Consider the following 72089-nt stretch of genomic DNA (forward strand, 5'->3'; position numbering starts at 1 on the left):
ATAAAACTCAACTTAGAAAACCATAAACCCACCAACACGAACCGGGGATGGTCTCATGTGCTCAGTGTGTTTCTTTGTTGAAATATTTATTTTTATTTTTATAGTACTAGTAATCACGATTTTATTACAAAGCTGACTGTTGTTAACTACCATGCATGTTTGTTTCGGTTACACATTGGTCAATATAATGGAATTCCTTGCAACTGTCAAACAAGTTAGAGGTTAAGCTAGCTGTAAAACAAGGTTGAACCCTCCATTTCTAAATACTTTTTACAAGTGAGCTACGTCGGATGGAAACCGATTATTTAAGAGAGGCAAAAGATACCAGAGGGATTTTCAAACTTATAAATCGAAAATAAAGTGAGCCTTTTATACGCTGACTATGCGGTATGGGCTTTGCTCATTGTTGAAGGCTGTACGGTGACCTATAGTTGTTAATGTATGTGTCATTTTGGTCTCTTGTGGGCAGTTGTCTCATTGACAATCATACCACATCTTCTTTTTATATTGACAACGTTGTGGCTAAAAAAGAAAACATAAATAAAAACATACACACAAACAAACAATTGTACACAAAACACAACGCAGAAAATTAAAGACTTAGCCACACAAACCCCACCAAAAATTTGGGGTGAACTTAAACGCAAGATGCAAGTGCAGGGAAGATATTTTTAAGCCACATTAGGGTAACAAATGCATTGATATGCATCTTCATGAGGTCGATTTCTACCCGATGCAGCTTAATTGTTAAATAATAAAGATAACAATAATAGCTCAAATATCAAGAGAAAAAAAACAAAATGAAGTATTTTGAAACCAGGATGTTCTAAAAAGAAGATGTTGCATATTGGACATATGCCCTCAAGACAAAATGGAAAGGTGATACCGGTACTCTACCAATAATCATTAAATACAAATAAACAAAGCCCATTCATTAATAATTGTGCTGATCAACATTACAAAATTAGTACAAGGTTTCAATAGTTTTCAAAGGTATCAGGCTTATAATTTGATACGTCAGACGTACGTTTTGTCTACATAAGACTCACCACTGACGCTCAGATCAAAATAGTTAAAAAGCCAAATTAGTATGAACATGATAAAGTTGAAGAGCATTGAGGACCTATATCTCCAAAAAGTTGTGCCAAATACGCCTAAAGTGAAACTTTTTCAAATTATTATCAAGATTGATTGATAAATATTTGCTTAACGTCCAGTGGCTTATATTTCATGAATGTTCAGGACGACCAAGATGACCATAAAAAATATACAAATCTTTTTCAATTCATGAAATATGCAGAAATCTATACATAAAATAAATCACAATAGATTAACAAAATCCTTGTTTCAAATTTCTTTGAAGGCGCCATTCTCTGCGAAATTTAAGCCAATAAACAAATCCAGAATCATTGATACATTAATAATCATTTTCTAGAACTTGCGTTAGATGCAAGGAATATACTGGTATATACTAAAACTTGATTTCTTAAATAAATCTTTGAAGGGAAATTCTGAGAATTGTTATTAAAGAATCATGTATTGCTAATGGCAAGAGTCTTATTGTCATGTTTGACATCTATGTCTTTGAAATGGTTGGTATCCTTATAACACCTTTTATGTAAACCTATTGTAACTTTAATCAACACTGTTTAAATGCCTTTATTCGTGGTCATCAAAGCAGTTCAATTCTGAGTATTTACATTAGTGCTTTTTAGATTATCAATAGTATTAAATTTCTATCAAACATGTATAGCTTATTAAGGGAGCTACTTCTTTCAGGTAAATAGAATCACAGTCATTTAGTCAACTTATGAACAAAATATCTACTTGGTCTGGTTACTAGTATGTGTTACTGTGTGCAATCGACTGAGGTAAAACAATTTTTTTTGAAAATTTTCCTTGTTCAAAGACTGTTGTAAAATTTCAAGCTACAGATATACCAGTAATGACAAACAGGAAATGGTTGTTAGCTAATGTACAAATAACGTAACATACAACCAGGTTCAACCCACCCATGTTCTTAAAATAGCCTGTACCAAGTCAAGAAATTGTCAGTTGTTATTAAATAGGTTTCTATGTATATTGACTTTTTTTTTTATTGTACTTCAGTGTTTCTGTTGTTCCAATGACCATTGTTTTCCTCTTATAGTTGATGTGATTTCCTAGGTTTTAGTTTGTAACCCAGTTTGTTTTCTCTCATTCGATTTAAAATTACCATGTATACAACCCTCATATATTACCTATGGAAATATTTTGTAGATAGAACCACCAAACAATCACCATGCAGCATTCACTGTGAAAATTATGTTACAAGATTGATTTTATCTTATTTAATCTTTGTACTGTAATTTCTGATATATTGTTGGTGTTTTTTTGTAGTTAAGACACTCAGATAGTAATGAAAGTAGTTTTTACCAATGTTTGAAGCAAATTTATCCATACCATCTCATTTTTTTTTAATGCAGAATTTGTTTTACGCTTATATACAGGAAATCACACTCAGCTACCCATGCCTTATAAATGGCTTCAAGTATAAAAGTGTATAAGTTGAAAAACATTTCCTTGTTGATGGAATTAAAGGAACAACAAAAAACCTGAACTGCAACAAAAAAAACCCGCTAACATGCATAGAAAGGGACTATTTATTTAGCAACTGCCATATTCCAGACTTGGACTTGGTACAGGAAATTTTAAGAAAAAGTGGATGGTTGAAAAATGGTTTTATGGCTAACTAATTAATTAGGCAATATTGAAAATATCGCTAAAATGACAGCATTAGGTGACAGGAGTACAGTACAAATCAAGACAAGAACAGTCAGAACAGAGAAATACATTAATAAATAAGATAATAGTTAATTACAACATGCCAACCACAGAGTTAAACAGACACCTCTCATGAATTAATGACAATACACCAGGACACCACAAACAAATGATAAACTGTCCAACCAGAATTGCTCAAAACATAATTCTAATGCAATTAGTTTGTAAAGATAATTTTCATTGGACGATGACAAATATTTTCAGGGGTTATAGTCCATGTTCTACCAGTCCATAACTAACATTTTGAATTCCGATTTTTTGTCTATATTGAAACCAGTTTGAAGCGTACAAAAAGTAAAAACAGTTTAGTATTCGTGTTTGACATCCAGAGTATACATATGACATCGCATTGTTTATATGCTAAAGACGATGCTACAGTTTTGCGGACTTTTTCATTTATGTCATTATTTATAAGCCAAAATATTTATATAATGACATTTAATTTAATATGTGGCATTAGAATGGAGATAACAGTATTGTGTTTTAAGCTTGGCCTTCCATAAACTTGATTTGACTGTCACAAATATCCATTTCCCTATCTCTACTCTGCGTCGCTAGGTAAACTCAATTTGCGACAGTAAAATCTACGTTTTATGAAGGCCAAGCTTAAAATACTATAGTTATCTCCTAAATATACACAGCTAAAGAATAATATACAAGAAAAATTGATTATTCATTTTAATTTACAAATTATCACAAAAGGTTTCATTTTGATCAGCACTTTCAAACATTGTAAATACACAATTACAAACACATGTAAATAAAGCACTTGTACATGATACAAACATTATTATAACAATTATCAATAAATATATTATATCTTAACTAACATGTTTATTACTGACACTGTATATTCATTTATTTCATTGGTGTGGATTTTTCACTAGAGTGGAGACAAATGCAATATTTAGATTCTTTAAAATAAGGATAACTTTTTTATTGTGTTTTTATATGGAAAATAGTAGCAAAATGTTCAATGTGTGAAAAAAATATGACCTCTGACTAAACCTTAAATTTTCAATAGTATTTATAACACATGTATCCTAAAAGCCATCAAGTCAATAAAAATTGATTCATGTATCCAAGGATTTAATAAATACACAGTATTTTGTATATTTCAAAATATAAACAGTATATCTACTGAACTTGAGCTTTAAGTTATTGTCAATGAAAACAAACTTTATTTTTTTCACAAAGAAATCACCATAAAAACAGACATTTACATGGTTAAGGTGGTACCTAACACTACAGGGAGATAACTCTGTAAAGTCAGCTAAACATTTTAATTACGTAGTGTTGTAAAGGGAATAATAAGCTTCACAAAGATCAAAATCGGTGTTTGTCAAACTGCTATATAACCAGTATAATTTTTCTGACAAAACGGTTGGTTCAAAATTTTTGAAATTTTTATATTTTTGTTAAAGGGTCAAATTAAATACTTCGTCAAAATTTTATCAAAATTAAACGAGCCAAATAAATTTTTGTTAAAGTGTTAGGTACCACCTTAATACCAGTTATAAATGATTAATGAGGAATTCTAATCTCAACTTGGTCTTGGTAAATTTAGAAATGATTGTGATTTTTCAATAATACACGAAATGTGAGAATATTTATTGGGATTTCAGGAATTGCTACATAATGATATAGGTATGAGGTATTCCAGACTAGGAATTTAACAAGAACATGCCATTTGATTAGTCTTTTGTTTTATTCATAATGCCTGAAAATTGTGTTTAAACACTTTGTAAAATTCCTACAATTAAAGGCAGGGCATAAACAATGTATCTTGCTCTATACTGAGCACAAAAGGATAGTATAACAAGTTAAATGTGCAATTTACCATGTGTATATTCAAGGAAAATTTTATGGGACAGTTGGACAAAAGTGAATTATTACGTCAGATTGGGATTTGATAAAGTCATAAGGGTAAAATGTTGGGCGACATATGACCTTGAAAAACGTCACCCAGAAGTGACTGAGTGAACAAGCAGTACTAACTTTTGCACTTTTTCATGGAAAAGAACCTAAAACCTATGTATTTTTTAATTTCAGACAGGAAGTGATATATTTTAAGGGAAAGTAGCACATTATATTCCATATCACATGCATAGGTATAAACAAACTATATTTTTTTAGAATCAGTGTGAATAAAGCTATCCTATACTTCTTTATTTGTTCTGCTGCGGTTATATATAAAAGCATTCAACATTCAAAACATGAGTATACTACAACGATGAGGTGTAATTATATTTGTGTGGAGTAAATCATTCATACAGTGTGATCATAAATTAGATTTGTTATAAAGACACAGAAACAATATACATTTATGAAGAAGTGTGAACAATGATAGTCAAAATATAATGATGAGGATTATGAATTTGTTTTCTTTCATGATAACATCATATTCAATCTACATTTGTTTAATTTGTTACGATCATAATAATTTCACAATTGTACTTCCATTCGTCATGCCTGAACTTTCCTAATCCTGCTTTGGATATTTATGTTTTTTGCAAAAAAAAATTTAACAGTAAAATCTTTAAAATTTTAGTTGCTTAATGAAACATACTACATCAAAAAACAATAAGAAGTTACTATATATATGCAAACAATTATTCTTTTAAAAGAACCTAGTAGTCAATCAGAATGAATTTCACTGTGAGCTAAAGGGAAACAACTCCAGATTGTTTTTGAGAAATTGTGTTGAGACAGAGCACAAACCTTGTAATATTTGTTTACCCTTTAAGATATGGAAAATAAATAAACCTAAAAGTGCATTAAATTACCTCCCTTATAATTAACAACTTACATGATTGTAACTAATCAACTTATATTTGATACATAATTCTGTCATGACAAAAAAGTTTATAATCTCCGTTGGATCAATTGATAATAAACTGATAGATCAATTGTATATAATCTCATGGATCAATTGCTCATTAGAATAATCCACTCCTGAACAAATAAAGAGTAGACAACTCCGTAACATGTAGGAAAGATAACTCTATCAAATTGCTGGATCAGCTAAGGTATTGTAGTCTGGTGGAGCACCACTATCACTCACAAGATTCTGTCGAGAAGAATTAATGTCATCATTGTCCGAGTCTGCAGACAAATGTTTTCTTCTTTGTTGAGCATCATAAAGTTTGGCTTTATTTATTGGGGGACCTTAAAATAAAACAAAGATGTGATAATTAAGATATGTCTCTTTAGGCTTTCTGAAATTGTTAAATCATGACAAAACAAGGGATTTTTAAGCCAATTTATGGCTGTCCCATCTTAATAGGAGTTAAAAAGCATATCCTACAAGTACATTTTGTACCAACAAACCATATTGAATTTAGATATCCAGAGCAATTTCTGAAGATAATTTTTTCTAGCATTTCTTATATACTGAAAAACATAATGCAAATATATATAACATAAATAAATTTTCTAAAATTAGACAGATATGATAGTGGAGGTTTGTTATCTGCAAACATGTTTCATCAAGGCACATTTTGTATGTGTCTGTCCTTTTTCAGACGCCTGTAATTCTTTTGTTGATGTATATTATATTTGTTTTCCATTTTTGTTTTGTACATAAATAAGACTTAGTTTTCTTGTTTGAACTGTTTTACATTTGCCATTTATGGGGCTGATTTTCGAAGGCCTTACTGTGAAATATAATTGCTTAATTCTACATCTTTTGTTCTTTGGTGGATATTTGTCTCATAAGCAATCATATTCTTATTTTATGTGTAAATTTCACCGAGCAATTTTATCCATTATGTGTTATCAAAAGTTATAAAACTGAGAAATACAAATATACATTCTTATTTATATATACAATAATTTCTAAAGTTTTATTAAATAAATTACCTATATAACTCAGTAATACTGGCAAGAATATAAGGCCATGGGTAGCACCATACAATACCATACCAAGGTACATTCTGAAGTAAAATACTTGGAAAAGCTGAGACTTAGAAAATGCTAAAACTATAATTCCTCCTAATTTAGTTAATGTTATACCACTAAGTACCTGAAAAGACAATTAAAATGTGAATGCAAAAATCACAAAAGTTAAGGATGGCCAAATGACATTTTACATTATTATTTGTAAAGTGGTGTTAAATTTGACATCACATATAAGACATGGATAACTATACCTTTTTGCTGAACTTTAACCCAAAAAGCAAAATGTTTTGTATAATTTGAAGTTTTTTTTGGTATAAGTACTCATTATTGAATTCTAGTAGAAGAAGGCTGCACAGTGATCTATAGTAGATAATGTCATGGGTGGAGAGTTGTCTCATTGGCAATCATACCAAATTTTTCTTATTTTTCTATATGGTTAAGTATATCCACAATTAAATAAAAGAAACTTCTGGAATAAGACTTTTGAATATTGATAAACCTTCCTAATAGAATTGCCTGTATGTGCTAGTGCTTATATACTCACAGAGCTTCCCATATGTGCTAGAGCTTATATACTCACAGAGCTTACCATATGTGCTAGAGCTTATATACTCACAGAGCTTCCCATATGTGCTAGAGCTTATATACTCACAGAGCTTCCCATATGTGCTAGAGCTTATATACTCACAGAGCTTCCCATATGTGCTAGAGTTTATATACTCACAGAGCTTCCCATATGTGCTAGAGCTTATATACTCACAGAGCTTCCCATATGTGCTAGAGCTTATATACTCACAGAGCTTCCCATATGTGCTAGAGCTTATATACTCACAGAGCTTCCCATATGTGCTAGAGCTTCCTCTGCTCTCATTAGTTTGGTTGGCTGTAAACTCACAGCAAAAGCTCGGACTATATGAGCACAAAACTCTACAGCTATACCAACAGCCTGAAAGATAAGCAAATAAAGTTATAATAGAATTTATATGGGAGACTAGCTTTTCACTATATTATTAGGTAAATTAGAAGAGGACAGTTAAAAAATTCAAATATCTTTGAGATCAAGGAGAGAATTTCATGTAATCTCTAATATTCAACGAATTATTGTTAGACATTTATAACAAATAATGTGTCGGTGTCATTTCTATTTTTCAATATCAAACATGGATGGGATATTCACTTCTATATTCTTTAATTATCATGACAATCTTCTTCTATTCTTTATATTTTGGCAACACGTTATTCTCTATTCTTTTGTGATTTACAGTCCTTAACATGCATGAAATATTTGACAATGCACATAAATTAACCAACAAACAATAAATTTATTTTTGGCCCTCCATTATTTACTATTCTATATCAAACCCCTTCATGACCCTCAATCATAACCAATGACAACTTACCATCACAAGATTGACCAATGAAACAGCATTAAGTGTGATATCCCAGAAGTACATCATGCCACATATATCAATAACAATCATGGATACCACGAGAACAACCAATACAGCAGAGAAAAAGTCAAATCCAATCAGGATAAAGGTGACAACAAAGATGGCTACCATACAAAGTGCAATGTTAAATATGGTGTCATGGACGACTGTCAGGTACTGCTCATAGTATACATAGAAAATACTGAAAAATAATAACAAAAATGTCATGTACAATGGTTAAATACTACTCCTAGTGTTAGAAGAAAATACTGAAAAATCATAACATTAGTTTCATGATGTATGACTTTTAATTATACATGTATATGCATGTGTATATAAGTTCTCCTTGTTCACAGAAAATAATGAACAATAATAATGTAAGTGTCATGTACGACTGTCAGGTACTTCTCATAGTTTACAGAGGAAATATTGCACAATCATAACACATGTACAAGGATCATGAACAAATGCTAGGAACTGCTCATAAAATAAGATTTTTGTGTTTTAACACAACTTTTAAGCAATACTTTTAGGCTATTTCGTGGCGGTCAGTTTTTATTGATGGAGGAAGCTGGAGTGCCTGGAGAAAACCACTGACCTTCCATAGGAAAACTGACAATCCTAGTCAATAAAGATTGGATTCTAGTGCATCCGCACAAGTGGGGTTCGACTCACAACCTCAGTGTTTACTGGCTAGTGATCACAGTAGTAACTACTTAGACCACTTGGCCACCGCGGCCCCTAAAATAAGTAGAAAAGTGAAAATAATAACATAAGTGTGATGTTCAACAATAATAATTAATAACTAACCTGTAAGGGAATACTGTTGCATTAGAGGTTTTAGTAGTGATGGTGTTTGTTATGTTTTCCCCTATCTTCCTAGCTTCACGTAAAGCTCCAATAAAGTCCTCATTTGTTCTCAGTATCGTGTGGTAGGTCATAAAATAGGTTGCTACAAAAATAGAAACAAAAGTTAATACTGGTTACTGCAATAATTTATGAGCTTTTTCCTAACATCTAGTCTCATTTAAATTTAATTACATTAAACATCCCTATATATATTTGTTTATATACATGGATAATTTGAGTATCTGGTGTTTTCCTACAAAAAAAAAGTATTCTGTGAGTATTACCATGCCTGTTTACAATTTCTTTCTATCTTCTTTCCACTATTTGTAGATTTTGTTTTGCTTATCATTTTTGCTTTCTTGTAATCATTTTCAAATCACAATGTTATCGACTTACACAAAAAAAGGTTGGTAAAAATAATCATCTAAGGCTAAGAATTATATGGAGTCAACTGGAAATTTCAGCCATGTTGACTTATTTGTAGATCTTGTTTTGGTGATAAATTGTGCTTATCGAAAGTTGCTATGACAGGGCTATGATCAATCAAATTAAGGTCATCACTCACACTCAAGAAATTTTACGGTTGCCATCATGAGCTGATTGGCCATTATGACAAAAGTGTGTTAGAAATCATATCTGATATTCTTCCTCAGTCATTATAAACTTCCATCATTACCGAACCGAACAAAGAAATAACACGACGGGTGTTGTATACGGTGCAGGAAATGATTACCCTTCCAGAGCACCTGATTTCATTCCCGATTTTTAGTGGAGTTCATGTTGTTTCTTATCTATTATTTATAACTGTTGATGTAAATGTCCTTTGGTTTTGTGAGTCTTTGTTTACTCCTTGGTTTTGATTGTTATTGTCTTTGTAGTTTTCAAGATAATAAGCAAATGTAATAATATAAATGGAGAATAAGTCCTTGGACCACAGATGATACCAACACTTGCATATAACAATATTAAGGGTCATAACTAGAGAACTATAAAAGTGACACCACCAAAATTCAAACTTGATCTTTGTTTCATGCTAACAAATAAGCATTGTATATAAGTTTCATAAAATTTTGTTGAAGCAAACTAAAGAACAGAAACTAATTTTTGGACATACAGACAGACAAATAAAATTGAGAATGGAAATGGGGAATGTGCCAAAGAGACAACAACCCGACCATAGAAAAAAACAACAGCAGAAGGTCAACAACAGGTCTTCAATGTAGCGAGAAATTCCCGCACCCGGAGGTGTCCTTCAGCTGGCCCCTAAACAAATATATACTAGTTCAGTGATAATAAACGCCATACTAATTTCCAAATTGTACACAAGAAACTAAAATTAAAATAACACAAGACTAACAAAGGCCAGAGGCTCCTGACTTGGGACAGGCGCAAAATGCAGCGGGGTTAAACATGTTTGTGAGATCTCAACCCTCCCCCTATACCTCTAGCCAATGTAGAAAAGTAAACGCATAACAATACGCACATTAAAATTCAGTTCAAGAGAAGTCCGAGTCTGATGTCAAGGATGTAACCAAAGAAAATAAACAAAATAAACAAAATGACAATAATACATAAATAACAACAGACTACTAGCAGTTAACTGACATGCCAGCTCCAGACTTCAATCAAACTGACTGAAAAGCCTGGTGACAACTCAGGGACATAACAATAAAGATAGACAATGAATATACATGTTGTACACTTCAATAACATACCTCCTACTTGTGTTTTGTTGTGAATAATATTAACCCCACTTCCATATGCAGCATGACCTCTGAAAAAGAAAGATATAAAAGTTAGTTAGTATTTAGAAATAGGTGTCGGATATATAAATTTGAATTCAAAGTTGATTTAAATACCAGTAGACAATTTTAAAAAGAACATTTTGTTGTTTCACAAAGCAGATTTTTTCTTGCCCACAGGTATAATGTCTATATTGGGTTTTGCAAAACATTGTTTTTCAAGTTGTGTAAATGAATTCCAGAAAATTTTGTGCGCACGGCCAGCAGTTACATGTATGATTGTTATTTCAATGCAGAAGTGACAAAATTACAACATTAATTATTGCAATTTAAGGAATAGTCTCAGAAAATTACTGTGGCAGTAAACAAGGGGTTAAAATCTTAAAATGATGTGACCTTTTATATTTCCAAATAAAAGTTCTGGTATCAAAAATTCATGTAAGGTTTTTTAAACATCACCCTTAAAAAAGATCTGAACTTTGACCTGCACCAAATGAAACCGTGTTCAATTGGAATACAGTGAAAACACAAATAACGTTAAAACAATTTTTATAAAAACTCGGTCTTTTCCAATACAACTGATTTTTAATCAAAAGTCAGGCAGGTGATAATTATAGAACAAATTTCCTGTTATTGTATTCAGATTTCAATAATTTCCTCCAAAAAAATATTTTTCTAGTTGCAATCTGAAATCATAAAAGGTTTTTTCTCTATTATCATTATCTTCTTTCTTTCTTTAACATGAACATGATAAACAAAGCCAATAATTTATCGTGCTCGATTTGAAAGTATCCTGTAAATAATCTTAAAATAAACAGAAGCCATCTTCTACTAAATGAATTGATGCCAAACACCTTGTCGGTTATGGCAGCAATTTATGGAGTTTTTTCCTCTCAACTTTTAGTACATTAGCAACTAGAGTCTTAAATAAACTTGTACAATCAGGAATGAAGAAGGATATACAGCAATAAAAAATAAGACAACAACCTTAACAACTAAAATAATCAATAGGTTCAGAGGTCAACATAGTCTTCAACAAATAAGGTTTCTATAAAATATGTCAAGCACTAAACAGTCATTTTTAAAATGGAAATCTGTGCTCAACTAAATTCCATTTTAAACAAGAATGTGTCCATAGTACCCCACTTCATTTTTTTTTCCAGTGGACTATGATATAGGTGTCAAAACTCTAATTTGGCATCACAATTAGAAAGATCATATCATAGGGAACATGTGTACAAAGTTTCAAGTTGATTTGATTTCAACTTCATCCAAAATTACCGTGACCAAAAACTTAAATCTGAAGCAGGACAGACAAACTAAAGGACGCACATACCGAAAAAACATAATGCCCCTCTAAGTTGGTCATGAAAACTAGTGGAAAACAAAGGGTTCAAGTAGGTCAAATATCCATAAAAAAATAAAGAAAACCACAGTATTCCTAACCTGTTGACCTTTGTATGACTTTGTTTTTTTTTAATTGTATTGTTTTGTTGTTTTTTAAGAGAGCGGGAGTGGATTGTAACCCTTGGCTAGCGAAAATGCTCATTGACATGTATCACAAATATTCTTACTTAGTTGTGTGCTTTTGTCAAAGTTGGCATAAAAAGTAAAATCACAAAAATACTGAACTCCGAGGAAAATTCAAAACAGAAAGTCCCTAATCAAATGGCAAAATCAAAAGCCCAAACACATCAAACGAATGGATAAGAACTGTCATAAGCCTTTAAGAAATTTACACTTCATCAAACTTTTCTTGGTTTGCCTTTCCCCAAAAATCCACTAAAAATGGTGAAACCCAGTGAATAATTATAAACCACAGTTACTGAAAATGTATTCAGTACTAAAATAACTTTTAAAATTTAAAGAATCTTACTTAAATTTAATTAAGCATTGATTTCATAAATGTTGAACTAACTTTTAATTGAATAACCTTGGATCAAAAAGAACAATACCATCTGTGGTTTTATATTTACAAAGGCTTTGTATTATATAATAGCATTGTGAAAGCAACTGTTATTTCTTCTGTTTGTCAAAACCATAAAAGGTTTAATTATGAATAAATCATTTGTAATATTATCACAACAGATGCTATATCACAACTTTGTCACATGATCTTGGAAGATGAAAGGAGATTTGAGGGTCTGCATGATGGAGTATTGTAAATTCAGAAATAATTGCAAGCATTTATTATTGCCATTTTAAAAAAAAAGACAAAAATGTAAGTTCATTAAACATGTTAAATTGCAATTTTTGCGATTTCCAAAAAGTCTGCAACCTATGATTCATTTATCAGAATATGAGTTCTCATTATTCTCACCCAGTTGCATTATTCGAATTATTAAAAACCTTTCAGTATTCAATAGGCAAAACATACAAAATAAAGGGGAAAAAATAATGTAAAAATGGGCAAAAATTTAAATAAACAAGAATAATCTGCAAAAAAATATATAATAGTGAAAAATTGCATAAAAATCAGAATTCACAATAAAGACCCTACCTTTTCCATACCCTCAGATATTACAACTTTGTGACATGATCTTGTAAGATGAAAGGAGTATTCAATCGGTAAAACATTTGTTCTAAGCCAAGGACCATAACTCTGCACAAAATTATCAGACCAAAACAAAATTCGAACTTGATCTGTAACTTGTCATGATAAATATAGTTTCTATGTATACCACTGCATTGAGAGTGATACGATATTTATCCACTAGAGACAGTTAAATTTTCAAATTTAAAATGCGAGGCTCGTAGAGCATTTTAAATATTTAAAATTTAACTGTGGAGAGTGGATAAATATCGTATTACACAAGATTTGTTGGTGGAATCTGTTTCTTTAATGATTTTAAAACAATACGCAGGTAAACTTATTCCTTTTTTTCGAATGATATGCAAAAAGATGTGTTCTTTTTATGTGACGTCATCAGGCATGGTCGCCTTTTTTCATGCTGTCTAGGAAATTCAGAGGAAAGCAAGAAAATTTGACGTCATAATCCCATTAACCAATGAAGAACTGAGATCAAACAAATCACACGTAGACTAAACTTTTTTTATACAATGGGTGCAGAAAGGGATAAATTGATGAAAAATTAGAGAAATTTTTTTACTAAATATCCAATCAATATCTTCAATTGTGAAGAAAAATAGTTTGGGAAACTGATTTGATGGACTGATGGATGGACAGACAGACAATGCAAACCAAAGGTCCCCTTCCACTGTCTTTGTGGGTAGGTGACTAATAATCTGCAAGAAAAATTATATGATTGTGAAAATAGGCATGAAATAAAAAATTCACAAATAAAGACCCTGACCCTTTTCCATACTCTCTGATATGAGAAGCTCATTACGTCTTTTGTAACTTCAATTTTTTAATGTTTTTTTTTTCTTCTCCAGATGTGTTCAACTATTATATATAGCTTGAAGAAATATCTATAAAATAGATCTCTTTCTATAAGCTTTTGAACACACCTTCTATCTCTCAGTAGACTATATAACAAAATTAAATATCAAGTCAACATCTTCAAACATGACAAAAAAAGTGTTCAAAACATTAAGTGATTTTTATAAAGTCCTGAAGGACCATAACTCTGCACAAAATCATCAGACCACAACAAATTTCTATCTTGATCTGTAAATTGTCATCATAAAACCATATACCAAATTACAATATCTTCAAGAATGACAAAGAAAAAGTGTGGAAAACTGATTATTTGAGTGATTTTTCTAAGTCAAATAGACTATAACTTTGCACAAAATCATCAGACTGGAACATAATTCAAACTTGTTCTGTAACTTGTCATGATGAAGCAGTATACTAAATATGAAATCAATATCTTCAAGCAAGATGGATAAAAGTGTCTATTCGTTGCTGACAGACAGAAGACAGACAGAAGACAGACAGACAGACAGACAGAAGACAGACAGACAGACTGACAGAGGGAACGTAAACTTATGGTCCCCTTCGACTTTGTCGGTAGGGGACTAAAAATGTTCAAGAAAACAAACTATCACTATCAAAAAGAGTTCAGATACATCATGTAGACTTATAACTTTAAAATGAGTTTATTGAATAAATTTCAATTTCCTATGAGCAAATCCAATAGAAGTGTCCATTTTTATCTTCTTGGTCCTTCAGAATACATGAAGAACTGACATTGCAATTATTATTGAGAAATCACCCAGCCCAAGTGAATCTCATGTTTAATTGGAACTTGACTTTAATGTTAACAAAGTGAAAGAAAAACCTCATATAAGAACTAGAAATTAGATTCTTTCCAAAAGTGCTATATTTAACCTAATTTAGAAGTTCTGATCCTATGAATAAATATTCATTATTTATTCATCAATCTAAATTCATAAATACGTATTCAATAACTTCCATCAGTACACAGCATACATTTTTTTCACAAGGAATGATAGCTGAAAACCCTTACGTGACACATATATGCATCAACATATTATACACGGTTTTATTCAACGCAATAATAGATTTGAACCTTGTTTTTTTATATATATATATACATCAAAATATTTATAAATTAACTTTTTGTGGGTCAATGTCATTATGGAACCAAGGCTGCTGTATGTTCAATGTACGTACAATATTACACATTTTTTCTTTAAAAAAGCCTTTACATGTAGCTATAGCTCTATAGGTAATTAGAACTTTCCAAATATTTAGTAAATACCAAAAGATCAATTACACAGATTTTGGTTTAAAAGTACAAACTTGTAAACAATCTGTCGTCACCAATAAACATGATAGTAAATAGTTACAGTGTTAGATGCAAAGCATAAAGCTAAAGGTTGAAATTCTTTTCATCAAAATCTTTTCAGCTGAGATTAGGGAATTTTTACATAGAAGTCCACAAGGGTTTAAATTAGTGTGCGGTATGAGGTCCTGTCTTTTCTAATAGGGGACTTTTCATTGTGGAATTAATAAAAATCTTGGACCTCCCATTTTTTACACTTGGGCTAGCTATATATATAATTGTTGACTAGGAGGACCTTTTCCTTTAAATTTAAGTGTGGGGTCTAAAGTCAGGGACCTGTCTTTTCTAATAAAGGACTTTTCATTGTAGAATTAAAAAAAAAGTCTTGGACCTCCCATTTTTTACACTTGGGCTAGCTATATACAGGACTGTTGACTAGGAAGACCTTTTCCTTTAAACTTCAAATAGTCCTAGACCTTCAGTATAGTTTAAACCAAATCAGACCAGTCAAAGTATTATCTGTTAGGTCAGGGTTTACTTCTAAAGATGTTTTTTTTTGTGTTTGTTTACTTTATAGACAAATAAAAATATTTTCACCACACTTCTAATTATATAATGAATAAATTCTGATTTCAAAAGCTTACAATTTAACAAATAGCTAATGTGAGGATCATAAAAAGAATATTTACCATTTGCCAAAAAGTTAGTCAATATGAAAACCATTTATCAATTACAAAATGTATCTACTGGCAGAATCTAATAAAAGAGTAATATAAGTGCAGACCGATTCCATTTTTCAACATGCCTTTCAGTAGTAAACTATTGAAGCTATTGTCAGGATCTTAAAAAGAAAATATTCCATGTGCCAAAAAATTTACCAGTAGTCTATATGGAAACCGTTTATCAATAACAAAATTTATTTATTGGCAGAATCTAATAAAAGAGTAATATAAGTGCAGACCAATTCCATTTTTTCAACATGCCTCTCAGTAGTAAACTATTGAAGCTATTGATAAATAGAATCTGCAAGCTGCAATAATAAGTGCATTACAAATCACGCTGCACAATGTGCACTATTGAACTTATTTACATATGAATCTGCCTCAACGATTACCACTCTACTATAAATTGTCGGAATGGATTACCGTGACAAATCAAATACGTTGTTTATTGAACATGGTGTCATTTCTAACTTCTAATTTGTAAATATCATTGTGCAGAGTGTTGTTTCAATATATTGATGAAATTTACTGAAAGTTGGACAATCTAGATAATTTTGCACATTATTTAATGATTGAATTGTATTTTATACTGAGAAATTATGTTTATAAATTTCATAACTTTGCACATTGAGGACTTAGCAGATTTCACTTCATGTAGTGAGTATGATATTAATCATTATTTACTTTGCTACTTCAATTTTTTTTTAATCTATTTTCAAATTTAAACATTTCTCTGTCAATCTGTTCTACTGTTTTTTTTAACATTTAATTTGTCAATCTTTAACTACTTTGTTGATTCATTTATAATTTTTTCAATCTCTTTATAACTTTGTCAATTTTTCTAACTTACTTTAAAGTGCTCATGGTTTTAACACTTAAATTGTTATTCTTTCTAACTACTTTGTCAATCTTTTTACTTAGTACTTTGAAAATCATTTAACTACTTTGTAAATCATTTAACTACTTTGTAAATCATTTAACTACTTTGTAAATCATTTAACTACTTTGTAAATCATTTAACTACTTTGTAAATCATTTTTAAACTACTTTGTAAATCATTTAAATACTTTTTCAATCTTTTGAACTTCTTTGCTAATCATTTAACTACTTTGTGATCTATTTACAACTTTGTCAATCTATTATAATTTTTGTTTGAAATTACTGTTCTATTGCTATATGTTTCTTTATTCTACATTGGCTAGAGGTATCAGGGGAGGGTTGAGATCTCACAAAACATGTTTAACCCTACCACATTTTTGTGCCTGTCCCAAGTCAGGAGCCTCTGGCCTTTGTTGGTCTTGTATGTTTTTAAATTTTAAATCATTTATATGTTTTGGAGTTAAGTGTGACGTCCATTTTCACTGAACTGGTACACAATTTTATTTAGGGTCAAGCTGAGGACCACTTCCAGGTGCAGGATTTTCTTGCTGCGTTGACGACCAATTGATGGCCTTCGTCTGTTGTCTGCTCTTTGGTCGGTTGTTGTCTCCCCCATTTCCATTCTCAATTTTAATTACTTATACATTGTTTATTTATTTATTTACTTTGTCAATATATATATGTTAAGCTTTATTTTGTAAATCTATCATGTCTATTGAACATCTTATAATTATTTGATTTAATTTGCCTGCCAACTAAATACTTTTTTTAGTTACAAAAAATGTTGTTTAATTATGAAATAATAATGGACAAAAAAAAGAAACAAATAAAGAATAAACTAAAATGGTCTAAAAAATAAGAATACAGAATTGTAATTTTCTATTAAGACCCTAAAGACAATGAATGCTCAATACTGATGTTTTGAACTTTACTATTCTTACTCCTTTGGATTTTAACATTTTTGCAAAGTGTGTGTGTGTTTTTTTTTTTTAACGTTTCTATATTTCTTAAACTTTATTAAAGTTAACATGATAAAGTTTCAATTAAATATTTGAAATTCTTATTATTTCTAATTTAATTTTTATATAGTCCACTTTATTTCACCTCTAACATTACATACAAAAGAATCAAGAGACGAGTTTATGCTGCCTTAAATGAGGGTGGTAAAGGGGGGGGGGGGGGGGGGTGTTTGCACGAAAAAAAACGTGAAATAAGACATAATTTCACGTTGAACGTGAAATAATTTCTGTAATGAACGTTGCACGAAAAATAAATACTTAAATGTAAACCTTTTGTGACTGAGTCACTGTCTTCTTTTATATATTAACTCTTTGTTTTACTTGATATTCCCGATTAAGTATACACATTAATGATATAATTGGTTTACGGCTTTTAAAAAAGTATTTCTGAACAATCCCTGCCAAGTGTTTGAATTTCATTTGAAAAATACCGAGCACACAAAATAAGACTTTGAAAATCACGATCATGTAAAATTAAATAAGCAGAACACATTGAACGAGGCACCCGTCTTGCTCGACTGAACGTCAAATAAAAAAGTAAAAACATGTTGAACGTGAAATAAAAAACGACGATCACATTGCACGAAAATAACCCTTTACCACCCTCTTAAATTATTTACACTTCTTCTTTTTCATTTTAAGGGGGAAAAAATCAAGACATCTTTAGGTTGCCAAATATACCTCTTATTTCATCTCATACATTTATTAGAACAAATCAAGAATATTTTGGTTATGCTCATTGTAGCATTTTAATATTCTTTTACAAATCTCCTTTAAACACTAAGAGTAGTGTTACTTTAATCAGTATCTTTTTCAAACATGCTTGCTGACAATCATTTCAAAATAATGTAGTAATATTTTTGGTTTCAGGTGAGCAGTCATTTAGTTGAAAGAAGAAAACGTGCAACATCTTAAGACTAATATCTATCATAATTACACCTACATATTTGTCTTACGATAAAAATTAGGATGGAAAGGCAAGAGAAGAATAGCCATGCTCAGACATTTGGTGAGACAGACATTAATATAACCATATCAAACCACTTTTTCACAACAAATATGACTGACATTTCTACATCTAAATCATTTGTGGACAATACAACATCATTAGATGATGACTATGAGGATCTTAATAAGAAATTGGATATGATCTTTGGAGTTATTTCCCTTGTGATCACTCCTCTAGTTATTGGTGGCAATGCTTTAGTTATTATCTCCCTTTTTAAATTCCGCCGATTACGGACCACTACAAACATGTTCATTGGAAGCCTTGCGCTGTCTGACTTCTTACTCGGACTACTGACCCTTCCAATGTATGCTCTATTTTATCTTTACCCAGTTATGAACAAGTGGAAATATTTATGTCTCTTTAAATATTCCTCTGTCATACTTTCCATGAGTTCATCGTTGATTAACCTTGTAGTTATAGCAGTCGATCGCTACATCGCAATTTTACACCCATTGAAATACCAAATACTAATGACAAAAAAGAGAGCCAAAAAAATTATAATATGTGTTTGGATATACCATGGTATTATTGGCTCTCTGCCAAGCTTTGGCTGGAACAATTATGATAAATACAATGGCACTGTGTGTGACTTTTTTGTCGTTCTACCCCAAGCTTACTCGCTGTTTACAGCGCCTACAACGATTCTAGTAGGCTTACTGATTTCACTATACTTATATTGCCATATTTACAAAGTGGCTCGAGAACACAACAAAAAGATGGTAGAAAGGAAAGGGACACAACTCAATCGTCAATTTTCAAAAGACACGAAATCGGCAAAAGCGATGGTCATCATTCTGTTTTTCTTTTTCATATTTTGGGTGCCGTTCATGCTAGCTGGACCATTGAAATATGTGAAGATTGCCAAAAATCTGTTCAACATTATTAAAAACTTTGCACTGAGTCTAGCCATGAGTAATTCTGCTATTAATCCATTCATGTACTGTTGGTTAAGAAAAGATTTCAAGTGTGCTTTTCAGGACCTGATAAAAAATTACATATGTTCGAAAATACCGAAACCTGATTGGTCAAGCAGTTCAAACAGTAGTGAAGATGAAGGCAGACGTACAGAACAAAATGTGCATGTGTCCAGTATCGATTTAAAAATACAACAAAATAACACCGTAGACTCTTGTTTTACTGTAAATGAAGATTAAAAAGAAATGTGTGAGAATAACACACAAAAGACACATATGTACTGTAATGTCAGGTCAGTGTGAAGTTTGTTTTTACTAATAGTTAAAGATTTCATACAAGTTATAGGTCTTGCTTATATAGCAAAATAACATAGTAGAATTATATGTTGTTTAACTGTAAATGAAACTTAAAATATAATATTGAGATTAACAAACTAGAGACACATATGTGTTGTAACGTCACTTATGTTTTTACTTATAGTTAAAGAATTCATATATTCAAGTTTAAAGAGGTCTTATACCTTGAAGTGATCAAATATACAAATTTATGATATGTATAAGAACCTTGGTCATTTATTCTCTCGAAAAAAACATATAACAGTCTATTATTTTGAACTTGGAATTATTTTTAATTATGGAATTTGTAAAAATTCTTGTGCTTGAAATCTTTAATAAATTCCATGTTTATTTGGTATTATAATATTTTGAGCAGTTCATAACACTTTCCTTACAATGTATTTTGTATAGATAGTGTTGTGCACGGTACAGTACATATTCTATTGAAAAGGTACTATCTTCTTTGTAATAGAAAGTGTTGTGCGCAGCACAGAACATTTAAGTATAGAATAAACATGGGATTTATTAAACATTTCAAGCACAAGAAATTATGCAAATTCCATAATTAAAAATAATTCCAAGTGCAAATAATAGGCTGTTATATAGGGTATTAATGATTGACAGTTGTCACATCTGAATGATCTGATCCAGTCCTAAAGAACATATGTTCATTAACTTGAAGTGGAAACATAAAACAAAGGAAGAAAAAGTGTAGTCTTTTATTATTGAACTTTTAATGATATTTTAAAATAAAGTGTAAATTGTTATTTGTTTGTTTAACATCTGAATAATTAATTGTTGTAAAATTATAACAGAACAGACCTATGTTGTACAAGTGCAATCTTTCATTATTGAAATTTGAATGATGTTTTTAAATATAGTGTAAATTGTTAATTGTTTTTTTTACATCTGAATAATTAATCGCTGTAAGATTATAATTCAGAACAATCTTTATGTTGTATATTACAATTTATTATTGTTTTTTAAATATATATACCAAGTTTGTCTACCAATATTGACTCAGTCGGCGTTTTGCATTTGCGCCGATTTTTTCTTTCATTTGCGCCGATTTTTTTTCTTCATTTGCGCCGATTTTTTTTTACAGGTAAATTACAGGTGAATAGATATTAGAAGTAGTGATATGAGTGCCAATGAATGAACTCTCAATCCAAGTCATGTTCTTTTTCATTTATCATTATAGACCTCCTCAGTTAGCCACTTGTACAAATTTAATGAATTATCAATCATAACTTGTATATAACTGTTGTCCCCTGCTCACCACGGGTAGTGGAAGAAGTCCTACAAGATACATCTCCAGACTTTACATTGACTGTACCCGCTGTCTTTCGGACATCTACCACATGGTTATGCTCGTTCTGTGTTTTGACAATAGAATCCGTGGTGACTCTGGCTGTACACGATTTTATGATACATTAGTAAAATGTGTTTCAGGACACTTATCATCCGATATGTATGGCCCTGGATGATTAAAGAATTGACTCCTCGACTCGTTTCAGTGTGCAATATGTCTATCATGTTACTATGAAGTTTCAGAACAATATGAATCAAAATTAACATAAATGAACAGCATTTATAACCAGACTTTACCAATAGTATAGTACAGTACATAGTACATGTACAAGTATTAACTTACCTGTAAATCTAATTAGGAGCAAATATAAAATCGGCGCAAATGAAAAAATGAAATCGGCGCAAATGAAAGAATGAATATTTTCAAAATCGGCGCAAATGTCATACGCCCGACTCAGTATTTCCTGTTAATGTTGTTTTTATTATTTATTATATTTATTTTTATTTTTGTTAAAGATATAAAACATGAATTAGGAAAATTGGATTTTATCATATAATCATCAGGAAAAATATGTATAACTTTTTCCATTTCATGTGTGTCTTTTATTGGCAATAAAAATTATATGTATTTGCATTTTGATTTTTTATGTAAAAAGTCACAGTGTACATTATCTGTAAAAAGTCACACAGTGTACAATATCTGGGTTTTTTTTTCAAGGACAACAACTTTTCTTTAACGACCTTGACTACCCATGAGGTCTTGCACAACCTTGACTACCAATGAGGTCTTGCATGACCTTGACTACCCATGAGGTCTTGCACGGTTTAAAAAAACTTTTTTTCCAAAAAAGTTCATTCAAATGGGTTATTAAAGAAGTCCACTTAAATGATTCATATTTAGTTCTTGAAGGTTAAAACGTGTCACTTCCAGTTTCAATGTAAACAATGACTTTCTGTTGGGCTTGCTTCTAAAGTTTATAAGTCTCTTTCCAGGGTTGAGCAAAGATAGATTTATATAAAAAAAAATTAGTATCTCATATGAAGGTATAACACAATGTGATGTATATCTAAAAAACAAGAATGTGTCCATAATACATGGATGCCCCACTCGCACTATCATTTTCCATATTCAGTGATATGGTCAAAACTCTAAATAGACATTAAAATTTAAAAAGATCATATCAAAGGGAATAAGTGTACTAAGTTTCAAGCTGATTAGACTTCAACTTCTTCAAAAACTATCTTGACCTGAAACTTAAACCTGAAGCGGGACAGAGAGATTAAAGGACAGTTGAAAAAAAAAGACGCACAGCCCATTACTGTGTCAATTCAAATACTTATAAAATACATTTTGATGCTTCTCCACTAGGCAAATGCAGCATTTTAATGCAAGAGCAACCAGGTGCTCCGCAGGGCGCAGCTTTATACGACCGCAGAGGTCAAACCCTGAACAGTTGGGGCAAGTATGGACAAAACATTCAAGCGTGATACAGCTCTGAATTTGGATTGTGATAAAATTTTTGACATTACATGGGTTTTTTTTTACACAAAACAAATGTCAAGATTTTACAAATCAATTAAAGATTTCTTCTTCAAACTTTTTAAATCTAAAATTAAATAGTTGACACAGCATAGGTTTCTGACACAGAATGAATGTGGTCTAATGAACTTAAAAGTTTTTTTTGCCTTTGAGCAATTCACTCTGCTGTTGAATATTAATCCTCTCAAAAAAATGTTTGAAGAAATTTTCTTTTTATTTATGAAATCTGAAATGAGAAAAATTTAAACCCCTCCCTTTTTCCAAAACTGATATCAATTCAAATTTCTAATGGAGTTTGCAACAATAACTACTCTTTTAAATACATCATAAAATATTAAAATGTAAAATAAAGTGCTTGTTATCACTGAATGGTAAAGATTGGTTGGTAGTAAAAGTGAATATACATTGTTTATTGTATAAAACAATAAAAAAAAACTTCATCAGCAACATTTTATATTGGCAAATTTCCAATGAAGTTATTTACATAAAGTTATTGGCAAATAAAAATAGAAAATGACATCATAGTCATGTCTGGCAAATGTCCAACATACATTATCTAAAAACATTTTAGATAATATAAGGAAAAAAAGCTTCATCAGCAACATTTTATATTGGCAAATTTCCAATGAAGTTATGTACATAAAGTTATTGGCAAATAAAAATAGAAAATGACATCATAGTCATGTCTGCCAAATTTCCAACATATATTATCAACTACTACTCTATACAAAGAAAGATAACTCCAATTGAAAATTAATTGCTATTGCACAATTGTGCAATAAGATATTTCTTGCTATTGTGCAATACTGTGCAATTGGAAATTTATTGCTATTGCACAATACTTGATATGGAATCCTGATTTGGACCAACTTGAAAAATCAAAGTACATATTTAGATAAAGCATATCAAATAAGCCCAAGAATTTAATTTTTGTTAAAATCAAACTTAGTTTAATTTTGGACCCTTTGGACCTTAATGTAGACCAATTTGAAAACTGGACTGAAAATTAAGAATCTACATACACAGTTAGATTTGGCATATCAAAGAACACATTTATTCAATTTTTGATAAAATCAAACATAGTTTAATTTTGGACCCCCATTTGGACCAACTTGAAAACTAGGCCAATAATTAAAAATCTAAGTACATTTTTAAATTCAGCATATCAAAGAACCCCAAGGATTCAATTTTTGTTAAAATCAAACTAAGTTTAATTTTGGACCCTTTGGACCTTAATGTAGACCAATTTGAAAAAGGGACCAAAAATTAAGAATCTACATACATAGTTAGATTCGGCATATCAATGAACCCCAATTATTCAATTTTTGATGAAATCACACAAAGTTCAATTTTGGACCCTTTGGGCCCCTTATTCCTAAACTGTTAGGACCAAAACTCCCAAAATCAAACCCAACCTTCCTTTTATGGTCATAAACCTTGTGTTTAAATTTCATAGATTTCTATTTACTTATACTAAAGTTATGGTGCAAAAACCAAAAATAATGCTTATTTGGGCCCCTTTTTGGCCCCTAATTCATAAACTGTTGTGACCTCAACTCCAAAAATCAATCCCAACCTTCCTTTTGTGGTCATAAACCTTGTGATAAAATTTCATTGATTTCTATTTACTTATACTAAAGTTATTGTGCGAAAACCAAGAATAATGCTTATTTGGGCCCTTTTTTGGCCCTTAATTCCTAAACTGTTGGAACCAAAACTCCCAAAACCAATCCCAACCTTTCTTTTGTGGTCATAAACCTTGTGTCAACATTTCATAAGTTTCTATTTACTTAAACTAAAGTTATAGTGCGAAAACCAAGAAAATGCTTATTTAGGCCCTTTTTGGCCCCTAATTCCTAAAATGTTGGGACCAAAACTCCCAAAATCAATCCCAACCTTCCTTTTGTGGTCATAAACCTTGTGTTAAAATTTCATAGATTTCTTTTCACTTTTACTAAAGTTAGAGTGCGAAAACTAAAAGTATTCGGACGACGACGACGACGACGACGCCAACGTGATAGCAATATACGACGAAAATTTTTTCAAAATTTGCGGTCGTATAAAAACCAGTAGGCTTAGAATTAAAACAATTCTTCTAACTTAGATCATGTTCTTAACAGATGGCAGCAGATAAGAATGCCATGGTTACGGTCAGATAAAAAAAAATCGTTCAGAGGCACTAGATATGGTAAGTATACAGATATATTCCATAAATTTATTGAACCTCTGAATTCAACATTTATGAGTCAACAATCGAAAGTATGATAGTTACGAAACTTTGTCAGGTCAATTATTGGAAAGTCCTGCGGTCATATGAACAAAACTGCAAAATATCCAATACTTTCAACAAAACCTTGAATAACTCCTTCAAACACAAGTCCTTGGGGTCATAAAACTTAAGGGTATCAAAATCATACTCAGACTCAGAAATCAGGCTTGAGGTAAAAAAACTGAAGTATCAAAATCATACTCAGACTCAGAAATCAGGCTTCAGGTAAAAAAACTGAAGTATCAAAATCATACTCGCACTCAGAAATCAGGCTTCAGGTAAAAAACCTGAAGTATCAACATCATATTCAGACTTAGAAATAAAGGCTTGAGGTCAAAAACCTGAAGTATCAACATCATGCTCAGACTTAGAAATAAAGGCTTGAGGTCAAAAACCTGAAGTATCAACATCATGCTCAGACTTAGAAATAAAGGCTTGAGGTCAAAAACCTGAAGTATCAACATCATGCTCAGACTTAGAAATAAAGGCTTGAGGTCAAAAACCTGAAGTATCAACATCATGCTCAGACTTAGAAATAAAGGCTTGAGGTCAAAAACCTGAAGTATCAACAACATGCTCAGACTTAGAAATAAAGGCTTAAGGTCAAAAACCTGAAGTATCAACATCATGCTCAGACTCAGAAATCAGGCTTCAGGTAAAAAAACTTAAGGGTATCAAAATCACACTCAGACTCAGAAATCAGGCTTGAGGTAAAAAAAACTGAAGTATCAACATCATACTCCGACTTAGAAATCTGACTTGAGGTAAAAAAACTGAAGTATCAAAATCATACTCCGACTTAGAAATCAGACTTGAGGTGAAAAAGAGTACTGAAACAATTCTAATACTTAGTAAGGGGGCCTAGGTCTTACTTACCCTTTAGCACATTTAGTCCCTGGATTATCCTTTAAGTAAATTGGTAGATATCTCATGAAGTCTTGTGGAGTTGGTCGGCCATCAGGTCTTTTGTTTACAGGACAAGTCTTACAAGTTTTGTCAACTGAAAGAAGTAAGATAATTCCACTATTAAATAACCTTTAAGAAATATATAAGGTATAAGGGAGATAATTCAACCACTTTTGACAGCTTCCTTTAATTCAAATTCATCTTCATTAATTAACTCTCCTTCTTCAGAAAAAGTTTTTTGACATGTTTGGAAACTTCGTTAAGTAATAAAGTTCTATGTGGTCTATCTATTGAAAAATATGCATCTCTTCATTAAAACAAGTTGAATGTTAAAAAGTAACCAGATGCTCCGCAGGGCGCAGCTTTATACGACTGCAGAGGTTGAACCCTGAACGGTTGGGGCAAGTAAAGACACAACATTCAAGCTGGATTCAGCTTTAAATTTGGATTGTGATTAAATAGTTGACACAGCATAGGTTTCTGACACAGAATGAATGTGGTCTAATGAACTTAAAATACTTTTTTTTCCTTTGAGCAATTCACTATGCTGATAAATATTAATCCTCTCAAAAAAATGTTTGAAGAAATTTTCTTTTTATTTATGAAATCTTAAATGAGAAAAATTTAATTTATCAGTTGGTAGTAAAAGTGAATATACATTGTATATTGTATAAAACAATGATTTCAGTTGATTCAACTACTATTCTGGACAAAGAAAGATAATTCCAATCAATGGAAAATTTCTTGCTATTGCACACTATTGTGCAATTAGATATTTCTTGCTATTGCGCAATACTGTGCAATTGAAAATATTTGCTATTTGCACAATACTGTGCAATTGAAGATTTCTTGCTATTGCGCAATACTGTGCAATTGAAAATTTCTTGCTATTGCACAATACTGTGCAATTGAAGATTTCTTGCTATTGCTGAATACTGTGCAATTGAAAATTTCTTGCTATTGCACAATACTTAGTATAATAATTTTGGATCCTGATTTGAACCAACTTGAAAACTGGGCCCATAATCAAAAATCTAATTACATGTTTAGTTTCAGCATATCAAAAAAGCTCAAGAATTCAATTTTTGTTAAAATTAAACTTAGTTTAATTTTGGACCCTTTGGACTTTAATGTAGACCAATTTGAAAACGGGACTGAAAATTAAGAATCTACATACACAGTAAGATTTGGCATATCAAAGAACCCCAATTATTCAATTTTTGATGAAATCAAACAAAGTTTAATTTGGACTCAATTTGGACCAACTTGAAAACTGGGCCAATAATCAAAAATCTAAGTACATTTTTAGATTCAGCATATCAAAGAACCCCAAGGATTCAATTTTTGTCAAAATCAAACTAAGTTTAATTTTGGACCCTTTGGACCTTAATGTAGACCAATTTGAAAACGGGACCAAAAACTAAGAATCTACATACACAGTTAGATTCGGCATATCAAAGAACCCCAATTATTCAATTTTTGATGAAATCAAACTAAGTTCAATTTTGGTCCCTTTGGGCCCCTTATTCCTAAACTGTTGGGACCAAAACTTCCAAAATCAAACACAACCTTCCTTTAGTGGTCATAAACCTTGTGTTTAAATTTCATAGATTTCTATTCACTTAAACTAAAGTTATGGTGCAAAAACCAAGAATAATGCTTACTTGGGCCCCTTTTTGGCCCCTACTTCCTAAACTGTTCAGATCACATCTCTCAAAATCAATATCAACCTTCCTTTTGTGGTCATAAACCTTGTGTTTAAATTTCATTGATTTCTATTTACTTAAACTAAAGTTATTGTGCGAAAACCAAGAATAATGCTTATTTGGGCCCTTTTTTGGCCCCTTATTCCTAAACTGTTAGAACCAAAACTCCCAAAATCAATCCCAACCTTCCTTTTGTGGTCATAAACCTTATGTCAAAATTCATAGATTTCTATTTACTTAAACTTAAGTTATTGTGCGAAAACCAAGAAAATGCTTATTTGGGCCCTTTTTGGCCCCTAATTCCTAAAATGTTGGGATCAAAACTCCCAAAATCAATCCCAACCTTCCTTTTGTGGTCATAAACCTTGAGTTAAAATTTCATAGATTTCTATTCACTTTTACTAAAGTTAGAGTGCGAAAACTAAAAGTATTCGGACGACGACGACGCAGAAGACGACGCCAACGTGATAGCAATATACGACGAAAAATTTAAATTTTTGCGGTCGTATCAAAAATGTAGAATAGACAAGACTGAATTCTATTATGATACTAACCTACTGTAGCAGGACAGAAAGTACCATTAGGGAACAGTCTACAACAGGGAGGACTTCCTCCTGGAGCCAACCAATCAAAGAAGTCATCTAGCCAGGAAGAAGTAGGCTGGGCTATATATGTACTGAAAATGAGGTTTGAAATTGGTATTTTTAATCAGTTTAATACATTCATATAAATACTTTAAGTCGTGAAAGTTGACTACAAATCAAATTAAATCAAGACTTTGTACTAATTTTGCTTGTAACCCTTTCTAGTCCATTACAAAGCAATTTAATTTCACGATTTTCAAATTAACTTGATGTTGTTTAATAAGCAATGATAAGGAAAGATCCAAGTTTTAGATAGTCACGTTATTTCTTCTTAATGGAAAAGCTGCAAAAATAAATCATTTGCGCAAATACGTCGGTTAACAAGTAGTTCCAACATAATGACTTTATTCTTGCTTTAAATTTCATATTAGCATAATTTCTCATATTTCCAAGGTAGAAAATTTCCTGATGGTTTTTTTCTTATTCTATTTACCAGCCACTAGACTTCTATTTCATAGTATCCTGCCAGTTTTCTGTGTAAGATATCGTGGATTAGATTCCAACAAACAAGACATGAATCAGACATTTTAAATTACTACAATACTATTTCCTTTCTAAAATAGATGTATACTAAGATTATGTAAGATTAATTATACTTACTAGTTAGCTAATTTACTGGCAGTATAGATCTGACCGACCAGTGAGTCCTGAGGACAGCCATTACCTCCACACAGAGCATTCTGTCCTTGCTGTGTTGTGTAATCATGTCCTTCTCTCACAACAAAGTATACAGGTGCACCCACGTGCAGGTACGTAGACTCATTTCCAAAATATCTCAGTACATAAGAATCCTAGAAGTAAAAATATCAACAAATTTGTAAAACAAGAATGGGCTCACTTAAATATCTCAAAAAATGAGTCATAGAAGTCAAAATATCAACAAATGTGTAAAAAAACTTTACTGTGAAATTAAACAACAGAATTGACGACTTACTTTTTTTTAGGCTAAAAATTACAAAATCATTTGGTAAATTAAAATTTCTGACCAACATAAATTTTACATTTTTACATATAAAAAATAAGGAAGTGTGCACATGGTATGATTGCCAATGTGACAACTATTCACCAAGACAAAAGGAAAGTTTTATCAACTGTAGGTCACAATACATCCTTCAACAATGAGCAGAACATATCTGTATATTCATCTATAAAAGACCTCAATAAAGCAAAATGTGAAAAAAATTAGAGGACACAACCAATAGACTTTCATGACTAAACATCAAACAAATTCTCAAATTTCGCTGTGTTTTGTGGCAATAAGCATTGGGTATAAGTTTCATGGCTGTGTTTTGTGGCAATAAGCATTGTGTATAAGTTTCATGGCTGTGTTTTGTGGCAATAAGCATTGTGTATAAGTTTCATGGCTGTGTTTTGTGGTAATAAGCATTGTGTATAAGTTTCATGGCTGTGTTTTGTGGTAATAAGCATTGTGTATAAGTTTCATCGCTGTGTTTTGTGGCAATAAGCATTGTGTATAAGTTTCATCGCTGTGTTTTGCGGTAATAAGCATTGTGTATAAGTTTCATACAATTTGGTTGAGGATAACTTAAGTTAGAGAACAGAAACCAATTTGAGGACCAACAGGCGTACATAAAGATGGACAAGGGTAGAAGTTAATGGCCCCTCCGCCAGGGCAGGATCATAAAAAATAAACATGACAGACAGTAATATAACCAATCTTGAAAACCTTGAATCTTTTAATCAAATTTCAAACTGAACAAATTTTGATGAAGGACACAAGGCAAAACCAGTAAAATCTAATGTCAGATGATACGACTGAAAATTTTGGTTCTATGATCATTTATTGTCAAGCAAATTTTTCTCTGGTAAAGTAAATATTTATTGTCTCCTAGACTAAATTCTAAAACCTAAGCAGACTAACTAAACAAGTTCTTTTCTGTAAATTCTATACCTACATCAGGCATTGAGAGTTTCTGGTCTAATCCTAATCCAATTTTATGTAGTACTGCTACACTCACAAAGAAATAGGCTGTAAACAAAAGCACCTGAAAAATAATAACAGAAATTATAATGAAACAAGAATGTGTCACTAGTACACAGATGCGCCATCCGCACTATCATTTTCTATGTTCAGTGGACCGTGAAAATGGTGGAAAATCTCTTATTTAGCATTAATATTAGAAAGATCATATCAAAGGGAACATGTGTACTAAGTTTCATGTTGATTGCAAAATATTCGGTCTTCTAAATCACAATTTCAGTCAATAAAAGGGAGATAATCTGTTTTTATTTTACATAATACATACCACTATTGGTCTGACATATTCCTTTAGGATAAATGGTGCTTAGAAATGTTTGAATAGATAAAAGAGCCCCCCAAAGGGAGATAATCCATTTGTTTCTATATAATACATACCACTATCGGTCTGACATATTCCTTTAGGATAAATGGTGCATAGAAATGTTTGAATAGATAAAAGAGCCACCCAAAGGGAGATAATCCATTTGTTTCTATATAATACATACCACTATTGGTCTGACATACTCCTTTAGGATAAATGGTGCATAGAAATGTTTGAACAGATAAAAGAGCCACCCAAAGGGAGATAATCCATTTGTTTCTATATAATACATACCACTATTGGTCTGACATATTCCTTTAGGATAAATGGTGCTTAGAAATGTTTGAATAGATAAAAGAGCCCCCCAAAGGGAGATAATCCATTTGTTTCTATATAATACATACCACTATCGGTCTGACATATTCCTTTAGAATAAATGGTGCATAGAAATGTTTGAATAGATAGAAGAGCCAGCCTTCGTGTTTCTCCTTCTTACTTCTTGGTGCTTTAATACAGCAACATGCATCAAATCTATCCCCCTTTAAAAAAAAAGAATAATAAATATTATACTGATGTGAATCTGGCCTTAGTATGAACTTTATTTATTTAAAACATATCAAGCACTGTAAGTTCTTATCTTTTTTTGCAATGTTATAAAAAATGCTACAAAAAAAGTTGAATCTTAAATTGGGTAACAATGAAAATCAAATATCAATTAGAAACAAGAGTGCACACGCTGAAATGTCTCGCCTTCTTTACTAATCATTGATATCATATTGATAGTTCTAAGTATAAAGCTTTATTAAGAACTGTCACATAAACTTAACATTAACCAAGATAACTAAACAAAGACCAATGAACCATGAAAATGAGGTCAAGGTCAGATGAACCATGCCAGGCAGACATATACAGCTAACAATGCTTCCATACAACAAACATAGTTGACCTATTACTTATAGTTTAAGAAAAATAGACCAAAACACAAAAAAACTTAACACTGAGCAATGAACCGTGAAATTGAGGTCGAGGTCAAATTAAACCTGCGAAACTGACATATAGATCATAAAATATTTCCATACACCAAATATAGTTGAGTTATGGCATATAGTATTAGATAAAAAGACCAAAACTCAAAAACTTAACTTTGACCACTCAACCATGAAAATGAGGTCAAGGTCAGATGACACCTGCCCGCTAGACATGTACACCTTACAATCATTCCATACAACAAATATAGTAGATCTATTGCATAAAGTATGAGAAAAACAGACCAAAACACAAAAACTTAACTATAACCACTCAACCATGAAAATGAGGTCAAGGTCAGATGACATCTGCCCGCTAGACATGTACACCTTACAATCATTCCATACAACAAATATAGTAGATCTATTGCATAAAGTATGAGAAAAACAGACCAAAACGCAAAAACTTAACTATAACCACTGAACCATGAAAATGAGGTCAAGGTCAAATGACACCTGCCAGTTGGACATGTACACCTTACAGTCCTTCCATACACCGAATATACTAGCCCTATTGCTTATAGTATCTGAGATATGGACTTGACCACCAAAACTTAACCTTGTTCACTGATCCATGAAATGAGGTCGAGGTCAAGTGAAAACTGTCTGACAGGCATGAGGACCTTGCAAGGTACGCACATACCAAATATAATTATCCTATTACTTATAATAAGAGAGAATTCAACATTACAAAAAATCTGAACTTTTTTTCAAGTGGTCACTGAACCATGAAAATGAGGTCAAGGACATTTGACATGTGACTGACCGAAACTTCCCTATCCCTATGTCAAGCTTTCTGCAACAAAAGTTGCAGGCTCGACAAAAAATCAATCAATCAATGAGAATTGGTATCCACAAAAAAAAATTAAGTAGTTAAAATATAGGAAAATGAAAATTTTCTTGAACACACATTTTTTATATTCATAAATTTTCTATAAAGAAAAAAAAATGCTGTACAAATTTTGAGCTAAAACTTCCATTTTAAATTACTTTTCTCCAATCTATAGTTTCACCAGGATAGCACAATAAACAAGAAAAGATAACTCTTACCTCCTGTCTTTTGGCATCAATCGTCATTAATGCAATAAATACTGTAATCTGTAACAGGAAGTCAATTAAAACAGCCAGAGCTGCATAAAGGGAGAAAACTCTTACTGCAGGCATGTTTGTCAGAGCACCTGTTTAATAAAATAAAAACAAATTTGCATACAAGTGTGAATAGGTCTATAAGCAACCCCCAATACACAACTCTGTCTAAATATATGTACTTCTAAGAAGATTCCCTCCGTTTCCACTAGTAACTGTGATCTTCAACTTATTGTATTGAACAGCAGAAGACAGAAACCTTCTTTCTTTAAAAGTTACAGATAATATCTAAGTTCTTGTTGGGTTTCCTTTTAACAGTTTGTGGAGAGTTGTCTCATTGGCCATCATACCACATTGCATTGCCTTTTTTATATTCACCACAGGTACATAATATATAATATTAGGTCAATGTCATAAAAATATGAAATGTTTTTGTAGTAGGCTAAGAAACTGGGGATGAGGGAGGTTTTACCCAATTTTGTGCAAAATACAAAAGAAGTTTATATTTTTTTGACATAGACCTAATATTATTTTATACTGCAAGTTAAATTAATCATTGATAGCTATTTAAAATGTAACACAAATTTCAGACTTATTTTCATCCCTTAATGAACCCTCCTGATTGTAGAAAAGAGATCCATGATGAAATTGACATTGCACAAAATACAGCTGTTACTACAGTGTAACCTGTCTAATAGGATGCCTGAGTGTTCAAACAATCCTGCTTTATACAACACAATTTTCTAGTTCAAAATATGCCTATCCTTGCAACATAAAGCCTAAGTCCCCCAGTGTGTAGGATAACGCAGCTTACACTGTATAATTAAGAAATAAACACCAGCTGAAGCAAGCCTCTGGGTGCAGGATTTTCTCACTGTGTTGAAGACCCATTGATGAATTTCGGCTGTTTTCTACTTTTTGGTCAGGTTGTTGTCTCTTTGACACATTCCCTATTTACATTCTTCATTTTATTTACAACTAGTTGCAGTATAAAGTATATTTCCCATGAAGAAAGCTAAACTACTTACGAAGACCTTATAAAGTATATATTACCCAGGAAGAAAGCTAACCCGTGTAAAATCACAATATATTCAAGCCCCCATGAATTATTTCTTAATTGCCCAGGAAGAAAGCTAAACTACCCACGAAGAGCTTATAAAGTATATATTACCCAGGAAGAAAGCTAAACTACCCACGAAGAGCTTATAAAGTATATATTACCCAGGAAGAAAGCTAAACTCCCCACGAAGAGCTTATAAAGTATATATTACCCAGGAAGAAAGCTAAACTACCCACGAAGAGCTTATAAAGTATATATTACCCAGAAAGAAAGCTATGGATTCTGCAGAACTAGTGAGTAACATGCTTGGCCCCACTCTTCCTACGATTCTACCGATCTGTTCTTCTAAACTTTCACCTGGTGGTCTGGTGTCTCGCTGTGAAAAACAATGAGATGACATTATAAATTATGTGGCGAAGAGCAAGGATTCTTCACACTGTAAATTCAGAAATTATTGCATGTATTTATTTTTACGAATATTTAAGGAATATAAATAATAAATCCAAGATCAATTATTTCGATTTCAGAAAAATCAGTGTAAAAATAATGTATTAGATATCAAAATGCAAGTTTTTCTTTTTGCAATCCTCACACAGTTGCATTATTTACATGAATAAAAACCTACAGAACAGTTTTGCATGCCTGTCATATGATAAATTAAACATAAAGTTTGACATAAAAACAAACTTTAATCTGATATTATAAGGGACAGATAGATCAAAAATTTGTAAGGGTTCCACAGGACCCAGTGTCTCACCTACTTTTACTGTTAATCGCAGGCTTAACAAAAATGAGGAAAAAAAAAAATAAAAATATTCCTCTTGATACTATCTTTTGATTGTAAGAAGCTTCTGTCCATGTTTGGTAAAATCCAGAATAGTTTATGAATCTAATAAATGTTTCAAAACTTTAAAAGCAGTCTGTATGTAATGTTAACTGGAAGCCCATTTATAATTAGTAAAATGCAGAAAAACAGGTACCAAATTTTCTTTCTAAATACTAGCTTATGATTATAAACAAGCCTCTGTCCAAGTTTGGTACATATCCATTACAGTTTAAGAAAGTAATTAAATTTTTTAAAACTTTAACCACAGAGTGAATGTAATGTTTTCTGGCAGAAAAAAATATGTCCATTTATAAGTAAAATATATATGGAAAAAAAAGATTTTTGTTTTTTTACTAAATTTACTTCTGGATACTATCTAATGATCATATACAAGCTTCTGTCCAAGTTTGGTACAAATCTAGGATAGTTAAAGAAAGTTATTAAAATTTAAAAAACTTTAACCGTAGTGAATGTAATGTTTCCTGGGAGAAAAACTAAGTCCATTTATAAGTAAAATACGGTAAAAATGATTTTTTTTTACAAAATTTACCTCTGGTTACTATCTTATGATCATAAACAAGCTTCTGTCCAAGTTTGGTATAAATCCAGGATGGTTTAAGAAAGTTATTAATTTTAATTTAAAATTTCAAAAACTTTACCCAGAGTGAATATTTGTGGATGCCGACGACGACAGAATGTAGGATCGCTATATCTCGCTTTTTCGACAAAAGTTGAAAGGCTCAACAAAAACAGACAGACAAACATACTGACAAATTAATGTATTCCAATATCATATGCAAGGCATAAATTACAATAATTTTTACAGAATTTGAGCTCAATTTTTGTGCCTTGAAACTGTTACAAATCAGTTTCATAAAAAAAAACCCAAAGAAATTAAAGAACCTTAGTGAGCGCACTCATATACCCCACACCCCCACATTGTCATTGGACAAAAAAAACCAACTGTAAGAAAATAAATTGAATCATAATTTCCTGTCGATATGCACATCTACATAATATGTCCTTATTATCTACAAAGTTTCATGAAATTCTGTTGTGTGGTTTCAGAGGATCGCGATGACAAACTGTTGCAGTAGTATATTGAAGCAAATAAAGGGGGGTAACTCCTAGAAAGAAAAAGGAATCATATTTAACTGTCGATATGCACATCTACATAGTATGTCCTTATTATCTAACCAGATGCTCCGCAGGGCGTAGCTTTATACGACCGCAGAGGTTGAACCCTGAACAGTTGGGGCAAGTATGGACACAACATTCAAGCTGGATTCAGCTCTAAATTTGGATTGTGATTAAATAGTTGACATAGCATAGGTTTCTGACACAGAATGAATGTGTTCTAATGAACTTAAAATTTTTGTTTTCTCTTAGAGCAATTCACTATGCTGTTGAATATTAATCCTCTCAAAAAAATGTTAGAAGAAATTTTCTTTTTTATTTATGAAATTTCAAATGAGAAAAATTGAACCCAATTTTTTTAATCACATTCCCCTTTCCCTTATTCCAAAACTAATCTCAATTAAAATTTCTAATGAAGTTTGCAACAATAACTACTCATTTAAATACATCATAAAATATTAAGATGTAAAAAAACTGCTTGTTATCACTGAATGGTAAAGATTATTTTAATTTATCAGTGGGTAGTAAAAAGTGAATATACATTGTATATTGTATATAACAAAGATTTAAGTTGATTCTGGACAAAGAAAGATAACTCCAATTAAAAAAAATATTGCTATTGCACAATATTTTGCAATTAGATATTTCTTGCTTACTATTCTGGACAAAGAAAGATAACTCTAATTAAAAAAAAAATTTGCTATTTCACAATATTGTGCAATTAGATATTTCTTGCCATTGCGCAATACTGTGCAATTGAAAAGACTTGCTATTGCACAATACTTAATATAATAATTTTGGATCCTGATTTGGACCAACTTGAAAACTGGGCCCATAATAAAAAATCTAAGTACATTTTTGGATTCAGCATATCAAAGAACCCCAAGATTTCAATTTTTGTTAAAATCAGACTAAGTTTAATTTTGGACCCTTTGGACTTTAGTGTAGACCAATTTGAAAACAGGACCAAAAATGAAGAATCTACATACACAGTTAGATTTGGTATATCAAAGAACCCCATTTATTCAATTTTTGATGAAATCAAACAAAGTTTAATTTTGGACCCCGATTTGGACCAACTTGAAAACTGGGCCAATAATCAAGAATCTAAGTACATTTTTAGATTCAGCATATCAAAGAACCTAACTGATTCATTTTTTGTCAAAATCAAACTAAGTTTAATTTTGGACCCTTTGGACCTTAATGTAGACCAATTTGAAAACGGGACCAAAGGTTAAGAATCTACATACACAGTCATGACAGTTAGATTCGGCATATCAAAGAACCCCAATTATTCAATTTTGATGAAATCAAGCAAAGTTTAATTTTGGACCCTTTGGGCCCCTTATTCTGTTGGGACCAAAACTCCCAAAATCAATACCAACCTTCCTTTTATGGTCATAAACCTTGTGTTTAAATTTCATAGATTTCTATTTACTTATACTAACGTTATGGTGCGAAAACCAAGAAAAATGCTTATTTGGGTCCCTTTTTGGCCCCTAATTCCTAAACTGTTGGGACCTAAACTCCCAAAATCAATACCAACCTTCCTTTTGTAGTCATTAACATTGTGTTTAAATTTCATTGATTTCTATTTACTTAAACTAAAGTTATTGTGCGAAAACCAAGAATAATGCTTATTTGGGCCCTTTTTTGGCCCCTAATTCCTAAACTGTTGAAACCAAAACTCCCAAAATCAATCCCAACCGTTCTTTTGTGGTCATAAACCTTGTGTCAAAATTTCATAGATTTCTATTAACTTAAACTAAAGTTATAGTGCGAAAACCAAGAAAATGCTTATTTGGGCCCTTTTTGGCCCCTAATTCCTAAAATGTTGGGACCAAAACTCCCAAAATCAATACCAACCTTCCTTTTGTGGTCATAAACCTTGTGTTAAAATTTCATAGATTTCCATTCACTTTTACTAAAGTTAGAGTGCGAAAACTAAAAGTATTCGGAGGCAGGACGACGACGACGACGACGACGACGACGACGACGCCAACGTGATAGCAATATACGACGAAAATTTTTTCAAATTTTGCGGTCGTATAAAAAGGTTTTATGAAATTCTGTTGTGTGGTTTCAGAAATTTAGAGGAGTTGCGCTGACAGGAAAAGGACTGATGGACAGACGGGTCAAAGACATTATACCCTATAATAAAAGCCTTTTCCTGTAAAATATGAACATGGATAGAGTTATCTCACTTCAATTAATTCCTTAGTCAGTATTTGCAGACTGGACTTATTATCATCTCTATCAAAAAGACCTAGACCTAATTAAATACATCAAGTCAGTTAAAACTTACCTGATAGGCCTGGACTAAAATAAAGATGTTGTCCACACCAACAGCCAGGACTAAAAATGGTACAACTTCTATGATGATAAGTGTTGCTGGTATTCCAAAGTAACTATAGGTCCCCAGGGAGGCAGCTACTGACAATAGTACAATTAATACTCCGGATAGTCCTAATGTTATCTTGGAATCAATCTGAAAATAAAATCAATTTAGCAATGGAGAAAAAACAAATACTGCTATAAAATTATTCAATCTTTTAATCTAACTGCACAACATAGCAGATATAATATGGAAATCTTTTTTTAACTGTTTTAGTATTTTCCAAAGGGAGATAATTATTGATGACAAGATTTTTTTCTGTTTACGACATTGTTTTGTAGCCTGCATAACATATAGCAAATACAATGTGGAAATCATTTTTAACAGTTTTGGTATTTTTCAAAGGGAGATAATTATCAACGACAAGATTTCTTCTGCTTTTTATTTCTGTTTTGCAGGCTGTACTACACATTATATACTTATTTAAAGGGCGACAACTGTTGATAAACACAAAAGTCAGTGGTCATGTTTCTAACAGAAATGAGTGTTGTTTATATAACTTTATCAATAATGACCATTTGCCTCTGTGTGCAGGGCAGGAGTTTCTCATTGTGTTGTAGACAAATGTAGCATACTGAAATATTGTTGTTTGTCACATAACTTATACCTACCAGTAGTTTTTGTGGATTTTCACAAGTCCCATACTGTCCAAGAGTTATTGTTATGTACCCAAACATAATCAGGTAGCTAGCCAAAACTGTCCAAATATCAGAGCTACTTTCTCTGTTTATTTCATCTTCGATTGATCGCTAAAAACAAAATTGTTCATTAAAATGTATGCATTTGTGTAATCTAATTATGATTTTGTATGTTTCAATCATTTATAAAAGTGAAATAATGAATAATAATTCATTTTTAGCAGCTTATTTGGTTCAATTTTGTGAAAATGACCAAAGAAAAATCAGTAATTATTCACTTGCAAGTGATAAATTCAACCTCATTGAATCCATATTCATGTGTTCTTCAATTACCCCCAGTACCTTTATATTGGTTGTGCATGTTTTAGTTGTGTTCAGCCATTAATTGAAAAATACCTGTTCATTTTAACTCTGGGGAATAATTGTCTCATTGCAATCGTACCACATCTTCTTATGATTTTATATTAGAAATTCACCTGGGGTCAATAACATGCCGAATAATTAAATACAATTCAATTACGTTGATTTTTAAATGTTATTAGTAACATCTACATTACATATTTTGCTATGTACTGTGAAGGTACTTTAATTCATGGGTATCAGTTTTCGTAGATTTTTTAAATTTCCTTATAATTAGGTCAAGGATATTATTAGACCATTTTAGTTTTAAATGGAAATTTTACATTTCTTTGGGAATTTGAATTGTTGTTGGAAATTTTTTTTTGATGAAAGAGAATTGATCATAGAGAAGCTGTTGAAGTTGTATTATCTGGCTTCCGCAGGTCGTAGAATGACCTTGGCAAAAAACAATATACCAAAGTCATACCTCTGTGTTAAAGGCAATCGTCATGTTCGGACCATTTTGTCTGGTCTTCATGAAATCTATAAGGACTTTCTCCCACGCCATAGCTTTTTCATTGTCTTCATCTTTAAGGTGGTTGTTGACTAGAAAAGTGATGACAAATGCTGTCGAGTCTTGATAATTTAAACCTGTAATAGAAAACTTATAACTTAGTACTGCGACAGAAGATCTTCAAAAGAGGGGCAACAGATATCAGAGGGACATTCAAATTTATGTTAAATAAGATTACTGTGACTTGGTTTTTACTAGTAATATCACAATTATTTATTTAATTTGACAAGCTAGATGTATATTCCTTATTTTATTAAAGCAGTTGACACAACTTCTTCAATTCCCATATTGAAACAAGTACTGTAGATCCATTATCATTTTTTGGATGCCAATTTTCATGTTTTTCGTGGGTACAGGCAAACCAAGAATTTAAATATTCAACAAATTGCAAATTATCTATAGGCTTGTAAGCAGACTTTGATAAAACCACGAAATTGAATATCCACAAAAACAGGGGCGGATCCAGCCATTTAAAAAAGGGGGGGTTCGTAACCCAGGACAAAGGGGGGGTTCCAATTACATGTCCCCATTCAAATGCATTGATCGTCCAAAAAAAGGGGGGGTTCCAATCCCAGGAACCCCTCCTCTGGATCCGCGCCTGAAAAATACAGGCATTTGTCAATCCACACAAACAGTTACAGACTTTACATAGTATTTTTTTCCCCCTGAAATAAGTAAATAGGTGTGCTGATGTTTATGTGCATGATTTCTATCCGACTCAGCTCAAATGTTAAGGATCTTCTTTCCTAATTAATACAAACCATCAAATCCTCCCATGGCTACCCATGGAAATATAGGAGCAGAATTAGTGGCCAGACATGAAATATTCAATCCAACTGTATCTTGTGTAGAAGCTGGGGCACTGAAAGGGAAAAGGGAAATATACATACAAAAATAAATTTTATTGGTACTATATTAGATATATCTATAATACTAAAATTACGAGGTTCAATTTGTCAGCCGTCATCACGTAAAAACGATGAATCAAAGAATTCAACTTTATATATAACTAATATAGTACAATGGTGTTGATTAAAAATTACACCATTCTAGGCCCTTTTGTTTTCCACGTAATTAATATTGCCTAATTATGAAGTTCCGGATCGAGTCCGACACCGATACCAATAGTATATTCACCTGTTACCTATTACCTTATCTGTACCTTCCGCATCAGACAGGCGCACCACCAAACAGTGTATTTAGAATTTTGCTGTATACTGTTGAGTAAAAAATATTCCATTCCAGGCCCTTTTGTTTTCAAAATTATTAATATTACCAATAATTGATAGGTTCCAGGTCGACGGGTTCAAACAGAAAGATTTTGAAAGCAGAGAAAACTGTGCACCTTATACATGTTATAATCGGCATGACTTTATCAGATGACAATACCAATACTAAAATAAGGCATACCTATAGTTATATATCAGTCACGGACCCGCGATATCACGGGTGTGTTCTAGTCTATTCAATTTTCATAGATTATTGTTGATCCTCTCAAAGAGATTGATTTTCTCACTTGAGGTGGTATGGTAAAATGTGTGAAAAACAATCGAGTTCAGATGACCAATGATAATCTGTTAATCGATATTTGACAATAATATACAAATATAGCCTTTGTATGAGGTCGATACAAGGATATATTGATCTGAAAGAAGTATATTGACTGAGGTCGATATATCCTGTATTGACCTCATACAAAGGCTATATTTCTTATATTATTAATTTCGGACCCTATTTGTATCAAAATCGTCATTTGATTTTGTTGGAATTTTATAGATATCATATTGACTCCTTGACAATAACAAAATATTAGTTGTTATTTCAATTACTTTTTTTGTTTGTTTGTCATCTTATGTATTTGAAGATTTTTTTCGTCAAATAATTGATCACAGATATCATTTGTTTCAAAATGTTTCAGATCGTTTAACAGTATCCTAAAATTCATTACATGAAGTCGTAAAGTATATCGGTTTTTATATATTCTAAAAATAACCGTGCAATATGCTTTTTGCTATCCGCCATTTTCTCTCTACCGTCAAAAATATAGTTCAACATGTGACTATCCCATAACGAATCAAATTTGTTAAAATATACGAATTAATAATATTATTTCATATCACTCTACTGTTCTGAGAAAGGAATTTATCAGTCAATAAGATCAAAGGAAAATTTAGAAAAATAGCGATAAACAAATATTAATATAAATCTCAAAATCAACACTGCAATAAAATTAAAACCTTTCTGTTGATACTATGAGGAGAGTGATTGTATTCATGGTGCCATGGCTATATCCAGCCATGCAAGATGGTCTAGAGATGGCCCAAGACCACAATTAATGAACCTGCTTTTTGTTGTCCACGAATATAGTTCCCTTTAATTTTATCGGACCACAGATGAATTATCACATTGTGATTGGTTAAATGCCGTCACGTGGTGACCCCCTATGAGACCATATGGGGTTAGTAAGTTTCATATGGGGTTCATGACGCGTTAATGGCGACGTCATCTATTAATGTTGTTGTGTTTCATTGTTTATTTTTCAATAAAACGCCGCAGAAAAAGACCAGCATCCGATAAATTCGTTATACGGTTAACTACTGACCCCCTACGGATCCATAGAGGGTGAAAAAAATTCATAGGGGACTCAGCCTCCGGCCTCACCCCCTATGGATTTTACTAACCCTCTATGGATCCGTATGGGGTCAGTAGCGAACCATATAACTTATAATAGTGTATTTTTTCTTTATTTTTTTCTTTCCCTTTCTCATACATTTCTTAGTTTTTCAGGGGTGGAAATGAAAGAAGAGAGCTAAAATAAACTTTTGGATGTTTTATTTTAACTGATTTTGATAAGGAAAGAGTGATTCTGCAAGGTGCAAAAAGATAATATTTACACTTTTCGGAACATCTCTTGACTTGTGTATTGGGCAAATCTGTATAACTTAAACATGCAATTTTTCTGAAAATCGCATATATTTTTGGACTTGAACTGTACATTACACACACAAAAAATTAGACAAAAAGAATAGGCAATTTTTTTTTATGCGACAAAACGTTATAAAGAACTGATAGAGGAATTAATTGTGGTCTCTTCTTTCGGTATTTTTCATTCTTTAGGCCATTTAATTTCTTTATATATTTTTTGAAAATGATTCTCTATTCTTTGTTAATCAGTACACCATTACTATAAGGTCTTTTTTGGGGCTCTATTTGCCACATCTTGGTTTCAAAAGTTGACTGCTCCATAAAAGTGACAGCATAATAAAAATTTACAAGTTGAAGCAAACATCATTTTTAGGGCCCTTTATAACTTGCTGTTTTGTGTGAGCCAAGGCTCTGTGCTGAAGACTGTACTTTGACCTATAATGGTCGACATTTACAGATTGTGACTTGGATGGAGTTGTCTCATTGGCACTCACACTGCATCTTCTTACATCTAATGACTTATTTTCATAAACTTATATTTAATGATTTATTTTCATATAACTTATATTTAATGATTTATTTTCATATAAATTGTATCGGAAAGTTAACCTACCCGACACAGAAATGGAAATGGTCATGGTCATTTGCCTTTACAAAACCATCCATCTGGAGTCTTTGAAACTTTGTCCTACCCTCCCACATACATTTAATGGAATAGCTCTGATTTGTATTGGAAACCTGACCTACCTAACACAGAAATGGAAACGATCAAGGTACAAGGTAAACTTTGTCCTACTCTCCCACATACATTTTAATGGAATAGCCCTGATTTGTATTGGAAACCTGACTTACCTAACACAGAAATGGAAACGATCAAGGTACAAGGTAAACTTTGTCCTACTCTCCCACATACATTTAATGGAATAGCCCTGATTTGTATTGGAAACCTGACTTACCTAACACAGAAATGGAAACGATCAAGGTACAAGGTAAACTTTGTCCTACTCTCCCACATACATTTTAATGGAATAGCCCTGATTTGTATTGGAAACCTGACTTACCTAACACAGAAATGGAAACGATCAAGGTACAAGGTAAACTTTGTCCTACCTTCCCACATACATTTAAATGGAATAGCCCTGATTTGTATTGGAAACCTGACCTACCTAACACAGAACTTGAAATGATCAAGGTAATCTGCCTTGACAAACCATCCATCAGGAGTCATGGCTACTTTGTCAATATTTTCATGACTTTTCTGCCAATATTCTAACACACTTTCTGTTGTACAGTTGTTATTGTCTGGAGCGAGCGGCTTGAAACAGATATCTTTAAGTCCAACTGTTTCACCTTTGTAGGTTGCTGTTAAGTTTTCTATTTCAAGTTGAAGATCCAAAAGCTAAAAAAATAATCATGTATACATGTTATATTAGCACTGTAATTTCAAAAAATATTTGCATGCACTTGTCAGTGCAATTGTAATGATTGTTGAAAAAATGCAGTTTCAAGATCTGATGCATACAAATAATGCTTATACAAAATGTAAGTTATTTTATTACCATTAAACCTATAACTGGTTGTACCAGAGACAAAATGGACACAAATTGAAAGGAAGTGCAAAATCTCACTTGGCATTTTAGTTCAGGTGAGCTACAAATGAACAAGTGTGCTAACAATCACTATACATTCAAATCTTCACTAATCATGCTACATATATACCGTATAGCAGGTTATTTTTTCAGGTATAAATTTCACAATTTTCATCAAATTAGGTATACAAAATATTTTGGCGGTTGTTTTCTTTTTGGCGGATTCAAAACTTTTATCAATATATACCTTTGCATGTGCACTTCTAAAATGGCAGAATTTATTTTAGTGATTTTTTTCTATCCGTGAAAATAAGCAAAAATTTATACCCTGCAAAAATAACCTGCTATACAGTATTTCAAAAGCAATTTACAACCAATCAAAAGACTGCAATTAAATGATTGATTGGTGTTTATGCTAATATAAACACTATTGTTCTATTTTATGGCAATCGGTTTTCATTGGTGAAAGAAGACTGGTGAGAACTACTGATATTTGGAAGGTAAACTGACAAAACAGATTTGTACTTCTTTTAAACTGAGTTTTACCATGTTTACTGTGCATATTGCTGTATGTTTATTTATTCTACATAGGCTAGAGGTAAAAGGGGATGGTTGAGATCTCACAAAACATGTTTAACCCTGCCACATTTTTGCGTCTGTTCCATGTCAGGAGCCTTCGCTCTTTGTTAGCTAGGATTTTTTTTTTAATTGTAGTTTATTTAGAGGTTAATGTGATTGAAGTAGGCCACGTGGCCATTGAAGCCGCCTTACGGTATGTAAAAACATAGAAGTACAGACAGCAAATGTGACAATTCAATCGTTCCTGGATTCTTATGATCAAACAAAGAAGTATAGTTGGTAAATGAGACGATAGATCCTGGATTCTTATGTTTAACTTTGAACCTACCATATGTAAAAACTCCTTATCAAACAAAGAAGTATAGTTGGTAAATGAGACGATAGATCCTGGATTCTTATGTTTAACTTTGAACCTACCATATGTAAAAACTCCTTATCAAACAAAGAAGTATAGTTGGTAAATGAGACGATAGATCCTGGATTCTTATGTTTAACTTTGAACCTACCATATGTAAAAACTCCTTATCAAACAAAGAAGTATAGTTGGTAAATGAGACGATAGATCCTGGATTCTTATGTTTAACTTTGAACCTACCATATGTAAAAACTCCTTATCAAACAAAGAAGTATAGTTGGTAAATGAGACGATAGATCCTGGATTCTTATGTTTAACTTTGAACCTACCATATGTAAAAACTCCTTATCAAACAAAGAAGTATAGTTGGTAAATGAGACGATAGATCCTGGATTCTTATGTTTAACTTTGAACCTACCATATGTAAAAACTCCTTATCAAACAAAGAAGTATAGTTGGTAAATGAGACGATAGATCCTGGATTCTTATGTTTAACTTTGAACCTACCATATGTAAAAACTCCTTATCAAACAAAGAAGTATAGTCGGTAAATGAGACGATAGATCCTGGATTCTTATGTTTAACTATTGTATTATTGTTTGGTCTGGTCACAATCAGTTGTTCAGTTCTGTAGAATGGCCTGTTTAAAACATAAATTTGTTAATAAGTTGTTATTCTATGTTTATATATATGGAAAGACACTCTCAAAAGCAAGCTAGCCTCATAACTTCTACAGCTTCTAAATGTTCTAAGAGCAAATAAATGGTTCCAGTTACCCCACCAACCCTAGTCTATAACCTGACCCCAGAGGAAAGTTAATAGATGTTTTTGAAGAAAAGCAAGGAATGGAGCGTAATCTTTCAATAACATTTAACACTTATTTGCTGTTGAGTACCACAAAAAGAAATCATTTGAATAATCAGCATACAACAAACAACAATAATTTTTCATGTAGGGGTCTTTTATAGCGACTTTACCGTATGGGCTTTTCTCATTATCGAAGGCTATATGGTTGCCTATAATTGCTTACAATGCCTTCATTTTAACTTTGTTGGATAGCTGTCTAATTGGCAATTGTACCACAAATCCACAACATCTTTTAAAAAAAATTACCATCAAAGTTATTTTGAAGGTCATTAAATAAGTTTAGTATCCACTCAGATAACTCTACCAGCTTGTCCTGCTAGAATGTGTTGATTCACTTGAAATGAATTATTGCATTTATTTAATCAACTTGTGTTTAATGCATGTTGGAATGTAAATGAATCAAAGATACATAACTGAATCAAGAAACTCATATATACAAGGTTAAAAAAATCCTTACCCAAAATGGGAATCGAAGTAGTCCTTCTCTGTGCGTGCCCTGCTGTTCTTAGCAGACCAAAGTTCTACTGGGTTGGTTGTGACCTTGAAAAAGTATAGTCCTGCTGACAAGGCTCCAGCGATTAGTACACCAAGTACTATAACAATTACAGGATGTCGTGCTACAAATAACCCCCATGTTAGAAATATGTTCCTCAAAAATTTCTCAACGCCAGCTCCAATTTTTTCTAAACAGTTAATATCCTTTTCCTCGACAAGTGGCGCTGACAATTTTTTTTTCCTTGATTGGCCATGTCCATTTATACTTCCAGTTCTACCAGCAGGTCTTTCTTCTATACTATCATACTTCTTTTGTTTGATTCCAAAAGCATTCCGATGTATAATATTGTAACACAATCCGTAAGTTCCAAAAAACAATACGAAAATAATGTACAATATACACATAACAAAGTACCAGGCATCAAAGCCTAAGATGGTCGCTGGTTTGGGAGGTTTTGGGAAAGGTGGCATCGGAGCACAGCTAAGCGTACAATCTTGACAACTACAAGCAGACTTGTTAAGTGCAGTTTCATTACAAAGAGACGTAGAAACATCCATGGGATAAAATGTCGTATTTGTTGTATTCGGAGTTATTGGTGTATTGGTTATATTAAAGTTGATATCAAAAGGGGTGTGTCCATTAGTTGTATCTCCCATGTATTGTAGCCAGTTCTTAATAGTGCACTGATCAGCAGGATGGCCACAGAAAACTGTGATCGCTCGTTCATTAGCACTCGGCATCTGTACACTCTTACAGGAATTAAACATACCATTAGCATAGGAGTGTGTAATGAAATAGTCTATTTTTGTAATTTGTGTTTTGTTTTTGTTAGTTGGCACTGGTTCGGTTTTAACGTTGTATACGTAATTGCTCTGGTTCTTTGAGCAAGTCTGGTAACAGTACAAGTTGAGAAAGTTGCGGTAACAGGAAGGACATCGTAGGAAGAACTGTTGTGGCAGTCCCATATTCTTCTGAATAGTAATCAGCTGATCTGTGTCACAGCATGTGTAGGTATCACCTTTTTCTGTAAAAATAAAAACATTTTTTTCATTGAAACATATTGATAATATTGAAGTATCTATGACAGGTTTCATCTAATAATTTTGTAGTATCATTGAGCATGTAGTATCTTATAATTTCGAGATTTCCATGACAAATTTGCTTCAAATAATTTAGAAGTATCATAGTCAAGGGAGACAGATTTATATAAGAGCAATGCTCTTTTTTCTTAACACAATGTACCAATTATTGAATTATTTTGTATTTATGTCTTTACCATTGTTTACCCTTGTAGCTATAAATGCTATATATATATTTAATGATTTCTTTAAGGCCAATTAAAATTAATTGGTAGATATTCATCCCCGTCCGCCCCTCTGAAATCGTCCCGCCCCGATTTTTGTTATTTTGAAAAATTTTCAATTTCCGGATTTGTTCATCTCCGTTTCCGGTAACCGTCAAAAATTGTGTTGCCTTCCAAAATTCCTGTTTCAAATTTTGAAATAAAAATTAAAAAATAAAATCCTCCCACCCGCCCAATTTTTTTCAAAAATTTGGATGAAAATCTACTAATTAATTTTAGTTGGCCTAATAAAATATGTTAACAGTACATGTCAGTCAGGGGTACTACTTATTCAAGTAATTTTTATTTACTTGAAGAAGTAAAAAAAATATACAATATAAGCAACTTTTGTAGGCTACTTAACCAAGTGAATTTTTTTACTTGTATAAGTTAAAAAAAAAGGCTTAGTTATGTCCCTTAGACATTCAGTATTTTTTACTTGTATAATAATATTAATTCACTTATAGGGTCTTTGCATCGGAACTAAACACATTTATTTAAAAACAGTTGTTGGCATGACACAGGTTATGTTCTTCTCATATATTTTATGATAGTATGATACTAAACCCCTGAGGGATTGTGCCTGATATTCATATGATGAAGACATAATCTTTCAATCAGTTTAATTGAGGTCTTGAGCTGGCATGTCAGCTAACTGCTAGTAGTCTGTTGTTATTTATGTACTATTGTCATTTTATTTATTATGTGCGTATTGTTATGCGTTTACTTTTCTACATTGGCTAGAGGTATAGGGGGAGGGTTGAGTCTCATAAACATGTTTAACCCGGCGCAATTTTGCGCCTGTCCCAAGTCAGGAGCCTCCATTATCACTGTACAAGTATACATATTTTCTAAGGAGCCAGCTGAAGGACACTTAAGGGTACAGGAGTTTCTCGCTACATTGAAGACCCATTGGTGGCCTTCGGCTGTTGTCTGCTCTATGGTCGGGTTGTTGTCGCTTTGACACATTCCCCATTTCCTTTCTCAATTTTATCCTTTCTTCTTTTCTTGAATTCTGAAGATTTCTTTGCTTTAATAGAATTTTAAATTGTGTACCATTTGCAGATGTCATTACTAATCATTTTAGTGTAATCTCATGGACAATGAAAATTCCATTTGTCTTTTATCTTCTGACATAACACTGCTCATTTACAAGCCCCAAAGGAGCAATTTTTGAAGGCCTTGCACAAATAAACAAGATCTTTGCTCAATCAGTTTCTTTGTTGAATTAATGAGATGAAACATTGAACTTTAATAAAAAAAAATTGAGCAAACCTGGGAAAAATTATTAAAGACATGACCTTACATCTCAAAACTTGAGGATTTTTGTGGGATTGTAAGAAAAATTTATTTATACAAAAGTCAAGTAAATTTAACCAGAATTTCCCAGGAACTAAATGGCAAATTGGTACAATAAGTTTATGTGGTTTCAGATCTATGCAAAGACTAAAATGAAAAAATAATTACAAAGTGCAAGTAAATTTTTCAGAAAATTAAGGGGAGATTATTCAAACATTATTTATTTACTTATATGTGTATATTTTTTTTTACTTCTTCAAGTAAATAAAATTAACTTGTACAAGTAGTACCCCTGACTGCATGTATAGCAAATTTGCTTTTTATAATTTTGAAGTATTATCATGATCATAGACAATTTGATTATTAATGATTTTTAAGTATCCATGACCAATTAGCATCTTATAACTTTGAAGTATGCATGTCCAGTTTGCATTAGTATGTCCAAAAAAAATCCTGTCCAACAATGTTTACACGAAAAAGTACAAAATGAAGTATAAACATGATATATATGTATATCATATATCTATTGAGTGTCAGAGTGGATCTTTAAATTGTTCATTACTATAAGATACTGTTAATTCATGAGTTTTTAAAAAGATAATTGCATTTTTTATACCCTCAAGTAAATCTGGACAATAAGTTTTGAGAATTTTTAATCCTGTCTCGTTTGTTAAAGGTTTAGCTGGCCCTGTATACAAACAGTTGTATTTCCCCGTTGGTGAGTCACCACATTCACCATACCACGAACAATATCCATCCTTCCCATGAACCTGCAAGTAAAAATAACACATTTTAAAACACATACATGACATATGAACATGAACCTGCAAGTAAAAAATTAACACATTTTAAAACATACTTTCATATATATGAACATGAATCTGCAAGTAAAATTAACAACCTCTACATACTTTCACAGAGATGTCATATCTCTTGCACGTAAAAGACACCCTTGTAGAATTTAGAAAAAAACCAGCAGGCTAATTAATGCCGCTACAAGGCAGCACTCACAACCACAAGGTGGAAAGGGATTAATATAAGTTGAACTAGTTTGTTTACCAATCCACCATGTCCACTATAAATAAATATGTTTAAACTAAACAGGTACCGGGAACCTGCAACATTTGTGCAATTTAAGTAAAATGAACAAACTCTAATTATCACATGTAAACATGAACCGGCAAGTAAAATTAAAACACTTTATAACAGTTGATTGATTAATTGATTTTTGAAAGGGTGTGAAAGTGTAATATATTTTATTCATAGAAAATACTTAAATCATGACTACGGTAAGGTACATAGAAACAAAATTTGTTCATGGATATAAAATGAATGTAGAGATACAGCACATGTACAGTATCTTAAATTAAATTTTGAAAGTATGCAGTCAATAACCAATGACACAAATTAATCATTTGTTAATGAATGAAGGTCTTGTCAAAGGTTATGTGTACATACTTTGTAAAACTATATAAGCATGCATGATAAAAAATATGATAAAGAACATGAATTTAAATAGGACTATTCAATGAAAAAAAATATATGACTTGAACAAAACTATTTTTGCTTATATACAACTATTTCCTGCATTAGAATATTCATGCTGTCTTCGGCAATAGTTTTTTTTAACATTATGTAGTTATGTTTACTTTATAGTATAAATGCATGAAATGTGAATTAATTAAACCAGTGTACAGATGACACACATAGACATGATAGATAAGATGTATTTCTTACATAAAACAGTGTCAAATTAAAAAAATATATGTACAAGGAACTTTTAAAAAATCTCTTACATTTGATTTAAATATAATATAAGTTCTATATTTTAACCTTCCAATGTAAACAATAGAGTGTTATGAATTTTATCAGGAAAAGGTGAATCTCTGATTTATTTGTTTACATAGGTGTGATAACAGTAGTACACTATTATCAAATATCTATAGTATTTATACAATGTTATAAGTACTTGTTTTGAAATAAGAGAAAATTGAATTTGTATTCCAAAAACTTAATATACATGTAGTCATGGTAGTAGTGATGTAGTTTATTTTTCATTTTTATTTTATATGTACATGTATTATCATGACATGCATGATTATAGCTCAAGTCTAATTAGTTTTTATAGCAATGTATAGAGAGACAAAATATTCTTTTTTATTAATTTATTTTCAAACACCATTCTACATGATCTAGGTTGGAGTATAGTTATATATCTAATCATTTATTTTTTATGTAATGTATCTTTAAAATTACTGTATATGCTTGGAAAGTTGCCCTTTAATTGGAATAGATAAATATTCTTATTTTAACATGTTTAATACTTATTCATACATACAAAACCATCGTGTTAAATGTTTACATAAAATGCATGATACGTGTATAAAAGGGGGGAAACCAGATTCGATACGACAAGCCTTTATGTAACATGTGTAAGAAAACAACCTATTTATTAAGTTCTACCAGTCCATAGTTTTTTTTTCTTCTAAATTGTGTATTTCATGTTAGGTAATTCATGATTTTCATGATTTTGAGAACAAAATGTGATAGATTACTGACTTGATGGTCATGTCTTTATTTTATAGCAAAACATATTGGGATCAATGTTGACATGCAGCTTAAATAAGATTGATTAATTGTTGGTTGCTTATATAATGTCCAGTAACAAAAAAAAATCATGCAGTAGCACATTTAGGACAATAGCAACTTAAATAAGATTTTGATTAAAATATGCAGTCAATATCCAATGAAAGCTTTGCCAAGGTTAACTTAAGTGTACATCAAAATAGACATGATGGATATCATATAAACTTGATAAAAAACATGTTAGAGCAATGTTTTGTAAATAAGTACCACCAAGCTTTCAATTTGGGCAATTAATAGCATGATTAGGGGGGAAATTAACCATTTTTTGTACATGACAAAAATAATTGGAAAACAGTAAACTTTCCTCCAAAATTAAGCTAATTATACATTTGATTTTACTTCCTTCGGAAGCTCTTACAGAATGCAAGGATAGACTACCACAGATTATTTATATAATCCAGAGTCGGTAATACATTGTAACATGAATATAGCTATAGTCTATTTACATTCAAAAATATTGTACTGATCTAACAATGTATATATTTTTAATGATATGAGTTGTCTATAAGTTACAATTTATAGGGTTTGATGTTGTACAAGTCTGCAATGGAACGAGTTGACCATGTTGACGTGGTACAAATTTGCAATGGTATGAGTTTAATTTCATTCAAGAGTTAATATATCTTTATTCTGTTTGGTCTTTAACTGATTACTTTAAAAGATAATATACACTGTTACGCTTATTGTGGGCCATAACTGGACATCACAAAAGTTCCCGTAAAATGAATGTCATTATAGAAATTTATATCTTATGGCATAAATGCCGAAATGGAAAAGTGATCGTTGTATGACGTCAAAAGTTCAAGCTGGACAGATTCTTGAGTCAAGCTGGACAGATTTTGAAATAGTGATAAAGTGATTTAGGGAGCTACCATTTGATTTTTATGGGGGGGGGGGGGGGGGGCTAGGATGAAATTTGAAAAAAATAGACAGGACAGGAGTTTCGAGTAAAAAAAAAGGCAGGATGAGACACTTACAAAAAAAAAAAGTCAGGACGACAATTTATGTAAAAAAAAGTCTGGATAAACTAAAAAAAAAGGCAGGACCGAACAGAGTGAAAAATAAAAAGGCAGGACAGAGATTACAGCTAAAAAAAAATGCAGGATAAAATTTTTCATCCTAGCCCCCCCATAAAAATCAAATGGTAGCTCCCTTAGTGAAAACAGTTCTTCAAACATAATTTTGTCAAATATTTGTCTCTTCTTGTGTCAAATAACTCATCTCATGTCATGATCTGGCCTCTTACTGACAATTTTCTATTATGTTAAAAAGTATTACCATATAATAATTGCTTAATACCACAGATATTAAGAATAGTAAAAAATCTCTCTTCATTTTCATGGCTCACTATTCCTGTTGTTATTTTGCCGTCGTCAGATATGGGCTGATCATGTGAGTCAACCAAGATTACAAATTCAACAAAACGAATTACAAACATTTATTTATCAAAATTGTTTTTGTTTTATAAAAAAAATCTCTATTTAGACGTTGATGGCGTAATATATAACCTTTATGCGCTTAAAGTAAAAAAATAAAGAAATAAATCAGATTCGTTTCATTTTTTCTTACTTTTGATTCTGAAAAATGGCTTACCAATATGGACAGGTACTTCCTGTTTTATTTTTCCCTTAAAAACTTATTTATTTCTAATTTAAATCGCATATATGAACACAGATATGTCATGATGATCAAAACACGCCATTTGGAACAAAAAAATCATCTTGTATGATAGATGAATTTTTTTAAAGGCTTCTAAACTATTGCTTCGTTTCAGGTCTGACCAAAAACCTACAAAAACCACAAACAGGGTTGGCACCACTCATGTAATAATATGTATTATAACTATTTCCCAAATATTCTTAAATGATTGCCAATGAGACAATACCACCATAGATCAAATGCAACAATCAGGTGCAGACACACCGCTAACAATAGTCAACACAGCTATAAGTTAACTATAACATGTATAAGTGGGTCTCATTGGAGTCTAAGCGTGACACCGGATTGCCGATTTTTAGTAAGCATGACACATGAAAGTCATAATATGAGGCAGGCATTACCTGTGAATGGGGACGAAGTCTGTATTATTTTTTTTTTAATTCAAACATGTTGATAAAAGAAACGGAAATACCGTAACGTTTCCGATATTGGTTCTGTTGTTAGGGATTTAGTTGTGACATTATTTAAGTTATGACGTCATATTCAATGTAAACAAAGAAACGCTGTTATCCAGGTAACGTTTTTTTCATATCAAACAATTGTCAAAAATGATTGGGTGTTGAATTCCTTCCTATATTTGTTGATATGTTGACAAATATACATTTTATTCAAAGTCTCATGCAAACAAGACCGGAAACGGAAGAAGACCGGAAACGGAAGAAGACCGGAAACTGAAGTAGATCTGAAAAAAATAGTTAACGATTTTGAGTTCATTAGTAGAATGAAAAATTCGGGAAATTTTCCCGAATTTTTGGAAAATGACGCAGTCATTGTTCCATTACTGGCGACCTGAACTTCATTACATTCTCTGCCTACCGCGCTTGGTTTCGTATTTACTATTTTCTATACAAACTGGAATTTGCTTGTGTTATCATTATGCATGAGAGGTCATTGTGTAGTAATCAGCCAGGAACCAGTTTACAAACTAACTGGTTTCTACTTGTATTCCACTACAGGTACACTCGAACAAAGTGTTGTAGTTTGACGGGAACCAGTTTAGAATTTGTAAACTACAAAACGTAATCGGTTATTGTTCATTCCGTTTTGGTGTTTCATACCGACTTTTATGGTTTGAATAAGCTTAAGACCCTTCAAACATTAATGTGATAGGTATATTAAAGACTGTTTTACAAAAGGATGGAACTGTTTTGCTTTCAAAGTCGTACTATAGTAATATCTGTTATGTACGGATTTCCGTTTTCACCGGTTAATTTCTTCTTTTACACGTGCTTTTGAAACTTCCTGTTTAAACATCGCAAGTTTTAAAATTGTTTTTTGAGTGAATTTAACTTATTTTAACAATCATGAAGCGTTCCAGAATCATTTTCAAGCAGTTTCTTCTTCTCTTTGATGATGGAAAATAGGTTTTTCTCAAGAAAATACCGCAAACGATCGCAGAGGAATTGAAACGTACAAGTCAAGTCGGCACCTGGTTAAATTGGCATCTAGTCAAATCGGCACCTATTTGACGTCAATTCGGTATCCAATAATATTTGTTATAATATTTTCTATTCAATTAATTAATAACTGTTACCAAGTACATAGTGAATATGTTGTTGTATATAAAGGTAAACAACGAAGCCCTTACCCAAGCTGTTGTTTTAACAATTAGACAATTATTAAAATAAAATGGAAAACTATGAGTCCCTTTCAATAAATCAAACTTTCATGCCAAATAATAAGCAAATTTAAGGTGTTTTTTTCCGTAAAGTTTAAAAAGCATTAAACAAACAATCCTGTAAAATGATCAACTGGTTTAAATAATGCATAAACATATCCAATATCTCATGTATTAGTCCAAATAATTATGACGTCTGGCAAGGCTATTTTATTTTTTTTCTGTGATGTATTCCTATGAAGTTCGTAGGAAGGCGTCCCAGAAAAAAAATAACATATCCTTGCGGTCATAGAAAGGTGTCCCAGAATAAAATTAAAAAAGCCTTGCCAGACGTAATAAATTATTTTGACTACTCATATATATATCATTAAAAATACACCAAATAATAAGCAAATTTAAGGTGTTTTTTTTCAGTAAAGTTTAAAAAGCATTAAACAAACAATCCTGTAAAATGCTTAACTGGTTTAAATAATGCATAAACATATCCAATATCTCATGTATTAGTCCAAATAATTATGACGTCTGGCAAGGCTATTTTTTTTCTTTCTGTGATGTCTTCCTATGAAGTTCGTAGGAAGGCGTCCCTGAAAAAAATTAACATAGCCTTGTGGTCATAGAAAGGTGTCCCAGAATAAAATTAAAAAAGCCTTGCCAGACGTAATAATTATTTTGACTACTCATATATATATCATTAAAAATACACCAAAAAAGTCATTAAGTTGAGAAAAATAAATATATACAAAATGTACATGAACACCCAAAAATGTGAAAGTTAGTTTTTAACTCTTTTTGCTTAAATACTGAAAAAAAATCTGGCAACCCCTTACTTATTTTTTACTCTTTTTGCTTAAAATACTGTTAAAATTTATATTTAACATGGGTGACGAATTGACTAAATCAGGTGTCGATTTAACCAGGTGCTGATTTGTCCAGGTGCAATTTAACCAGGTGCCGGTTTGACTAGAATTCTTTGACAAATGTTTGAAATTACCTGAGTTTCATTAGACCTTTGATAACAGTAACAAAAAGATTATTTACTTAATATTTTGTGGGAGAAGGGGGTTCAGACTATGTGGTATCAAGTCTGTTTGCGCCCAATACACTTTCGCACCCTACACGTTCGCACCTCGCACGTTCGCACCCAAGGTCCGTTTGCACTCTACTCATTCGCGCCCAATTTTAATTCAAATTCAAGTTGAATAATTGGAAAATCATGATTGTTGTTTTAAATTGCTTTGGTGTAAATACTGAATGTATTTATAGCTTGGTATGAGTAAAACATTGAAGATTTTTAAGGAAAAACACAAAAGATAATTGTTTTTAACAGCTTGGTCCCTTTGATCTGAAACAACGAAACAATAAAATATAGGAACCAAAGTATAGCAATCCACTATTTATAACCAAAATATGATAAAATCTATTCAACACACAGAAAAAAACATAGTCAGAATCTCACTTCATTTTGAAAGAAGTCAATGAAACAAAGTTATAGCAATACACTAACAAAACATGATTAAGAGTTATTCAACACAAAATAAAACGTTGACAAAATACCACTTTATTTAGAAAGGATTATTATAATTTTTAACAATACGCTATCTAAAACATGATTAAGATTTATTCAACACAAAAAAAAATGCTGTCTCACTTTATTTTGAGACAATGACAACAATTATATACTTATAAGAAAACACTTGCTTACAGAGTTATTAAACACAAAACCAATTAAGATTGGGTGCGAACATGTAGGGTGTGAAAGTGAAAAGGGCGAACATGAGTGGGCGCGAACGGACCCGGATTCAGACTATGTACCAGTGAGAAATATACAAGCCTTTCTACGGTATTTATTTGTACAATTCAGGTAGTCTTGACCTATTCATTTGTCTTAAAAAACAGCCAGTTGTCACCTTCACTTCACACACACACACATATACGAATATCAATTATATGCTTACGAGACATGTTGCATTGTTAAACTAATTACGGTATGTGAAAATCAAGACTTGCATAAAAACTATCCCAATATTAGAGACAGTGGCGTCATTTTTCTTCAGAGCTTTCAGCTCTTTGATTTAATTTTTTTTTATTGATTTTTCTACCGTAATTGGGGACTTCGTCCCCATATTATTGAGCCGTGAAAATTGGAAAGGAAGTCTAGCAGTCACATGCAGGAATGCCCTTCACCATCAATGGCATCAAACGGTCAATTTACCATTAGGCTCATAGCATCAAATACACCTTATCGCTACTGTCCCCCATTACTGGTGTTTTTGACGTCACAATACAAAATATCTGACACCACAATGGAAAAGGGATTGTCAGTCAGGGGTACTACTTGTACAAGTTATTTTCATTTACTTGAAGAAGAAAAAAAAAATATACTCATATAAGTAAATAAATAATATTTGAATAATCTCCCCTTAATTTTCTCCAAAATTTACTTGTATAAGTAAATTTTTCTTACAATCCCACAAAAGTCATGAAAGTCATCAAGTTTTGAGATGTAAATTCATGACTTTAATGAATTTTTCCCAGGTGTGCTCAATTTTTTTTATAAGAGTTCAATGTTTCATCTCATTAATTCAACAAAGAAACTGATTGCGCAAAGATCTAAAGTATTTGCGCAAGGCCTTCAAAAATTGCTCCTTGGGGGCTTGTAAATGAGCAGTGTTCTGAAGATAACAGACAAATGGGATTTTCATTGGCCATGAAATCATACTTAAATGATTGATAAAGACATCTGCAAAGGGCAGATAATTTAAAATTCTATCAGAGCAAAGAAATCATAAGAATTCAATAAAAGAAGATAAGTTGACTTTTTTACTTCTACAAGTAAAAAAATAAAATTCACTTGTTTAAGTATCCTACAAATTTACTTATATAAGTATATTAATATTACTTCTTCAAGTAATTAAAAATAACTTGTACAAGTAGTACCCCTGACTGATTTTTGTATGCGTCAAAAGTTCAAGCGGTCGGGTCAGCCGGGATTAGGGATAAGGTGTATTGGTTCAAAATTTACAGAGATTTGTCAAAATATCCTTGTCAGATCTAGAGCCAGTAGTCTAATAATTATTGTTACTTATTTTTGAAAAAAATAAACTTGATTAGACATCATGAACATGATTTGTCAAAATCAGTGGATTATTTTTATCCTCTGAAAGAAAGTAGAACATTTCATCATCATACACCAAAAATTACCATTAATGTCTTTTGGCAAGACTTATTATTACTGTTAATTTCATGATGGTACCCCCATTACCATTTACCACCCTCATAAAAAGTAAAATCACGAAAATACTGAACTTACAGGAAAATCTAATCGGAAAGTCCATAATTACATAGCAAAATCAAATAACTCGTATATAATCATGATAATTCATTCATCATGTTTTTAATCTGCACCGAACACTTTGATATAAAGTAAATATATTTCAGTGTAAATTCACACTTTAAAGCACCCCTAAACTCATGCAGATGAACCGCAGACACTAGACGTTCTGTCAATAGTAATGAAATAAAGGCAATGGGAAGAACATATGGACACTTGTCTTCCTGCAATATTTGATTTTTATTACTATTGAAAGAACATCTGACTCTATTTTCTTCCCATAATCATTGCCAATATTTTATTGCTATTGACAGAACGTCTAGTGCCTGAGGATGAACTATCATGATTAACAGAAGAAGAAGAACATGAACATGATGAAGTGGATTTATATGTACATGTAATAACTATAGGCACCAAATCATTGTGTAAATAGATAACACTATTCCCAAAAAGAGTAACAATCCCTCATTTGAGTAATCCATTTGATAGTTTTCATAGTCTAGTACAATGTAACTTTTCATTAAATCAAGATAGGTCTTTTTCATTTTTTGGAAGATTTGTCTTTTATGAATAATGTGCCATTCTACATGTATGTTCTAAGAAGAACAAAAAAAATCAGAAAAGAAAATTTAGTTTATTAGCACTACTTAATGATTACTCAGATGAGGAATTGTTACTCATTTGGTGAATAGTTTCCCATTTGGTGGGTTGTTTCACCTGCTAAAGGCAACAGTCGTCACAGGGTTTGAAATTAGCAGGGGCCCACTCGCCAATGGCCCCTTAAATTTGGTGTGGGCTCCCAAAGTTTCTGCTTTTCTTGAATAGAACTATATAAATTGGATACAAATTTTAAGCTGTAGGCTACCATTGTCAAAGTCTTATTAAGTTCAATCCCTGAGTCAGTACTTGTATGGCCTACAATGGGAAAATCAATATGGTATATTCATATAGTCAGATGTAAAAGGCCTGATATGAAAAATATGGAACAGTTTATTTGAGAAGAGTAAATGCCTAATTTATAACAAAGCAATGTACCAAAAACAATTGTGATGGACAAGACCCAATGACAACCACTGAACTAAAGACTACTGACTTGGGACTGGCACACAAGGAATATGGCATGGTTGATTATTTGATAATGCTTACAAGGAAGTGGTCTTGAGAAATTATGGTCATGACAGATGTAGAAGAAGCATCAGGGATAAACAGGATTTTTTTCATAGCACTGTGGTAAGGGTGCGATATTTATATTGTATTACTGGTTCACATTTTGCTTTATGGTGTAATGTAACATTTATATCCTTATTCCCCCAAAACCGGTCGCCTTTTATAGTCATGTTTTCACTTGATAACTGATGATTATGATCATAATGACGTCATTTTTTCTTAATCTGTGTACAGAAAATGAAATAAATGACCCATGACAATGTATGATCAACTCAAATAATGCTATTTCCGAGATATGGTAGTTTGACTTAGTTGTACAATTTGTATCTGTCAGTCATACCCATGCAGTCATACAAAATCTGTTTTTTTAGCATCTTGGCTGCACATGTGTAGTATCATTTGAGTATTGGTTGAAATTGTTGAAAATACTTAAATGTCTATTAATTTTAGTCGAGCCTGTGAATTCTGTTGCAGAAAGCTTGACATAGGGATAGTGATCCGCAACGACAGTGGACACGGTGGTGGCATCGTCAAATGATAGTTAAAAAACATTTTTTAAGAAACTTAATATTTCAGAAAGTAGAAGACCTGGATCTTCCATACTTTTTATATAAATACATGTAGATGCTAATTAATATTAATTTTAGCCATGTCAGACTGTGTATGTCATTTAAAATTTTAAGACTTTTATGATGAATTCAAATGGGTAAACATGGTTGCAATTTACTATATCTTGAGAGAAAGATTTTTTTTTAGAATAAGGGAAAGGGGGGGAGGTGAACAAAATTGGGGGGAACACTTTTTCTCATTTCATATTTCAAAAATTAAAAAGAAAATTTCTTCAAATATTATTTTTTTTTTGGGGGGGGGGAGAGCCAATTCACAACACCATAGTCATGATAGTGTTTTGCACAAAGACAAAAGCAAAAAATTGAATATAAATTCAAATCCTATAATCAATTTTAATTGACTACAGTTATTCTGTGTCAACTATTTAATTACAATCCATATTCAGACCTGTATCAAGCTTGACAATTGTGTCCATTTTGGCTCCAACTTTTCAGGGTTGGAAATATGCGATTGTATCTAGCTGCAATTTATTTTTAAGCGGGGCATCATTTAGATCTGTGTCCCATGGAATCATTCTCCATTTATTTTTAGATACATTTTATACATTCAAAATGTGTAAAATTTTTATATATTTTATAACAAACTTTTAAGAATAGAAAAAAAATTGCAGTCATTCAGTACTATATAATATTGACACGCCATGCCAGTACCCACAAAATCCATGAAAACTATTTTACAAATAATAATGAATCAACAGTTAATTTACAGTATATGGAAAATTATGGAAAAGTGAAAATTAGTTGGCTTTCTCATATGTACATGTACAATAATCGAGACATTCATGACATTAGGGCAATTTACATTACTTTTAAATTTGAAACGACGTTAACATTTTTTTGGCTTAACAGAAAATTCAAATCATCTGATTTGACTTATCTGAGATGAAATGAATTGATTAAATAGGAATTTGGGCGGTAAGGAGCAAAATATTTCGTTTTCTCTGAGCTTTCATCACAACAGAGCTAGACACAACAAGGTTTGTATGTAGTACTTTCTTTACTAGATTTAGTTGAGTGGACAATTAAAGTAGTACTATCTATACATGCTATACTTATGATTTATTTTGTAGAATTGATAACCTAACAGTGAGAAAACAAATATGAGCTCTAGACGTGACCAGCACTGTAGATCACGAAGTCATGACAGACATTCAAGAGGGAGCTATGATCATGAATGGAGAAGACATGATTCACCTCCAAGAAGAGAGGAAACTACCCCTAGCCATTACTTTGAAAGAGATTTAAGGGATGAAATGATACAGGATGCTTATAATCAAAGATCAATTAGTCCTGCAGGATTTGTTGAAGATAATGATTGGCATAAATCCCACAGTCCAAAAGATTTTTCTAATCATAATTACAGACATGGGTCAAGAAGTCCAGACCATTATATGAGACACAGTGATAGATCAAAACCAAGAAGACATGATGGTTATATTGAACAAGACTATAGACATGATAGATTAGATGCAATTAGTCTAGATCGTTACAATGAACAGGAAAATAGACCCAGATCAAGAAGTCCAGGACGGAACAATGAACCTGACTATAGATGGGATGCGTTAAGCCCAGATCAGTATATTGAACATAGACCCAAATCAAGAAGTCCAGGACGGAACGATGAAAATGACTATAAGCATGATGCTATAAGCCCTAAACGCTACAATGAACAAGAACATAGACCCAGGTCAAGAAGTCCTGGTCATTACATTGAACAAGACTATAGACATGATGCGATAAGCCCAGATCGTTACAATGAACAAGCACATAGGCCAAGATCAAGAAGTCCTGGTCATTACATTGAACAAGACTATAGGCATGATGCGGTAAGCCCTGAATGCTACAATGAACAAGAACATAGACCCAGGTCAAGAAGTCCTGGTCATTACATTGAACAAGACTATAGGCATGATGCAGTAAGCCCTGAACGCTACAATGAACAAGAACATAGACCCAGGTCAAGAAGTCCTGGTCATTACATTGAACAAGACTATAGACAGGATGCAATAAGCCCAGAAGGTTACAATGAACAAGAACATAGACCCAGGTCAAGAAGTCCTGGTCAATACCATGAACAAGACTATAGATTTCAGAGCAAAAGTCCAGAGCATTTTATTGAAAGAGACTACAGATCAGAATTCAGAAGTCCAGACAGGGGTTTTGAAGTAGACAGTAGACATTCTGTTGATAGCCACGTACTACACGGAGAACAAAACTTAAGCTATGATAGACAGGTTGAAGATTTTGATCCAAGAGACGAACATGGCTTTATTGAAAGAAATTCAAGAAATGAACCAGGAGTTCAGAGTCCTGAGCGATTTGTTGAGCCTGATAGTAGGCTTATTACAAACAGAGGCTATAAACAGACTTCAAGGAGTTCAGATAGAGGCTTAAGTAAGAGAAGGGATTCTAAAAGCCCAAGACAGAGCATAAGAAATCAAAGGCAATTGAGAAGCCCTAGTAGAGAAGTAAGGAATAGGAGGCATTCAAGAAGCCCTGATATAACAAATACAAGGCAATCTATGAGCTCTGAGAGAAGATTAAGACTCAGACAGGGTTCAAGAAGCCCAGATAGAGCTTCTAGACAGGAGTTCAGAAGACATTCTACAAGTCTTGAAAAACGCTTGGGCCCACCTGTGGATGGAAGAGACCATCTGGATGTGGATAGTGTATGGAATGACAGAGTTATTCGTTCCAGAAGTCCAGCAATACTCAGAAGTGATAGAAGTCCAAGTAATGAGCCTCTTATTAGTTCATGGGGAAATGTCATAGAACATGAAGACACCCAATGGATTAGACCTGAAAGTCCAGGTTTTCACAACAGACAATCAGATAGTCCTATGAGATTAAGGCAGGAATATGAAGTCCCACAAATGGATAGTCCCATAAGAATAAGGCAGGAATATGAAGACCTAGAAATGGATAGTCCCATAAGAATGGTACAGTTGTATGACGACCAACAGGGTGATAGTCCAAAAGGATTGGAAATAAATTTGAATAGTCCAATGAGAGTTGTATCCTGTCAGGGAGACGATATCATGGTGAATATAAACCAAAGTCCTAAAGGTAATAAAAGTAAAAACCGTAAAAATAGTAGACAGGACAGTGGACTACATAGAATTTATCAAACCTCACAGAAAAACCGAGAGGAAAGAAGTGATAGCAAACAAAATGATAACCATGGTAGACTTTCAAAAGGTAGAGAAACAAGACGAAGGGAACCAAATAGACAAACAATTATCCAGAATCAAAGGCAAAATAAACGGGAAGGAAGCAATCAAAGATCTAGAAGTCCTCTTGGTAGCAGAGGTTGTAATAAGAGAATAAACGAAGACAGACGACCCAGAAGCCCTAGACAAGGTAAAATTAGAGATCAGAGAAGAACCACAAGCCCTAGAGAAGGTCAAATTAGAGATCAGAGTAGATCCAGAACTCCTGGACAAAAAGTTAATGAAAGAAATGAAACTGAAAGGGAAAGAAACCCTAGACATAATGATAGTGGTAGAGACAGTAAAACAAGTAGCCGAAGTCGAAATAGGGATCTTCGGAGAGATGATAATAGGCGGAGAAATACAAAGACCCCAACAGGTGATCGTAGATATTCTGATAGGTATCCCAAGGACAATAATAAAAGGGAGGTAACTCCTGCATGTGAAAGGCAGGAAACACGTAATGAAGAAGAGGTTGGTACAGACATTGATTTGAAGAAGCTGAATGTAATGAAAACCATTGGATTAGGATCTCAGACAGCCCAGTGGGATATGGTTAGCCAGACTCCACCTTTGAACATGACCAGACCACCCATGACACATGTACCATACAATGTTCCCCAATCAACTTTGCCATTAAATGCTTCAGTACACAATAGTCAACCTCCAATGATGAATTTAAACCCAAATTTCCAAAATATACAGCAGGTTCGAATGCCATTTGGAGCTAACGTATCAAATATGACACAAGTTCAATATCCTACAAATGTTGTTGGAGGTAGTTTTCTGCCAGGAAGAATGCCCATGGTTAGTTCCGCACAAAACATGCAGAATGTCCGAATGGCTATGAATTCTAACATGTTAAATTTTCAACAGATGCGTGGACAAGCAAGGAATACTGGACATAACTTGATAAGACATAGAAATCTTCAAAATCTTCAACAAGTGCGTTTAAATACTGCAGTTAACCAACCTCAGTTTGGATTTAATGCTAGATTTAACCAAACACAGTCAAGGCCAGCTTTCAATAATACACAGAATACTTATAATCCAGTGTCATCACATATAAATGCTACGTTGAATTCAACACAAACTAGGACACTTCCTCATAATATACCAGTCTCGCAGCCAGTTTCAATAAGTAACCCACAATTTGAACATTTGTCAACTTTAAAAACCACATTGGCAACTATGTCAAGTACTTCAACTACTAGTAGCAATCGTGAGATCAAACCAGTATCATTTTCTATAAAAGCTAGCACAAACAATGCACCACCTTGGCAATTAGCAAAAACTTGTACTCCCAATACTACACCTTTGCCTGTATCTAGTCGAAACTCTAGATTTTCACAAGCAGCACCTAAACCCACACTTGCTACTTCATCAAGTACAGATAAGAGTATGGGTTTGTCCAACACTGCAATTCCTTCAAGGACAAGTATCCAGACTGTAACAGTTCAAAAAATGTCGGAAAAGATGTCAACAGGAGCATTGAATAAATCTGAAGAAAGTATTCTAGAGGCTCAGTTACAGTACATTAGGCAACAACAAGAATTGGGAGTTAGCTCTGGTACACAAAAATTTTCTGAATCCAGTGAGAAAGAAGTGATAACTTCTAAAAACCAGACGGACAATTCGCCAAAATTTCAAAAAGATAGTAGTGAAAAATCGGCCATTATAAAGAAAAAGGGTCCGGCTTCATCTCTATCTTTATGGACCAGTCATTACCAACGGCAACAAAAAAATCAAAAGAGAAGTTCTAGAAGAAAATGCAACCGAGAACAAAGACGAGCTAAGAAAGATACGCATGAAAACCAAAAAGGAGATACAGAAACAAGCTTGAATAAAAAGATTGAAAACGAAGAAAGTAGGCGAAAGGATAAAACAAAATGTGATGAACTAAATGTAAATGAAAAGAAAGGGAACCAAAAGATAAAATGTCAAAATGATGACAAAAAAACTTTGAATGAAGAGATCAAAATGAAATATGTAACATCCCAAGTTATCCATCAGTCCAAAACTAATGATGATACATCACAAAATTTGACAAAGCATGGTTTAAGTATTACAGAAAAGACTAAATGTCAGCAGCTGAATAAAACGCCAAATAAAAATTTACCTGTATCATCAGGAAGTAATAGTCAATCTACCTCTGCACAGAATATAAACGTCAAAGAACAAACTCCTATTTTATGTAACAAAACTGAATTAAGTCATGGAAAATCTACCAATACAGGTCAAAGTTTTCCTGCAGGTGGGATGTATAGACAACCAACAGTTTCTATTGGTAACCAGAGTAACTTTGTACATCCAACATCAGTGCCTCAACCGGTTCCACCACCTAGCATTCAAACTTTTGGATATCGTCTACAGAATGTTCCAAACACTAATAAATTTAACAGAGGAGAAGTCACGAAGCAAGCTGAATCTGGTTATAAAAAAGTCTCAACACAATCACAATTGAATACATTAAGAAAATTGGATCAAGATACAAAATTGCAGAATCAGCAGAAAAGTGTTACTGAATCATCTGAATTAACAACAATTGGATCTGTTAACCAAAGAATTCCAAAAGTCAATCGAAAAACTGATACATCAAATTTCGAAGGGTTGTGTACAGCTTCATCTGTGGATCAGAACAAACTATTGCAAGTTAATGACAAATCTAAAATTACATCAATGACTGAAAAAGTAAATGATATGCAATCTAAAGTAGAAGAGAAAATGGTCGAAGATACTATGGACAATGTAAATGTTGAACCGATGGAAGAGGAACCAAGTTTGGGTTGTAAAATTAAACGACCTACAGTTTGCCCCATACCTGAGTGTCAATTTGTGTCCTGGAGGTTAAAGAGACATGCGTTTTCCAATCATCTACCATGGATTTTTCGTGATGAAAAATGGTCGTCGAATATTGCAGGATGTGGAGCGGCAATTCATCAGTTGGTCATATGGATACTTGGTGCACGATCAACACCAGATGCACTAGTCACGATGCTTAATGAATCCGGTCTGATGCCGAAAAATGTTGAAATTAATCAAAAGGATTTTTGTACCTTAAAAAAACTCTGCGAAGAACAGGATTGGCCAGTATTGGAGACATTCACTCTTCAACCAATAAACTCACCTGCATGTCTTGTTCATTGGAGAGCATTATTGTTATTATTGATATATATTAGTAAACCTAGACGTCAAAGATTCCGGGAAATGTTCAGTAAAGATTGTGCTGAAGAAATGAAAAGAAAAATAATTCAAGATCAGCAAGCTGTTCTGAATAAGGACAACTTAGTTCCAAAGCGGAGTAGAGTAAACGATGTTGGTAATAATGATAGAAAAGAAAGATCGCCAGTTTCAAAAAGAGCAAGAGCTGAGCATCCTGACATAGGAAAGACAGAAGGGCGATTGGATGAGAGTAGATCTATGACAGAGCTTTCAGCTAACAAATTCAATGAAGAAGCAAGTAATAGGTTTTTAAACAATGATCTTGGGTCAGTGACGACTCCTATTGTTATTGATGGTGAAACAAAAGAACAGAGTGCAAAGGTCAGTGGTTCTAGCAAATCAATAGGAAGAACATCAAGTTCTAAATCACATGATCAAAGTGCAGAATCCAAATCATCTGAAAGTTTTAAGTCAAGGTCATCAAGAAGTGATAGAAGAGATTACAGGATAAGAGATGAAAGGAGAAGGTCACCAAGAAGAGGTGGAAGTCGTTCCAGGGATGAAATAAAGACACCTCTAAGAAATACAGCAGACTCACAAAGATCCACTCTAGACCTAAAAGATGCTAAAAAGTCTACAAACTTCAGGTCAAATAGAGTTGATATTGACAACATTAAACAATCGGAAGATTCATCTGAAGATGAAGCAAGAACAGCCTTAGAAATGTCAATCAGGTCAACTTTACTGGAATTAGAGAAATCCACAGAGGTAGCAAAAGCTGCAATCGCAAACCAGTCCACTTCTCCAAAACAATCTTTAACACAACAACTGGCAGCATTTGCAGGGCAATCTAGAACGAGCACTAAATATATGGAATCCAATAGACCTGTCCCTCAAGAATCAAAGTCATTAGCCAAAACAGGAACTGCATCAGAGACATTTTCTAAAAGGTCAGGTTTGGAGGCATCTATGTGGTCGACTTTGAAAGAATTAAGGAAATCTTCATTGGAAGGACCTTTAAAGTTAAAGCTTGAAGACACAATGAAAACTGTCCTCGAAGAAATGTACAAATCAAAAATGGAAGATTTGAAGAAAAAACCTCGAGTTGACACAGCCATGTCTTTCTCAGCTAATAAAACAAAGAAACACACATTTGGGGAACCATCAATGCTAAAACAATCGGAAGATGACTCAAAGAGGGCAGAATTAGAATTCTCAATGAGAACTGCATTAGAACAATTCTGCACACTTTTAGATACTTCATCAACAAAATTGACAGGATCCTCAAGTGATAATCAAACAAGTACAACAATGTCAGATCAGAAGGGGAGTGTACTGATTAGTCCAAGGAAAGAAGTCCAGGGGAAATCCACTGGAAAATTGTATGGAGTTGTTCAGTATGCTCCATCTCCATCCTCAGATGAAGGGTCTGATTTCGAAGGCATGTCAGAGGAAAGTCCACTTTATTCCCCTCTGTCAATACATGACATAGACGAGGATCTCGAAGTAAAGAGTAATAAAACAGTTGTAAGTGATGCCAACTCTGCCTCAAGTATACAAAAACCTTATGTAAAAGACTGGAATCATAAATCACCATGGGAGATATGGGGAGAAAAAATGTCAAAAGAAGCAACCAAGGTTTCAGACAAAACTCCTGCCTCTAAAACAAAAGAAGATATGTGGGAATCTGTGAAATTATCTGGTGCTAAATTAAAATATTATCTACAACAAGATCCCCCAGTGGTGTTATACAAAGATGAACAAGATGGAAAATGGAAAATTGCAGGAAATGAAAAAGAAGCTAAGAAACTGTTATCAATGGTTAGTGTGAGGTCAAAGCTCAGTCAGATCTGATTTAAGTGGTCGCATTTTCTGAATAACTTGTTTTTTTTATTTTTCAAGTTGTAAATTTAAAAAGAATTCATGCTTTATTATATACAAATACAAATGCTGCTACTCCCTTCATTTTCTGAATTTCTTTGTAGACTTAAGATTTTAATTTTATTTATAAAATGTAAATATTCATTTTTGGTGGTTGTTTTTAAAATATTTTTAGAGGTTCTATGGGCATGATAGGTGATGGTTTACTTTTTAAGAAGCATTATGGGTAATTTCAATGTAATTGTACACATGATAAAAATTATGTATAGTCATTGGCTGGATATTTAATATGACACTCAAATGTCAGAGACTATTTTGATGTACAACTTACCATAAGATAAAACTTCAATAGTAAAACTTGGATAAAGTAGAAATTGCACAATACCAAAGTTAATTTGATGCACCTTGCATACAGTATTGGCTAACAATGCGATGCTGAATACACTAATATGTTGAGAAGTTCCTGACATATTTCTTTCTCTTTTACTCATTTTATTAATAATAAGCCATTCTTTATACTTTTAATTTGCTTTTTTCTTCAGTTTACCATGTTTTAGATGGTATATGCATTCTGAAGAGCTTCATGAGTTAATGGTATTGAATGTCCACATGAATGACATGATTGTTACCAAAATAACTGAAGCGTGAATGCAGCATAAACTGATCTCAAAAACATACTGCATTTGAAAATATCAATAAATTTACACAAAAATTATGATAAATTGTATATATACTATAATAAGAGAAATGTTGCACAAATCTGTGATACCTCATGAACACCTAACATAATGTAGAGGTATATTGTGCATGGTACTCATTTGCTTTAAAAGGTTTCTTCATATCGGCATTTTTTAAAAGATAGTTTTTTTTTAGAGCAATGATAATTTTTTTGGATCAGAATTACTTTTAATTTGTATAATGATATGTATTTCCATTAGATTTTTTCAATACTCTATCATATAGGTATTTTTTTTTTTTAAAGAAGGCATATTTCAGCAAGGAATTGATGATAATGGTATAGTATATATCAGAATTACCTGTTCCATTGGATTACAATGTAGTTATTGATTTTATTTTTAATATTAAGAAAGAATTGCTTTGAACTCAAGCAAGAAGATCTGTTGACCTCTGAATCAGATTTGACTGAATGTTTGAAATAAGAATGTTGTCTTTGTTGTCTTAATTAGCTTTGAGGTTGAAATTCAACTTAATGTAATCATTTTTCAACACCTGTTTGTTGAGCAGCTTTAAGTGTAAGTTGAGTATGTTATAGTTCAAGAAGGTACATAGGTTGAAAATTTGAATTAGAAAAATCCATAGAGGTACGTAGCATACGCTTCAATAGTAAAACAATCAATTACTATGATGGCAACAAATTTTAGTGGTAACTATTTGGTTGTCTAAAACAAGTGCAAGATAAGATTATAAATGGAATACAGTGTACATGCTAATGGGTAAAACTTGACCTTTATACTTTACATAGTTGATTTCTAAGTAAAAAGTTGATAAAAGAGGGCCCTCATGGGGTTTTTGATTATGTGATTACTTGGCCGTTTTTTTAATGATTATTTGATTATTAAGCCAAATATTTCATGATTATTTGATTACCTAGGACTGTATTTTTAGTTTATGATTATTTGATTACTAAAGATAAGCAAATATTTAATGATTATGTGATTATTTTGGCAAAAAAATGGTGATTATGTGATTACTAGGACCCCCCCATGAGGGGCCTCATAAAACTGTGTCAAGAAAATGGTTCAGACTGAAGGTTCCTAACCTAAGTAAGTATTTATTAGAAATTATATGAAAGGTCACACCAATCATTTATGTATATGAAAATTACTGGTTCAAAAAAATAAAAGCTGACAATCCCATAACCCTTACAATTATTTTTGGTGTCATCTATGTTTTGTAAGATTACACAACATCACATGGAGTATTAATATAATTTCATCTTTTTTTAAATAATATAGATTGTTATTTATTTCAGGGTGCCCCGCCAGGAGGTTATGGTCCTCCACCAGGTCAACCAGGATATGGGGCTCCTCCAGGACAGCCAGGTTATGGTGCCCCACCCCCAGGACAACCAGGTTACCCTGGAGGTCAGCCCGGATATCCTGCAGCTGCTCCCCAGCCAGGCTATGGACAAGCACCAGGTAAGGAGAACCTTATTCTGTAGATTTTATTGGACAAGCTTAAGGCATTCTAGAAGTTTTATTTTATTTCTATATATAATGCAAAATCATGTTTTCACTGTGACAAGTCACTTACAAAGTTAAGGTAATGCATAAAAATGAAAGGGCTTTATTTAACTGCTGTTCCTGGTTGAAGCAAATCAAAAAGTATTGTAAAAAATGGAATGCTTCTTTTTTGTCGTAGGATTATTATTCGGTATTCTTAAAAACACTTCTGAATCTGAAACGCATTTTCAACCACATAAATTTACAAGAAAAAAAAACATTTAATTTTTAACTGAAAAGGGAATTAAAAGCCCTATCCTTAAAACAAAAAAGTGCAAATATTCAATATCTAAATGATGAAATCTAAATAAAATTACCAAATTATACAACGAAAAGCTTATAACACTTGTGGAATGGGAGATAATTTAAGTTTTTTTTCTTGTAGGAGGTTATGGAGCAGGTCCTCCACCAGGAATAGACCCCAGTGTATACCAGTGGTTTTTAACTGTGGACCAAGACAAGAGTGGACATATAACAGCACATGAGTTACAACAGGCACTTGTGAATGGAAACTGGTCACATTTTAACCCAGAGACCTGTAGACTAATGATAAGTAAGTCACTGTGGTCATATTTTGTGCATGAAACATGTACTATGGATTCATTTATTTTATTATTGTATGAGAAAATTAATGGTTTTAAGTCAAATCTCATTCTAACACATGCTCAATAACTATAATCACAATGATGGGTTATAAAATCCTAATTTAAATATTGTATGTCATGTTTCAGTGCATCAGAATTCACTCACACAAAATTGAAGTTTGGTAACAACCTGAATTGGCAAAAAATAATTTTTCATATCTTTTATATAAATAAATGCACCAAATAGCATAACAACTAGGTACAACTAATTGAATGATTGGCAAAAATTAATCAAAGATGGCAAGAATATATCCATGACAATAAAGACAACAACACTCATTTTTTAGCTCA

At 32.3% G+C, this 72089-nt stretch overlaps 3 protein-coding genes across 9 annotated transcripts in view; 2 read left to right on the plus strand and 1 right to left on the minus strand.

Moving 5' to 3' along the window:
• Window positions 1-3488: 3488 nt before the first annotated feature.
• On the minus strand, window positions 3489-53612 carry LOC139499081 (NPC intracellular cholesterol transporter 1-like). Of its 5 annotated transcripts, none has more exons than XR_011658097.1 (23): window positions 53474-53612; window positions 50166-50319; window positions 46870-47932; window positions 46053-46185; window positions 44189-44421; window positions 40859-40959; window positions 40011-40174; window positions 39158-39295; window positions 38457-38639; window positions 34450-34564; window positions 33093-33220; window positions 31422-31556; window positions 30631-30720; window positions 29315-29505; window positions 28625-28746; window positions 26335-26458; window positions 10718-10776; window positions 8964-9105; window positions 8124-8355; window positions 7556-7669; window positions 6685-6847; window positions 4335-5991; window positions 3489-4062 (listed from the first exon to the last, which is right to left on the minus strand). XR_011658097.1 is itself a non-coding variant. In XM_071287753.1 (23 exons), exons 1-23 carry the CDS (start codon window positions 53534-53536, stop codon window positions 5831-5833), a joined length of 4008 nt encoding a protein of 1335 aa, XP_071143854.1. In that variant the 5' UTR covers window positions 53537-53604; the 3' UTR covers window positions 3489-5830. The 5 variants fall into 5 exon arrangements, 2 of the variants coding, with proteins under 2 accessions (XP_071143854.1, XP_071143853.1); XR_011658096.1 differs by having other exon boundaries at window positions 3489-5311; window positions 5406-5991; window positions 53474-53604; XM_071287753.1 differs by adding an exon at window positions 31202-31256 and having other exon boundaries at window positions 3489-5991; window positions 31477-31556; window positions 53474-53604.
• LOC139499082 (adenosine receptor A1-like) lies at window positions 15398-20637 on the plus strand. Its single transcript, XM_071287754.1, has 2 exons — window positions 15398-16838; window positions 18950-20637. Exon 2 carries the CDS (start codon window positions 19049-19051, stop codon window positions 20240-20242), a length of 1194 nt encoding a protein of 397 aa, XP_071143855.1. The 5' UTR covers window positions 15398-16838; window positions 18950-19048; the 3' UTR covers window positions 20243-20637.
• Window positions 53613-61004: 7392 nt separating the features above from the next.
• Window positions 61005-72089, plus strand: part of LOC139499083 (uncharacterized) — a 15276-nt gene continuing 4191 nt past the window's right edge. For 2 of the 3 annotated variants that reach the window (XM_071287756.1, XM_071287757.1), the window contains exons 1-3: window positions 61005-68851; window positions 70905-71070; window positions 71540-71707. In XM_071287756.1, coding sequence (XP_071143857.1) covers window positions 61760-68851; window positions 70905-71070; window positions 71540-71707 — 7426 coding nt within the window. In that variant the 5' untranslated portion in view covers window positions 61005-61759. The remainder of the gene's footprint in view (window positions 68852-70904; window positions 71071-71539; window positions 71708-72089) is intronic. The other variant, XM_071287755.1, reaches the window with a different exon arrangement.

This window comes from Mytilus edulis, chromosome 12 (genome assembly GCF_963676685.1).
Source record: "Mytilus edulis chromosome 12, xbMytEdul2.2, whole genome shotgun sequence".
Classification (NCBI taxonomy): Eukaryota; Metazoa; Mollusca; class Bivalvia; order Mytilida; family Mytilidae; genus Mytilus; species Mytilus edulis.

Bases quoted from the DNA above. Each gene is read 5' to 3' on its own strand.
- LOC139499082 (XM_071287754.1), top strand. From the start codon at position 19,049: ATGGAAAGGCAAGAGAAGAATAGCCATGCTCAGACATTTGGTGAGACA.
- LOC139499081 (XM_071287753.1), bottom strand. From the start codon at position 53,536: ATGAAAATGAAGAGAGATTTTTTACTATTCTTAATATCTGTGGTATTA. The intron at 30,721-31,201 runs GTATGTATTATA...ATTATTTTTCAG, and splicing joins AGTATGTCAGACCAATAGTG to GTGCTTTTGTTTACAGCCTA. The intron at 5,992-6,684 runs GTAATTTATTTA...TTTTATTTTAAG, and splicing joins AGTATTACTGAGTTATATAG to GTCCCCCAATAAATAAAGCC.